This window comes from Lissotriton helveticus, chromosome 5_1 (genome assembly GCF_964261635.1).
Source record: "Lissotriton helveticus chromosome 5_1, aLisHel1.1, whole genome shotgun sequence".
Classification (NCBI taxonomy): Eukaryota; Metazoa; Chordata; class Amphibia; order Caudata; family Salamandridae; genus Lissotriton; species Lissotriton helveticus.
The window spans coordinates 1,518,377,510-1,518,449,598 of NC_136065.1; positions in this window are offsets into that span (position 1 = coordinate 1,518,377,510).

Genomic DNA, 72,089 nt, shown 5'->3' on the forward strand with positions numbered 1-72,089 from the left:
AAGGTGCCTATTATAGTTCGCGATTCTGCCACTCTAGACTCCATAGAAAATTTAATTAACACCTACTCCGCATCGATTCTGGAGAGGCTGATTGAAGTGGAAACAAGGCTAAGCTCACTCGAGCGTGCACTGGGAAACAAGGGCGAATTAATTTCTAAGACATCGAACTTAGTAACGCAAAAAACATCTAGCGCGACCAAGCCCAGCCCGGCTGCGCCGGCTTCATCCGTTAATTCCACTCTGTTGGCGAACTCTTCCACTTTGGCGCCTAAAGGGAAAACTATAACATCTGTCCAACTAATTCCCCCCCCCCAAAAAATTTACAAAATAAATCGGCCTCCAAGCCACCTACTGTTACAGCTAAACCTTCTAATGCCATAGCTAGTAGCTCAAATGAATGCCAATTGACGGAGGTGAGGGGACAAAAGCCAAGTTGGGGAAGGCCCAAACCGGTCCCAAATCCTGAATTACCACCAGAGGCAGTGCCCTTTGTGGTAGTCTTTACAGGGGTTCCGGTGCTACAAACTAGCAAGAGGGAGGGTTTCGCAACATTAAAAAACAAGATTATGCATTGGTTAAGTCTATACAGGCCAATGGCACCGCATTTAAATGGTGAAATTGTCCATGTTCGACGCCTCCAATGGTTGGGAAGCAGACCAAAAAACATTGAGGGTGATGTAGTGGTTGTAAATTTTAGGGATCCAAATGCAGTGCAATTTGTACTAAATTGGCCCTTGGGCACTTCAAGTAACTGCATAATACCCAGACCGTTGACATACTTTTACCCTAGGTCTGTGGTTTTTCCCCTTCAGCAACAACCAGCACCCCATATAACATCTCAAACTACGTTCTGTCCCTATCCACCAGTGATGCAGAGGGCTGGCAATATACATCAGATAATGCAACCACCTTTTAGACCTAATCCCATGGAGCCCTTCTATCCCTTAAACCCAGTACCTGCACCTGATGATTTTGGTTGGAATTGTGTTCCATATAGGCAAAACAAATTTAATAATAGAAGAATGGACCACTTAAAGCCCTTCACCCCCTTAGAAACCACTAACAGATTTGACATTTTCAGCGGTCTAGACGACTGTGACTGATGCCAAATGTCTAAAGGGCTTGATGGAAATGAATTGTTGAATGTCAATTTGTCGGAGGGGTGGGGAGGAGGGAGTGAACCTTGTTTGCAAAGAACTGGTGCTAACATTAATGAAACCAAACTTTTGGAAAATGTAATTGCATTACCTGTGTCGGTATCAAAAACTGGGGATAGCTCAATATTAAGGGAAAGTGTTGTACCCCTAAATGAGTTGATGCTTTTAGAATCTGATGCAACTAGCCAAGAATGCTATATTACAGTGCCTGTGGAGGAGGGTAATATACTGACGCAAAGAATCTTGGAATCACGGCAGCCCATAAAATTGGTTTCCTGGAATATAGCTGGGGTATCAAAAAACCTAAGGGATCCAGAATGGGCAAGTTTTATTGACACTTTTGATTTCTGCATGTTGCAAGAGACTTGGTCAGTGGAAATTATACACAGGCTAGGTTATAAATCATATGGTATCAGTGCGATTCCCTCTAGGAGTGGAAGACCCTCAGGAGGGCTGTTGATCTGGGCAAAAGTTAATCTAAAAGTGAATATAGAAGTGATGGATACTAACTCCCCTGATATACTGATTTTGAAAATTAATGCTTACAAAGGGAAAAAACTCTATCTGGTTAACGTTTATAACAGACCAACAACTACTAAAAGAGAATCATCCTTACTAACCCATCTTGACCTCCTACTGGGTAACTTAGACACAAGAGAGAACTATGTCATCATGGCAGGCGATTTTAATTGCAAATTTGAGCCCATGATAGGGTTTAGCGACATCTTCTTAGAAGAAGATGAGGCAAATGGGATCCCTGTTTTAGATGACATTAAACCAGTTAAATGTTCTCCTTTAGCCTTCCAAATGATGAGACTATGTGCAGAACACTGCACTCGAGCGTGCAATGGACGGCTACCATCTGATACTAAGAAGAAGCCCACCTTTTATAGAGGGAACTATAAAAGTAATATAGATTTTATCATTACCTCAGTGTCATCATGGGAATTTCTCCTTGACATGGAGGTAATAGAAAGATTAGAAAGTGATCACTTTCCTCTAGCCCTTCAAATTAAGGATTCCCTATTTGGAGACGCAGTTTCCCCTCTGGCTGGAGAAGTAACCAATGGTGATCATAATGAGATACATATTAGCAACAACAGACGTTCCCTTAAATGGCCATTAATATTGGGCAATGGTGAAATTATAGCAGAAATTTACAAGCTCTTCGCTAGCATCTGTGGAGCATATTTAAGTGATACCTTAAAGGAGGGAAATGGTAGTCACTTTATGAAAGTACACCAACACTTTTTTGATGCTTTAAAGCCCTTAGTTACTAAGATGCCGAAGAAAGGGCAGCAGAAGACACACAACCTGTCCCATAGCAAACCGTGGTATAACAAGGATTGCAGGGAATCCAAGAGGGCACTTTTAACCGCGATTAAATCGAAGGCACAATCGGACATTATGTCAGCCAGGAACAATTACAAATTGGTCCAAAAGGCATGCAAAATGGCATGGGAGGAAGCAAAATGGGCAGATTTGCTGCACGCGGCAAAAACACGAGACAATATAGCCTTCTGGAGGCTGATAGCGAATGGGAATCATCAAGGCAGAGTGGTAAAGGACGTCTATTTAGACGAACAGACTTGGGTAAATCATTTTTCCAACCTTTACAAGGAATATGAGGAACCCATTTCAGATAGGACCCCAAGTTATGTTATTCCAGGGGATACCTTGGATTTTACTCTAGGTGAGACAGAATTGGCAATAACCCAGATAAAGTCTGGTAAAGCCCCTGGGCTAGACAAGATCCCAGGAGACTTGTATAAACACGAATTAAAAATTTGGGCTCCTTATATTAATCATTTGTGTAACGAGTTATCCAGGAATCTTGACTTCCCAGAGAGTTGGAAGGGGGCTGACATTGTTTTAATTTATAAGAAAGGAGACAGGATGGACCCCTCAAATTATCGTCCAATAAGCCTTATGGATATACTACAAAAAATCTACGCAAGGCATATCCTATTTCGTGTTAATGACTGGTTGGACGAAAAGGCAATTGTCAGGAAGGTCTTTTCAGTTAGACAGGCACACATAGTTTCCCCAATCTGTAAGGCTCCTGGTTTGGCAGAGTGTCCTGGTCCCTTAATTAGTTGGAGCGCTCTGGTGTCTAAATACCGCTGGAGGCTGGTCAGGCATTTCCCAGTGCCACGTTTTGCTCCAGGAGTTAGCGCTCTAGCAGTTCCAGGAAACACGAGCACAGCTGAATATGAAGCGCGAGCGTTCTAATAACGTCGCACTTCAACCGTTTATTCACGAGAGGCGGTAGCTATTTCGCGCTCTCCAGCACTTGTAAGGATTGAAGACTAATACCACGTTTGGTATTTGGTTTTCTCAGCATTTTCGATTCTGAGTTCAAAGTCGGCATTTCTGTGGTGCCGTCAGCTGTTTTCTTCCCGGCTCGGAAATCCTCAGAACAGGCGTTCCTTCGTCGTGTTCAGCTTCTGTTCCCCTGAGTTCCTGAGGCAGTATTCGCTCTTGTTGAGCCACGCAGCAGTGTCAGCCAGCATCGTCTGCTCCATGTTCCTGAGGCAGCACTCGCCTAATATTTGGTGAGACCTTTCCTTGCTAGCTTTTAATATAAATTCAAATTACTTCTGCCTTACCTGCAGTTTAGTCCAGAGACTTTTCATTTCAAGTTCTAAGGTAGAAATTCGTTCTTCAGTTATTATTCTGTGAATGTTACATGGACTTCAGTTGACTATATTTATACGCTCATGAATTAATGAGCAATTGAGTTGTCCTCCGCTTCTATGAACAAGGAGCATTTGCTTATAGGTTGTTTAAACAAAGACTATTGGAATTAGAGCGCCATCTGCTGTCTGATTAAGGCGCCAGCTTTTGGAACAGAACATTTAGACATAGTTTCCTGGAATATTGTGTGGAGTACAGCGTCCTGAGAATTCTACAAGTAAATAATAATATATATATATATTCTTGTGTACCACCTTTATCTTCAGTCTTCCTCTTCCTCCACATATTCCATTGAGACTCAAGAACTTTGCAGAAGCGTATTATTTTAGAGATTTACAAGAGAAGGGCTAACCCCCACACTAAGTCAGGTAATAAAAAAGAGATAAGAATATTTTAGTAGCATAGTCCTTTAGTCATGTGCATGAACTTAGTAATGTTTTGCTAAAATTTTGCAGGAAGAACATTTCCCTCAGCAGAGCAATCGAGGTGAAGAATCTAGTGTGGGCAGTCTCTCTGTTTGTCTCTTCCACTTCCCCTTTCCCCGGCGTCACTGGGGCAAGAGTAATCTGGCACAGTGGTGCGGGGGAGTTGGGAGCACTCATCCCATTCAGCCGGGCATCCCTGCGGACACCAGGAAATTACAGGTACTAATCTGACAGATTGAAGTGCCCGCAGTTGCCTTCCGCCTGGGTGTCATGGCTGAGGGACTTGATTTAAAGGCCCTGGGGTCCATTTTGGAAGGCTTGCAGAAGCAGTTGATTGAGACTAGGGAAGAAGTTAGAAAATCAAATCAAGAGACTAGTTTCCTTCGTCAACGTTTAAATGAACTCACAGTTAGTTCTAGACCAGATTTTGGGGGTCAGAGATCTCAAACCTTTAACCCATCTCCATCTTCCTCTGAGCTTACAACTCAGGTGATTCATGCCATGTCCCCTACTATCCCTCTAGCCCCACCAGAAAGATTTATGGGAGATCCAAATAAGGCACAGGTATTTGTCACCCAGTGTTCGTTGCATTTCTTGTGCAAACCTATCATATTTAAAGAAGATCAATCCAAAGTGGCATTCATGCTGTCGTACCTGAGTGGGGATGCTGCGGCATGGTCTTTGCCACTGGTGTCTACCAATGATCCCAAGTTATACAATTTTGAAGAGTTCAAGACAGAATTTTTACGAATATTTGATCGTAGAGCAATTTCTCAAACTACAGATAATGAGCTTCTAGATTTGAAACAGGGGAATCGCGAGTTAGTGGCATACTTAGCCCAGTTCAATAAACTTATAGTGGAGACTAAGTGGCCATCTGAAAAAAGAGCAGCGATATTCTACAGAGGCCTGAGAGAAGAACTTAAGGACGGCTTAGCTCAGATTCCCAAAAGACCCACAGATGTGTCCGAATTGATTGACTTGGTTCTTCAAATTGACCAGAGACAATCTGAGAGACGTTCTGAGCGGCGTAAAGAAAATAGACCGTTTCCTCCCAGATTTGATCGGATTCGCTCTGAAGGGCCTAAACCTAAGGAAGAAGTTCTCGCAGAAGAACCTATGCAAATAGGAACGGTTCGAGGACCTTTGAGTAAGGAAGAACGTGAAAAGGGAAAAGTTGGAAAATTATGTATGTACTGTGGCGGATCAGGCCATTTTGTCAAGGAGTGTCCCCGAAAACCGAAGGTGTCGACATGGGTAAAAGAGAAGCTCCACCAGTAGACGGAGTTGCTCTGGTGGACGCCGAATCTAAGTCAACTCCCTTTGTGCAGTCCTTGTCTAACACAATGCAATTCTCTGCGCCACATCTCATTCTCTCTTGTCAAATTCATTTTGGTAAAGATCAACGAGCAACAGTAGCAATAATGATTGACTCCGGAGCCACTGGAAATTTTTGCGATATCCTATTTGCAAAAAGTCTAGGAATTAATTTTGTGAGAAAAATCAAACCAGAGCCTGTGCGAGCCGTGGATGGTACTCCACTATCCTCCGGCCCGATAACCTTTGATACCGAAGTAATCTCGGTTTTGGGTCCTGGGAAACATTGCAGTGTCATTTGCTTTAGTTTAATTGACGCTCCGCATTTTCAGTTAATTCTGGGTTTGCCCTGGTTAACCGAACACAATCCGAAGATTGACTGGGCCAAGAGAACTGTAGATTTGAATTCAGAGTATTGCTTGGAGCATTGTTTTCATTCTCCTCCACTGGAGAAGGAAGTAAGTGAATCGTACTGTTTGGCTAACCAACCGCAGATGATTTGTTTGGTGGAACTACCGGAAATTCCTGCTCAATACCAAGATTTGAAATCCGTTTTTGATGAACAAGAAGCGCAAAAACTTCCTCCCCACCGGGAGTATGATTGTACAATTGAATTGGAGCCTGGTGCCTCTCTACCTTGCAGTCGCATTTATGCTCTTTCCGAATCAGAAAATTTGCATTTAAAAGAATACTTGGATAAAAATTTGGCAAACGGATTCATAAGACCCTCTCAGTCTCCAGTTTCCTCCCCTCTTTTTTTTCATTCCCAAGAAGGACAAGAGCTTGAGGACTTGCATCGACTATAGGGCTTTAAACTTGGTGACTAGAAAAAATCGGTACCCGTTGCCACTCATTTCCGAACTTTTGGACCAGGTGAAAGAGGCCCTTGTCTACACCAAATTAGATCTAAGGGGGGCTTATCACCTGGTTCGGATGGCAGAGGGTGATGAGTGGAAGACGGCGTTTCGGACCCGATTCGGGCTTTTTGAGTACCAGGTGATGCCCTTTGGGTTGTGCAATGCTCCTGCGGCATTTCAGCATTTTGTAAATGATATCCTTCGGGAGTTTTTGGATCGATTTGCAGTCGTCTATATAGATGACATTCTTATTTTTTCCAAGAATATGGAGGAGCATGTCTTGCATGTCCGAACAATTTTGGAATGTCTCTTAAAAAATCAACTCTACGTAAAATTGGAAAAATGTGTGTTTCATACCACTAAGGTCGAATTTTTGGGATTCATCCTTTCTCCGGATGGTGTGTCCATGGATGAATCGAAGCTTAAAGCAATTTGTGATTGGCCAGCTCCAAGTACCGTAAAGGAAATCCAAAGTTTTTTGGGGTTCGCCAATTTTTATCGGCGTTTCATCCAGAATTTTTCTGAGAAAGTGAGTCCAATCACCCGTTTGCTTCGAAAAAATGAAAAGTTTGTGTGGGGGTCTGAGGCGGAGGGGGCTTTTCAATTTCTCAAAGAATCCTTCATCACAGCACCAATTCTGCAACACCCTGACCCTTTGGAACCATTTTTTGTGGAAGCAGATGCTTCCAATTTGGCTATTGGAGGGGTTTTGTCTCAACGCAATAAGAAGACTGGGCAGCTTCATCCTGTTGCTTATTATTCCCGAAAATTGTCTTCAGCAGAGCTCAACTATGCCATTGCTGACAAGGAATTGTTGGCAGTCAAAGATGCCTTTCTGGAGTGGCGACATTATTTATTGGGGGCCAGACATGTGGTTACAGTGTTTACCGACCACAGGAATTTGCAATTCCTAAAGTCAGCTCGGACTTTGACACCACGACAACTTCGGTGGTCATTGTTTTTTGCTGATTTTGATTTTGTACTCACTTATAAACCTGGAGTGATGAATGGGAAAGCTGACGCTTTATCTCGTCTGAATGTGGGAGAAAATCAACAAGCCAGACCGGAGGAATACCTCATTCCTAAGGAGAAGATTGTGGCAGTCTCAGTAGTGGATGAATTGGAAGAGAAAATCGTGCTGGAATTTCTGAAAGAAGAATATCAGAATTGGGAATCTGAAGGTCCAAATCGTTCAGTGAAAGATGGGAGACCGTTTTTTCAAGACAAGAGATTCGTTCCTGGAGAAAAGCTTCAAGTAGAAACCATTCAAAGGTTTCATGATCTGCCTTTGGCCGGACACAAGGGAGTGGTAAAGACTTTGGAGTTGGTGAAGCGGAATTTTCTTTGGCCCGGTATGGAAGCTCAGGTTCGACAGTATGTTGCCACTTGTGAACAATGTTTGAAAGGGAAAAGTCTCAGACAATCTCCACAGGGTCTACTAATGCCATTACCAGTTCCTCCCTATCCTTGGCATACTGTGTCGATGGATTTCATAGTTGAGTTACCATCTTGTCAGGGGTATTCGGTCATTTGGGTGGTGGTTGACCAATTTTCCAAGATGAGTCACTTTGTTCCACTAAAAAATCTTCCTAATGCTACAGAATTGGCCACTTTGTTTGTGCAACATGTAGTTAAACTGCATGGAATCCCTAAGGTTGTCATTTCCGATAGAGGCCCTCAATTTGTGTCTCGATTCTGGCGATCCTTCCTTAAGGGTTTGGGGGTTGACTCTCGTTTGTCCACCGGTTATCACCCAGAAACCGACGGACAGACTGAGAGAGTTAATCAGGATCTTGAACAGTACCTTCGGCTATATCTAATGGAACAAGAGGGAGATTGGCCTTCATTGCTTCACCCAGCAGAATTTGCGTACAATAACTCAGTCCATTCTGCTACAGGCTTTTCCCCGTTCTTCTTGAACTCTGGTAGGCATCCCAATATGTTGGTGGGCAGAGAAGATGTAGATGTCCCTGCAGTCGAAGAGGTTCTACAGAAGTTGCAATCGGCTTATCAGGCTGCCTCTTCTAATTTGGTAAAGGCTAAGGCAGCTTTCAAGAGACAGGCAGATAAGGGTCGTAAGGAGAGTCCAGTTTTTGAACCTGGGGATCAAGTTTGGGTTTCCACGCGTCATATGCGTTTGCGCGGAAATCGAAAGTTCCAACCTAGGTTTGTGGGTCCTTTTCCTGTGGTCAGAATGGTAAATCCAGTGAGTGTTAGATTACTTTTGCCTCAAACCTTAAAGATTCACCCAACTTTCCATGTCTCGTTAATCAGGAAGCATCCTCCTAATCTTCGCAAGGTACTCCCACCAGCACCGGTGCTAGTAGATTCAGTCGAGGAATTTGAAGTCAAAAGAATTCTGGATTCCAAAGTTAGGAAGGGTCAAGTTTTCTACTTGGTTGACTGGAAGGGTTATGGTCCTGAAGATCGATCTTGGGAACCTAGTTCTAATATCCATGCTCCAAGATTAGTGAGGGAATTTCACAAGACTTATCCCCAAAAACCTAAGGAGGGGGTTTTGGTGGGGGGTACTGTCAGGAAGGTCTTTTCAGTTAGACAGGCACACATAGTTTCCCCAATCTGTAAGGCTCCTGGTTTGGCAGAGTGTCCTGGTCCCTTAATTAGTTGGAGCGCTCTGGTGTCTAAATACCGCTGGAGGCTGGTCAGGCATTTCCCAGTGCCACGTTTTGCTCCAGGAGTTAGCGCTCTAGCAGTTCCAGGAAACACGAGCACAGCTGAATATGAAGCGCGAGCGTTCTAATAACGTCGCACTTCAACCGTTTATTCACGAGAGGCGGTAGCTATTTCGCGCTCTCCAGCACTTGTAAGGATTGAAGACTAATACCACGTTTGGTATTTGGTTTTCTCAGCATTTTCGATTCTGAGTTCAAAGTCGGCATTTCTGTGGTGCCGTCAGCTGTTTTCTTCCCGGCTCGGAAATCCTCAGAACAGGCGTTCCTTCGTCGTGTTCAGCTTCTGTTCCCCTGAGTTCCTGAGGCAGTATTCGCTCTTGTTGAGCCACGCAGCAGTGTCAGCCAGCATCGTCTGCTCCATGTTCCTGAGGCAGCACTCGCCTAATATTTGGTGAGACCTTTCCTTGCTAGCTTTTAATATAAATTCAAATTACTTCTGCCTTACCTGCAGTTTAGTCCAGAGACTTTTCATTTCAAGTTCTAAGGTAGAAATTCGTTCTTCAGTTATTATTCTGTGAATGTTACATGGACTTCAGTTGACTATATTTATACGCTCATGAATTAATGAGCAATTGAGTTGTCCTCCGCTTCTATGAACAAGGAGCATTTGCTTATAGGTTGTTTAAACAGAGACTATTGGAATTAGAGCGCCATCTGCTGTCTGATTAAGGCGCCAGCTTTTGGAACAGAACATTTAGACATAGTTTCCTGGAATATTGTGTGGAGTACAGCGTCCTGAGAATTCTACAAGTAAATAATAATATATATATATATTCTTGTGTACCACCTTTATCTTCAGTCTTCCTCTTCCTCCACATATTCCATTGAGACTCAAGAACTTTGCAGAAGCGTATTATTTTAGAGATTTACAAGAGAAGGGCTAACCCCCACACTAAGTCAGGTAATAAAAAAGAGATAAGAATATTTTAGTAGCATAGTCCTTTAGTCATGTGCATGAACTTAGTAATGTTTTGCTAAAATTTTGCAGGAAGAACATTTCCCTCAGCAGAGCAATCGAGGTGAAGAATCTAGTGTGGGTAGTCTCTCTGTTTGTCTCTTCCACTTCCCCTTTCCCCGGCGTCACTGGGGCAAGAGTAATCTGGCACAGTGGTGCGGGGGAGTTGGGAGCACTCATCCCATTCAGCCGGGCATCCCTGCGGACACCAGGAAATTACAGGTACTAATCTGACAGCAATCCTGTCTAGATATCAAGCGGGATTTAGATCTAAAGTTAGTATAATTGATCAAATCTTCCGCTTTTGTTGCCTTTATTGGAAATACATCAAGATTAAAAAGGGTCAACTATATGTCGCGTTCGTCGACTTAAGGGCGGCGTTCGATTTAGTACCGCGTAATTTATTGTGGGAAACATTAAGTTTGGTAGGGATGCCACCCACCCTGATAGTGCAAATAAAAGAGCTCCATAGAGGCAATTTTGCCAGAGTACGATGGGGCCCAAAAGGCGAATTAACACCCAAAATTTCGATCGAACGTGGCGTGCGCCAGGGGTGTGTACTGGCCCCCACATTGTTTTCACTATTTGTGAATGACATCCCCTCATATCTGGAGGGATGTAAAAATGATTCTCCTAAGTTGAACGGCGAAAAAGTCACTTCCTTATTATTCGCGGACGACACTATCTTAATTTCCCAGACAAAAAAAGGTCTCCAAGCTCTCCTAAATTCCTTTAATGAATACTGTATCAAGAAAGGACTGGAGATTAATGGGAAAAAGACAAAGTGTATGGTCCTAAACCCAACAAAAACTGATAAGGGCTGTCTAACTCTAAATGGATTAAAATTAGAATCAGTTCCGTATTTCGGATATTTGGGGGTAACATTGGACTCCAATTTTACATGGAAAGCCCAATTGGAAAAATGTAAGATGATGTTTAACCAGAATACGAAACCCATTCTCAGAGAGCAAGGCCAAAGTACAAGCAAGGCCGTGTCTCCTGCAGTTGAACTTTTTAAATTTAAGGTCCAACCTGCAGTGCTATACGGTTCGGAAATTTGGGGCCCAGGGTCCAAAGATACCTTCAGGGTCCTGGATAATAACTTTTTGAGAAGTCTGGTCAGGGTCCCAAGAAGTACTCCTCTGGTCCCACTTCAGCTTGATCTAAATTTTCGTAGAACGGACCATCATATCACTCTACGTCCCTTATTGTTGTGGATCAAGCTGTGGCGTGTACCCGAGCTGCAAGTATACAAGGATGGGCTAATTGAAATCATGGAGCTTGACAGCTTCAAGGTGATACCCTGGTTTAAACATGTTAAATTTTGGCTTGTCCTATTAGGCCTGTCGCATTACTGGGAACATCCTGATTTACTTCCACCACACTCAAAAACTATGGTTAAAAAGCGTTTCTGGTCGTACATTACGGATATGATCAAAAATGCTTCTACTGGTGGGACACTTGTAACAAGGTTTCTTACCTTTAAAGAAGATCCATTCTTCGAGCCCTTTTTGGATGAAATAGAACCACCTTTAGCAAAGACCTTATTTCTAAAATTTAGATATGGAAATCTCCAAATTGGTTCTACATTGGTTCGTTGGCATGGTGGTGTAAACTTGGAGAACCATGTAGAAGATGAATTATGTACCATATGTGGATGTAATCAAAAAGAAAATGAATCACATATCCTCTTTTTCTGCCCAGTATACGAACAGGCAAGGAGAAGATGGATTAAACCAATATGTTCTCAATTAGGTGTAAGATCATGCTCTCAGGCCTTAAGGATTCTTTTGTCTAATACTAGCCAACCCATTGTATTTAGTGTAAGTAGATTCTTACATAGTATATTTTTCCTAAGAAGAAAGTTGGGTTTTAAGCTGTAAACTGTTGATATGTCAAATTTGTTGTCATTTTTAATTGAGGGACATTTAATGTAATTCTACTCCTGTCGCCCACAACTGTTCTCACCGAGATTGAATAGACATTATGAATGTTTTAAACATTTTGACTTTTAAATTTTAGAATCGACATGAAAATTGAATGAATTCATATAGTACGTTGTGCATTTTTAAAGAAATGTTTTATTGTGTTAATGTATGTGTTCTTTTATGGTGTTCATGCCGAAATAAAGATTGAAATGAATGAATGAATGAATCATGCACACTGCCTGGGTAGTTGGCAACGACATTGGTGAAGAGTCCGCCAGTGTTCCACTATTGCCTGCACATTGATGGAATGCGTGTGTTTTCTGTTGCGGTAGTGGTGTGCAGTGTCCACAGGGGGCACAAGTGGGACATGTGTGCAGTCTATTGCCCTCAACACAGCCGAGAATCCGGCTATGGTGTAGAAGCCGTGCTTGGTCTGCTGCTGTTCCTGCGCAGTGTTGGGGAAGTGAAGGTACTGGGGTATGAAGCTGAGGATGGCATCCAGAACAGGTGTGATGACCTTTGATAGGGCTGGCTGTGAGACCACTCCAACTCTAGCAGTTGTTGGTTGGAAGGTACCAGAGGCCAACAGGTGCAACACAGCCAGCAGCTTTGTCTGCAGAGGGATGTTGATTCTCTGCTGTGTTGGGACCGTCAGCCTGTGGGTGATGTGGGTCAGGATGCAGTGAAAGGTTTTCCTTTTGAGTATTCAAAGATGGGAGCACACTCCTAACCTCTCCGCCGGATCGCCCCTTTGCATCCTGGTACATGCAGTTCATATGACTTGAAGAGTTAGGAAAAAGTTCGTAAGTGTTTCACCAAGGTTGGTGCAAGTAAGTACTTGGTATTTCCAGTATCTCTAGACACGGCTCGTGTTTCGGAATAATATCCTTCATCAGTAGAGATCAGTTCTGGGGTGGCTGAGAAGGCTCCCAAACAACAGTCACAGGCTTCGTTGCCTCTCGGGCATGAAGGTGCATCTCCAATAGCTCGTCAGCTATGGGGGCTCACGGGAGCCCTTAAAAGTATTCAAAGATGGGAGCACACTGCTAACCTCTCCGCCGGATCGCCCCTTTGCATCCTGGTACATGCAGTTCATATGAATTGAAGAGTTAGGAAAAAGTTTGTAAGTGTTTCACCAAGGTTGGTGCAAGTAAGTATGTGGTATTTCCAGTATCCTTCTGAGCCTGTAGTGGGTAATAACTTCCTCGGGCGTTAGGTCTGTGAGAGTGGTGCATTTTTGGTAGGTCAGCTGTCTTACTCTGCGCTGCCCCTGTGGTGGTCCGGGGGGCGGGTCCGTGTCCTGGGGGTAGTGACAGTCCTGGGGGTGGTGGTGGTGGGTGTTGTGGCCCTGTTGGTGCTCCGAGCTGCATGATGAGTAGCTCCATGGCATCGTTCATTCTTCGGGTGTGGCTGTGCATGGGTCTCCGTTGCCTACTGCAGGTAGTCGTCCGGCTTTATACCTGCTTGAGGCAGATGTTAAATACCTGCAGCTACTGCGGTTTATCGGATCTGTCAGTTCGTTGAGAAAGTGGTGTTGCTGTTTTTTTGTGTGTTTCTGCACAGGAACAGCTACTTTGCATCTCATTAGCGTTAGTTGGTGGTGTCCACAATGGTGTTAGGTTTGGGGAATGTTATCTCGGGAATTTTGGCGATGTCTGCAGTTTGCACTAGCTTGTGAATGGGGTGTGAATTCTATCACCACGTTTGATGTGGTAATGTGGGGATACTTCAGAGATACATCCTTGTAAATATGCCCCTTAGTATGGTCTGTCCACTTCTCCACTCTGCAGAGTATTCGTTGGCTGACACATAAGACATCTAAGCCTTTGGTGCAGGCAGGGTGCCCAATGTAAGTGCAATATAGGAAATGTACTTTATAGGATTGTCATCTTTCGTTATTCCAAGGCGGGCATTGTATAGGTTCCTAAAATATGGGTATATTGTTTCAGTCAGACAAAGAAGCCTAACCTTAACTGTGTCGATCTACACTACAAATGTATATAATTAATCAAATAACATGGAATGCCTGTGTCAGTCAGTTTCTAATCACTACCAATTAGGATGTAAAGGGAAAATGGGGCACAGAGATAATAAGGGATTTGCTCAGGGTCGCATAATATGGTCACATGGTGCAACCTGGATCAGGTGGTAGCCCTTTGACAAATATTGACTGCTAAAGGATAACAATGTGCCATTGACTGAACATTAATCCCTCCTGCCATCCATCTATAAGAGTTCTTGTGGAAACTATCCACCTAGGCTCAAACAGATTTTCTTACATCTTTCCTTCCCAAGTCTATGCCATACCCTCCTCAACACATACTTGCTTGTCCTTAGCAACCATTTACCCATTGGCCTTGATGCACCAAAATGGTATCGTTCAAACGTTCAGCCTTTGATGACATCACAGGACGTGACATTACATTACTATTTTACACTCATAATAGCATTAAGATAGCAACACCACTAAATTCAAATAAGCATCATTAAAAAAGATTAAACATTAAGTGCAGGATGAATAAAATAATGCAACAGATTTCTGAAGCTGATACAAATCGAATTAATTTTATACCACACACACACCCACACACGCACACATACACAGACACACACACACACATTTATATAACATATATATATTTATATACTAGCTTACCTGTCGCGCGTTTCTGCGATCTCCGAAGAAAGGAAATTCAAGGAAACTCGTTATGATAACATTCAATTTACATTGTGTCATTTTTATTGAAACTTTTTCATTTTAATATGAAAAACATTTCAAAGTGTCGTTTTAATTCTATTTATTTATTTGAGTGCTTGTGGATACACACATTTTTGTTTTTCTGTCTGGTGCATAGATCAGTATTCCAAAGATTATGAGGGCCGTGGGGGGGCCGATATTTAAAAAAATGTTATGCCAGAAACCTTTGCGGGAGTGTACTCAACAACTTCCCAAAGTTTCATGGCGATCGGACAAATGGTGTAGTAATGCTTAAAGGACAAACAGACAGACATACATTCGTTTTTATATATATAGATGACATAAAAGAACAAAGTTTAAGGATGAGTTATAGTTAGGAATTCTTTATTTTCTCATTGTATAGAAACCTAACTTAAATTACGCATACATTAGAAATTCTAAATTTATAGTTATAACTTATGTAAATGTATTGCGATTTATATAGCCCACGTATCACCTGAAGGCATCAAGGCGCTTGCCTTGAGAACCCGTCCTGGCTTTTTCCCTGTGAGATAACCCCTACTGGGTATCCCCAGGGTGAAAGCCAGGCATCCCGCAGCGGGTGGGCCGCCGTAGTAGAGATTAAGCAACTATTGCCCAGAGTTGCAGCGTAGGACCCCATGATTAGAATAGGCACCGAGGCGAGAATTATCGAGTCCGTGGACATTTTTGGGCTCAGGACCCTGCCACGTCGGGAATTGAACCCTGGTCCCGGGCCAGACCTCTGCATCAGGGTCTGCCGCTCTAATCAGTGAGCCACACTCCTCCACACTCCTCCAACTTAAATGTATGATTTACACACCACTTTCAAATTACAATGAGGCAAAGTAATATCTCCAATGGGCAGTCTCCTCCTGAAGTGGTCTAATGGTTGGCAGGTGCAAGGTATTCATGCATGATGGCACTCATGTTTTTGTGCTTCAATTTAGACATCCCTCATGACTACTTGCTATTTAAACTATACCCTGAAACAATGACCGCATTTGCTCTGCAGAGGTGAGATATATTAAGAGACAGAACCACTTTGGACTAGTTTCAGGACTTTGACAATGGAATCAACATTCCTTATCTCCAACATGACTATATATGTAAGATTTCTTACTCACCAAAGAGATGGAACTCCACATGGAACCAGAGGAAGTTCCATGACTGGTGTTGGAGACAGCAAGTATCCTAAAGGTGAAGGGACATCACCTCAAAGTCTGCAAGAAGCTAATGGAGAAATTGTGGGACTGACTTGGTAATGGATCCTTCCTAGCATGCTGACAGACGTGAGCAGAAGATACCGCTTCAGGAGGAGACTGCCAAGAGGAGCACAGCCACTAAGCCCAAGTGGAAGGTACAGCTCAGAATTACAGGCAAGCGTAGGAGCTGCTAAGTGTGCGTAAGTGTGTCCCCATGCCTCACCTATTACTGTTTAAAAAATAAATGGTAAGCAGCACCAGTCAACCAAATAGGAGAGGGCAAGAGAGTTAGGCCATGTCCAATGCATCTAAAGACTGTGGCTTGACAACAGATGTCCTGTGCAGAACCTGCTGATGAGCAAACGATTGTAGAGGACCGAAGAATCTCTGGCACCAGAGGTTTGGCTCTTCACTTGTTTGGGCCGAAGGCTTTTCTGTGGGCCTCTTCCAATCACACCTGCTGACCAGTTGTGATCTTCATCGGGCTTCCAAATTACTCCAGTAGATTGCACAAGCACTCTGGAGTGAGGGTCTCAAACTGAAGACCTCACTGTCTTTGCAGTGAGCTAACTCTTGCATTTTTGAACTTGTGCCTATTAGACTTTGGGACTCTTTAGTCTTTAGGAAAAACTATGGTGGAATGTGTCAGTGACCTTGTCACTGACAAATTCCACCATAGTTGGTGGTACCGGCCACCAACACAGACTTCTGAACCTGTGAGATTATTCTAAGCCTGATATGTTTTTGACTATTATCCCTTTGCTCATGGGCATATGCCTTTGTGTGTCATTTGGTATAACAAAGGTACTTATCTTTTATAAAATATAAGCACTGGATTGCACAATCCTTATTGCATGCTATTTGGTAACTGTTGAGCTCTGAGTCTCTACTCCCCCTCACCAGGGGTGTCTGTACCTCTAAGGCATAAGAGTGTCGTCCCACTGCTCTGTGAGCAGTTGACAAAAGGAAAAATAAAATTATAATAAATCTTATTATCTTTTTATTTTTCGATCTGTGTCTCACCAGGTTAGGGGCGGGCAGGGTTGCACATGACTGGAACATTGGTGGCACTCTCTCAATTGTGCATGAATGTTTGGTCGGCCAGCTTGGGCCAGCCAAACATTCATGTGCTCTTTGCATGTTCTCCACCCAGGCTGCATTACAGCCTGGGTGGAGAACATGCCCAGGCCCCCAGTCCCTCTCTGAGCACCAAACCACGGCGCTCAAACCAAACACAACGCTGCTGTATGGCAGCGTTGTGATTGTCTTGGAGAGACTGGTAGCCTGGGTGCTTCCTGGTTCCTGTTTCCTTCCTGCTCCTGGACCCCACTGAAGAGCTGAAGCGGAGAGAGAGGAAGCGGCCAGCCAGGTAAGTTCATTTTGTTTTTCATTTAAGCCCCCCCCCAGCTTCGGCTAAGTATAGTGCGAGAGGGTGCGTTATTTACTAGGCAGTGTTAAGCCACGTTAAGTGGCCTATCGCTGCCTTGTAATTAGGCGAAGTCTGTATCACCACAGAAACGTCCAAAAAAGTTACGCTCCTGTGCCGATAGGGGCTGAAATATTCATTATCATCTACCCAACAATGTCTTTGACAAAAAACATTATGCTGCAACCCTGAAAATACCACAAAAAAAAACCCACTGGGTCTGGGCTCCCAACGGCACAGCTTAGCCACAAGCTACTAGTAAACAACAAGAGATGTCAGTGCCGCTACTCAATTAGACAAAAGAACCTTTTTCTCCCAAAGCATTGGAATGAAACAGCATGCTTTGTATTTTTATTAACTTTCAATTATTTTATTTTATTCAATGCTTATTTTTGCTCGTATTATTAATTTTGATTTTCAGACTTTGCATTTTTTTAAGACCTTATGTACACAATGAAAACATTATTATTTACAAACACATTTCAAAATATGAAAAGGAATCATTCAAACTATCATTCATGCCTCACTCGTACCATTACAGACACCATAAATTAACTAAATATCAGCTGGAATTACAGTATTCACAGTACAGCCATAAACAATTTATTTTCTCAACAAGGAAGTCTAATTTATTTTGAATTCCTTTAGTTAATTCTGTCCTTTTGGCTTTTTACAGTCTACGCGTTTCGAACTCGCATTTGTTTAGGGAGTTCTCATCAGGACCATAGTCTGCAAAAGAAGGGCGGGAAAAAGACACCTTACTTTAGGACAAATGTCTTTGCTTTCTGCATACTGCCACCTCCATCATTACTAGCCTCCTTATCTTACCTCTTGTGTGTCAGAGCGTAGAGGATGTGGGTTTGTCCCCGACGTGCAATCAATTCTATTGCAAGGAAAATGCAGAGAATCACAACCAACATTCGGCATTAAGCATCCATACCCGGACGAGGTCACATTAAACATCCGGTCGTCCGAAATTCATTTGTGGCCAAGAAACAATCCAGATACATGTAAATCTTTACCTTGAAGGGTCAGGGCACAGAGCATAAAAATGCTTTCTTTCCTCGTTCGTGCTCCGCGTCAAAAGTGAATGGCGTGGGCTTCCGGGTTTGCACGGGATCATGGGGGATGTAGTTCCAAACTAGCTGTGCCCATTAAATGCACCAGCTCGATTCCATTTGTGTTACTACTTTAAATTAAATTGCTATATCTTTTCTTTGGCATTTGACCTAACGTGTGGTCCACTTTGACACTCTGGGATTAGCGATGTAGCTGTTTGTCATAAGTCCGTGTTCCTTGATTTTGAATTTTTTTTTTAAATAATTCTTTTTTAATGCAAATTCTGCAAGTTTTAGAATGAAAGCCGTTGGTATTTGATGTCCATTATCACCATCCAGTGAATGTCTTCATTATATTCAATTGTCATCAATTTATTTATAAAATCTGTAGACATTCACTGGATGGTGACAATGGACATTACGTCCTTATACACACAAATCCCGGAGGAAGAGGGGATCTATGTGTTAGAAGCTTTTCTAGAAGAGAAAGACCCCATCAAATACCAATGGCTTTCATTCTAAAACTTGCATGAGAACTCCCTAAACAAACGCAAGTTCGAAACGCGTAGACTGTAAAAAGCCAAAAGGACAGAATTACCTAAAGGAATTCAAAATAAATTAGACTTCCTTGTTGAGAAAATAAATTGTTTATGGCTGTACTGTGAATATTGTAATTCCAGCTGATATTTAGTTAATTTATGGTGTCTGTAATGGTACGAGTGAGGCATGACTGATAGTTTGAATGATTCCTTTTGATATTTTGAAATGTGTTTGTAAATAATAATGTTTTTGTTGTGTACATAATGTCTTAAAAAAATGCAAAGTCTGAAAATCTAAATTAATAATACGTGCAAAAAAAGCATTGAATAAAATAAAATAATTGAAAGTTAATAAAAATACAAAGCCTGCTGTTTCATTCCAATGCTTTGGGAGAAAAAGGTTCTTTTGTCTAATTGAGTAGCGGCACTGGCATCTCTTGTTGTTTACTAGCAACCCTGAAAGCCTCATTGCCTATGTCAACATTAAGCAAAACTTTAAGATTGCTAAGATGGACCTTCTCTTCACTTCACTATTGTTGGACTTGGCCCTTCTGGCAGGTTCACCCCTAAACTTTTTGCTTTGATATGTGACCTGGTGTTAGTTGTCTTTGGCTTTTGCGCACTTTCACTGTGTCCCAGTGTAAAGTGCGTGCGCTCCCTGAGTGCATGTTGTGAGATTGGCCTGCCCTCCCATAGGAATGTATTGGGAATGTATGTGTCCATGGTAGTTCCTGGTGTGTGGGGAGTGCAGGCTCGAGTTTGGTATGTGCAAACTCGTGAGAGTGAATGCTGCGCGATGATGTGTGCGGCTTTAATGTGTCTAGTGTGGAAGTGCCACTTCTAGAAGTTGGCCTGCCTGTGCAGTAAAGGTGAAATGACTGTCTGGCTTGTGATTGGCTGGAGCTGGCTGGTGTGCCTGGCTCCAGGAGTCAGGATGGGTCTACCCCGGTGGTGAGTGGAGAGATCTGCATATTGATGTGAGGGAGGGGTGCACCTGGGGCCTGAATAGGGCTGGGCTTTCCCTACACCAGGAGACCGGAGAGGCGCTGACGGCCGGGCCTGGGAGCAGAGACGCCGCCGCAGGAGCCCAGGTCAAGGCAGGAGCCGGTAAGTGGCAAACCAGTGCTGGTGTTGTCGTCTTCAGCCCCGTAGCGGGACTCACACACGCAATGGGGCGTTCATTTAGAGCTCCGAGCCCCCACCAACGACAGGGGCAGTTTTGTTGTTTCGAGTCCCCCGAGCAGGACTCCAACGATTCCGGGGGCACTTTAGAGGGTAGAGCGGCCCCGGTTGGAAGTGGGCCGCTCCCCCATTTTGGAGGGCACATTTCTTTCAAGCCGAGAGCGTCCTGGGCGCATTGTACATTCAGAGCCCACGAAGCCACTGGGGCATTTGTTCTAGAGCCCCCAAGGCTCCAACATAGGGCCGCATTTTGGTAATTAGAGCCCTGATGCTCTCGCGTTGTTCTTGGGCACAGTTATTTACTGAGAGCCCCTGAAGAAGAGCCAGGACGCACGCTGGTGCCAGGCTCAGTTCCTACAGCTGCCCAGCACTTAGTGGGCAGCTGCTTCATTTAGGCCCAGCACATTCTTCTTTAGCTGCCTGCGCAGCCAGCCCAGACATTCTGGACATTGGGCCTGTAAGCCCCTGAGAGGCCAGGTTGGCCTGGGGTCAGTTCTGTGAGTTTTTGGTGCAAATGTGATACTTGCCTAATGTGATTTATTCAATGCTTTATGCCTATACCTCTACATGTGTTTTTCCTGCCTAGGAGGTTGTTTTACCTAGTACAGCCATACTAGTGAGTTCATGGTGCCCTGCGTGATATATGCCTATGGTGTTTAGGATTGCGTAGGGTGTACTTACCTTTTACCAGTGGTTACTGGTTGTGTGCTACATTTGCTATTTGGTGCTACAATTATTCTATGTGCTAAGTGTTATTCCTACAAAGTGTTATTTCTACAAAGTGCTAGTTCTACCAAGTGCTTATTCCTGACAGTGTTCCACGTGGCCCTGTCCCATGTACATAATCGACTGTAAATTCCGCCCGTGCCAGTCGCACAGTGTACATTGTGTGTTTATTATCTAATGTGTTTGGTATAATACAAAGGCTATTTTTACATATAACCTTGTGCGGAGTTTTCTTTGTGGTGGGCCTTGGGTGTTGTTTGCTGGGTGCGGGTGCAAACGCTTTACACCTTGCCTCCGGGATAAGCCTGACTGCTCGTGCCAAGCTACCAAGGGGGTGAGCAGGGGTTATCCTTGGAGGGTGACTTCCTTGCCCTGACTAGAGTGGTGGTTTCTGCATGGCTTTGGTGCAAGCCTTAGCCAACCAGAATCCCCATTTCTAACATTGGTGATCAGCGGTGGTAAAAGGACTTGCGTTTGCGCTGTCCCTCAGCAGCAACTGGCTGCACCACAAAACTCTGCATTTTAGATAATCACATTTTGGGGATTATTGTTTTGAGTTTTACTTTATTTTTTCTCCTAAGAGTGTCATTTTCAGATTGTGTACTCTTGCTTCAGCTCAGACAGTTAAGTCCCCTGTGTTGCATGTGTCTGTGAGCATCCCGCCAAGATGGAATTTGCTTTTTATTTATGGGGTCTGTTTATGCATGAGTTAATAGAGTTTTTTGAAGAGAGAGACATCGCAGTGAATGAGTCAGACACCCAGTCCAAACTTAGGGACAACCTAATACAATGGCAGAAGGATGACTGGGAACGTGAGCGCAGTGAGGAGAGGACCCAGGCCTCACACCATGAGGCTGGTGGGTCTGAGGGGAGCCCTGAAGAGTCTGAAGAGGAGGAAGAAAATGACACTGCATGGACGCCAGTAGATAGTGAAGACCCCATAGATAGGGAGTCCCTTGCTGGGTCCAGTGTCAGGAGCAGTACCCCATCCCGTTCCCTGTTCCCAGAGGAGTGGGAAGATAGGAGGGAAGAAAGGGAGTACCAGCTGGCTTTGGAACAGCTCAGGTTAGAGCATGCCAGGGAGATTGTGCAGCTGGGTGTTCAGAAGAAAACGCTAGAGACTGAGAGGGTCTTAGCACTGGAGAGGATAGAGGAGGCTGAGAGGGCCCTCAACCGAGAGAAATTAGCTCTGGAGGGTAGATTATCCCCTGAGCGCAGTTATAATTTTCTGGATTCCCCATGGAGGGTTGAGTCCACTGGTGGCAGCGATATAGACTTCAGTGCAGGAAGTCCCATTCCCAGTTCCCAAAGTATGGTACCTTGTTCCCAAGAGGAGGAGAACAGGTTGAAGTTCAGTAACCATAGGAAACCACCTCACCAGCGTTGAGTGTATTTTGTGGATGACTGTTCGGATGCAGTGGAGGACTGGCGGGTGGCTAACCCGGACGATGAGAGGGATTGGATAGTGAATATGTTTCTCAAAGAGCAGTTGCTCAGTGTTTGTTGTCCAGGGTTGCGCCAGCACCTGTTGAAGTTTAAATACTTTAGTCCGTGGGTGCTTGCAGAGGAAGCAGAGCGCTGGGAAAGTGCTAGAGGTTCTGAAGAGTCATTGGTGAGCGATTCCAAAAGTAGTGGTTCAGGTATCTTCCAGCCCAGCGTGGTGGAAGAGGTTCAGAGTAACCCAGTTAGGTCCCAGGGTAGTGAGGGGGGTGTAGGGGCTTACGACCTGTCTCAGTGGAGTAGGAGCGAGTGTGTGACCGATAGTCCCCAGACGTCCAAAGCCCTGTCTCAGAGCCTGGATGGTTTCTTCAGGGAACACCAGGTTGGGGATCTAGGCTGTACTGTTAGTCCATTTGAGGAGGATCGCCTAGTGTATAGAGGACCTGGAGCGTCTGTAAATAGAGCTCCAGTGGTTCTAGTGTCCGGCAGTGCCACTCCAGTTGGGAGAGCACAGGAGTCCGAAGTGAGGAGTGATTGAGGGATGAGTTCCCCAGTGAAGAACCAGTGGACCAGGGACTAGCCAGTTGGGCTACGTTCCCTTGGGGGGACCCGGGTGACACCACTTCTGTTCTGGGGGTCTTCACGCACTGTCAGATGGACAGGGGATGGGAGATCTGCACCACACAGACAGTCACACAACATATGAGTCATGTGTTAGCCTCAGGGGGATGGTATGTAAGTCCCCAGAAGTCCTGGAGTGCCAGGCAATTATTACACCAAAGGCTTTAGACCAGAGGTTGGGAGGCCAGGTTCAGGATCCGCCTGACCTGAAGGGTAGGACGTCTGTAACCAGCGTCCTGACCGGTTCATCTTCCAGGGGTACCACTCCAGTTGGGAGGGTTCAGAACTCTGGAAGGGGGTGCAGAGGGTGGGAGAGCCCACCTCTGACCCCGGTGCAACCTGAGGGGTTAAACCCTAGGTTGGGAAAGTGGTGTTCTATGGGTACCCCTCGAAGGAGGAGAGGGCGGAACCCTATAAGGAGAGGTAGGGGGAGGAGAGCCTCACCTGTAACTCCTGGTCCCCCTGAGGGTGCAGACCCTAGGCTGGAGAACCAGTGGCAGTCTAGCTCTGTCATGCCAAGAGGAAGAGTGGAGAATGGCTACTATGTGCCAGGGGTTACTACACCCCGCTCTGCAAATGGGCAAAGACCAGTGGCACCTGGGTGGCCCAGGGCCTGGTCCTGGCCGCGGACAGCTTGGGAGTACCAGTGGGGTAGCCCAGTTGTTCCAGACAGTGTTCTCAGAAGGAACCACATGGGCTCACCGTGGCGTAGAACAGGAGTGTGTCCCTGCAGTTGCAGGCCCGCGTCGATGTTCTATCGCCCAAAGCAGGGGAGCTCATCACGGTGGTGATTGGTCTACCCTGCGTTTTGGCTGGAAGGGGGTTGTGTTGGACTTGGCCCTTCTGGCAGGTTCACCCCTAAACTTTTTGCTTCGATATGTGACCTAGTGTTAGTTGTTTTTGGCTTCTGCGCACTTTCACCGTGTCCCAGTGTAAAGTGGGTGCGCTCCCTGAGTGCATGTTGTGAGATTGGCCTACCCTCCAATAGGAATGTATGGGGAATGTATGTGTCCATGGTAGTTCCTGATGTGTGGGGAGCGCAGGTTCGAGTTTGGAGAGTATGAACTCGTGAGAGTGAATGTTGCACAATGATGTGTGCGTCTTTAATGTGTCTAGTGTGGAAGTGCTACCTCTAGAAGTTGGCCTGTCTGTGCAGTAAAGGTGAAATGACTGTCTGGCTTGTGATTGGCTGGAGCTGGCTGATGTGCCTGGCTCCAGGAGTCAGGATGGGACTGCCACGGTGGTGAGTGGAGTGATCTGCATATTGATGTGAGGGAGTGGTGCACCTGGGACCTGAATAGGGCTGGGCTTTCTCTACACAATTCTGGCTCCGCCCCCTGTGGAGCGACTGATGGCCCTAGCCTGACTAGTGAATGGGAAGAGGGGCTGAGCACAACAAAGTGCTCCAAAACCAGCTGCGACTGGTCTTTTCCCACCCTGCACCCTAAGACAAAGAGAATATGTGTATACAAGAGTGGCTGTGACCCCATGAAAATGTTATTTTCCTGGATCCTATCTTGGAGGGGGCCTGCTGCTGCTGGGTGCCAGGAGGACTTGGGACTGCCTCCCTGCCTGGAGGGCCCTGTGAGATGGCCCCTGAGCCCAGCCTTTGCCCCCCACCCCCACCTCATTCCTGTTCAGACCTTGTCCCTGGACTTTTGGGACTGCTGTGGCCCACCAGCGCCTGGGGAGTGCTGGCCTCCCCCTCCAAAAATAGAGTGTTGCGCCCCTGGTGCGGCAATCACGATCTCAAGGGATTCCCCGGCGTGGGGATCCCCCCTTCCTTGATTTCAGAGCAGGTGCCCACCCTGCAGAATTGCCGCTATTTTTATGTCCAGTACTGCGGTTGCCACCATGCGATCTTGCCGAGATTTTGGTGAAACCCTGGAGGGTGCCCACCCTGCCAGGGACTTTATATTTAATTATAACGGGAGCCTACCCCGTGTCTCGCCCAAGGTTCACCGCCGCAGCCCAGCGGAATCAGGAAGTCAGGCAGTCCCCAAGGACTTGGGCGGGGCTGCCAGGAGACCGGAAGCAGAGGGGAGCCGACCTGGAGCTCCTGTGGAGAGAAGCCGGGCTCGGGGGCAGAACTGGAAGCGAAGCGGGGTTCCCATGAAGTGAGGAGAGCCCCACATGCAGCAAGAACCCACCCGAGCACCAGGAGACCGGAGAGGCGCTGACAGCCGGGCCTGGGAGCAGATGCGCCGCCGCAGGAGCCCAGGTCAAGGCGGGAGCCGGTGAGTGGCAAACCAGTGCTGGTGTTGTCGTCTTGAGCCCCGGAGCGGGACTCACACGCGCAACAGGGGCATTTGTTTAGAGCTCCGAGGCCCCACCAACGACAGGGGTCTTTTTGTTGTTTCGAGTCCCCCGAGCGGGACTCCAACGATTCTGGGGGCACTTTAGAGGGTAGAGCTGGCCCGGTTGGCAGAGGGCCGCTCCCCGATTTTGGAGGGCACATTTCTTACAATCCGAGAGGCTCCCGGGTGCATTGTACAATCAGAGCCCACGAGGCCACGGGGGCATTTGTTCTAGAGCCCACGAGGCTCCAACATAGGGCTGCATTGTTGTTCTTGGGCACAGTTATTTACTGAGAGCCCCCGAAGTAGAGCTAGGACGCACCCTGGTGCCAGGCTCAGTTCCTACAGCTGCCCAGCTCTTAGTGGGCAGCTGCTTCGTTTAGGCCCTGTGCATTCTTCTTTGGCTGCCTGCGCAGCCAGCCCAGACATTCTGGACATTGGGCCTGTAAGCCCCTGAGAGGCCAGGTTGGCCTGGGGTCAGTTGTGTGAGTTTGTGGTGCAAATGTGATACTTGCCTAATGTGATTTTTGCAATGCTTTATGCCTATACCTCTACATTTGTTTTTCCTGCCTAGGAGGTTGTTTTACCTAGTATATCTATACTAGTGAGTTCATGATGCACTGTGTGATATATGCCTAAGGTGTTTAAGATTGCGTAGGGTGAACTTATCTTTTACCAGTGGTTACTGGTTGTGTGCTACATTTGCTATTTGGTGCTACAATTATTCTATGTGCTAAGTGTTATTCCTACAAAGTGTTATTTCTACAAAGTGCTAGTTCTACCAAGTGCATATTCCTGACAGTGGTCCACGTGGCCCTTCCCCATGTATATAATCCCCTGTAAATTCCGCCCGTGCCAGTGGCACAGTGTAAATTGTGTGTTTATTATCTAATGTTTTTGGTATAATACAAAGGCTATTTTTACATATAGTAGGGAAATCAAAAAGGGGGAGGAAGAGGTGCTGCTGCGTGGCACCGAGGTGGGCACGTCCTCCTCTTGCAAAAGTAACTGTAATCAAAAAGGTCCACCTCAAGGGTTTTTTTTTATTGTGTATCCTGATGACTCTGGAATACACACATTTGTTTAAAATACCCCTCACACACCAAAAGGGCCCTTGGTGTCATGCTTCATCATCGGGGTCTTCCCGCCCGGCTGCCGGACGGGGCAGTGCTGCGACAAGCGACTCCGCTGGAGCACCTTTTTAATTGTGGGTGCTATGTGAGTGAATAGGAGTGAGTGTCAGTGGGGTCAGGAGTGATGGAGAGGTGATGTTAAAAAATACCTGGCCTAGTGATAAAAAAGACTGTTTAATAAACACTGGCTGGTATTGTTAAAAAGAATTAAAGTCGGAAAGAGTAAGCGGGGTTATGAGCTTACTTTCCTGTGTGGGTCGACATGTTTTTACATATAACCTTGTGTGGAGTTTCCTTTGTGGTGGGCTTGGGTGTTGTTGCTGGGTGCGCGCGCAAATGCTTTACACCTTGCCTCCGGGATAAGCCTGACTGCTTGTGCCAAGCTACCAAGGGGGTGTGCAGGGGTTATCTTTGGCGGGTGACTTCCTTGCCCTGACTAGAGTGGTGGTTTCTGTCTAGCTTTGGCGCAAGCCTTAGCCAACCAGAATCCCCATTTCTAACAACTATGTTACGTTGCATCAAACATACTACACATATCTCACTATGAGAAAGGCTTTGGTCAACCAAAAAGGCCACAGACTTGTGGCTGCTTTTTTTCAGTATGGATTACTAGTAGGGGTAGGTATGTATCTTCCACTAGCAATATAGCCACACATGTAATACATGGTCCAGACAAGGTTCAACCCTTAGTACCTGACTGCTAGCATCAGCAACATCAAGTTGCCGATCGCAAGCATGGAAAATAAACCTCCCGGCGATATTCTCAATGCGGGGAGGTCAGGTTTCTTATTGCGAGTGGTCGCGTATGCTCGCGACCGCTCGCGATGAGAAACTACCAGTCCACGTTGAGAAAGCTACAGCTCAAGTAGAAATCTATTCGAGCGGCAGAAAATGACCGCTTGCACTGTGCAAGATGCGGTTTGCACTGATTGCACTGTCTTGACAAGCATCCAGCCCGGTGCAATCAGTGCAAACAGCTTTTTTAACAGTGCACTATGCAGTTCGCGTAGCTACGTGTAGCTCGCATAGTGCGAAGCGCACTTCGCGTAGCTAGGCATAGCGCTACTATGAAAAACTATGCCCAGGTTTAGTTGCGGAGGAGGTCTTCCCTACATCACCTAGAATGCTGCGAAGGATGTTGATTGACATGGACCCTCCATACAGAACTGCAAGTCTTGCACCCGTTGGTGCAGTTGTTTTATTGTTTATTATTATTGTTATGTTCTCCACACATGCACATGCACAGCGAACCAGCACACTGTCACTCTTTACATTTGGGCTAGGTGGGGGTTCATGGGGTCAGGGTGGGAGGATATGACCAGCGGTGGCATACCCATTGGAAAATGGTATGCATAGATAGCCTCAACGTCAAAGGTCTCAATTCACCATCCAAGAGAATAGCACTCCTACGTCAGCTGAAGGCATCCCAGTGTGACCTGTGCCTGTTACAGAAAACCCATCTCCTGAAAAAAGATTGGCCCAGAATGCGCTCCAGATGGTTTGACCACCAGTTCTGGTTATCCGGTCAAGTGAAAAAGGCGGGAGTGGCAATCCTGGTAGCGACACACTTCCAGGGAAAGTTATCATGGTGCAGTCTGAAATCCTGGGCTGCTTGCTGTCCCTGTGGGTATCCCACGCACATCAGACACTTACATTAGCTTCTATATATGCACCAAACAAACAACAAGAACAATTATACTCCAGGCCCTGGGTAAAGTGTTAGCTTCTCCAGACTCAAATCTCGCAGTTGGGGGCGACTTTAACTTGGTAATGGATGTGGCAATGGATAGATCTCCCCCATGACCAGGGAACACAGAGATGTTTACCCCACAGGGAACACGTTGGCTCGCAGAGGCCGAGCTGACTGATATATGGTGGAAGCTGCACCCAACCACACACTCTTACTCACTTTTTTCTACTGCTCACCAATCCTAAGCCAGGTTGGACTTCCTCCTTACCTCTGCCTCATTGGGCCCTAGAGTAATACAAGCCACCATTGATATGGCATCCCTGGCCGACCACGCTCCCATCTAAATAGAACTGCATCTACCAACTTCCCGCTGGATCGGCGAGACATGGTGCCTCAATCCCAATAGGCTTTCTTCAATGACGCAAATAAGGAAGTGGGGGAAGCTTCTGGGGATTATCTAGACCTAAATGATACACCACACAGACATCAATCACAACACTCTGGGAGGCCCTTAAGGCGGTCAACAGAGGTAAATATATAGCTATCGCAGCCCGTCTAAATAAAGAACACGTACTGAAACACACTCACTTAGAAGTTACTGCCAAGGAACTAGAGGAGGCCCACCGGCACACAAGATCACATAAAGCTAGGCAACAAGTGACTATAGCATGCAAACAGCTCAGGGCCTTAGACATGGATGCTGCAGAGTATGCACTGTTAAGAACGAAACAGAAATTTTATGTGGGGGGAAACAAGGCTGGGAAACGATTGACATACAGACTGCGAACACTGATGAACTCCAGGCACGTGCAAAGCCTTACGGACGGTAAGAACAAACTCATCACACAAGATGAGGACATATCGGCAGAGTTTTTTTTTTATGAGGATCTCTATAGGGCTGAGGGGGGATCTCCAAAAGACTGCACTCCATACATTGTACAGGCCCGATAACCAAGCTGCAGGCCATGAGGGTCAGTATACTGGAGATGGACATAACAGAGAGGTAGGTGCAGGAGGCGATCGGGAGGCTCCAACCCAAAAAAGCGCCAGGACAGGATGGGTTCATCCCAGCCTTCTATAAGCAATTTGCCCCCTTTTTATCCCCAATACTAACTCGGTTGAACAACTTATTCAGTGAGATTGGGGGACTTACCTAATCAATGCTCATGGCATCAATAACTGTGCTACCCAAACCAGGTAAAGAACCCCAATGTTGCACTTCATATCATCCCATTTCGCTTTTGAATGTTGATGCTAAGATTTTTACAGGGATACTGGTGGTCAGATTGGGTAGACACATGCTGGGTCTGATTAAACCTAACCAGTCTGGCTTTACACTGAGTCACATCTGTGGTTACAACACCAAAAGGCTTTTCCATCTACTTGATAAAACACAGCACTCCCAGAAACTGACATTATTTCTTTCAATTGACGCAGAGAAGGCCTATGACCGCGGTCACTAGACATTCCTGCAGTCAGTGCTGGATGCGATGGTCATAGGCCCCAGATTGAAGCGATGGATAGGTTGGCATATGTGGGAAACAAGGAGTCGGTCAAGGTGAACAATACGCAGTCCCCAAACTTTTTTATTTCTAGGGGGACCCGTCAGGACTGTACCCTCCCGCCAATTTTATTCGCGCTCTACATTGAGCTTTGGCAGAACGCATTCATCAACACCCGCAGATAGAAGGAGTTTGGATGTCCCATATACTGATGAAGTGCTGCTGGCCATCACCAACCCACGCCAATCACTGCCATCCCTCATGGAAGAACTTACTGCATACGGGGAGGTCTTGGGCTTCAAGATTAACACTATATAATAATCCCGCATGTAGAGCACCAACAGTTGAAGCCGACTTTCCCTTTCCTTTGGGCTCAACCGGGAATTCAATATTTGGGTATTCAGATACTCCCAACCATAGAGGACACAGTCGTCTGAAAGTACGCAGATCTGTTAATGAATGTGAGATCTCATTTAATCTAGGCATGGAGATCCAATCTCCTGTGTGGGCCATATAGCAGCAGTTAAAATGACACTGCTGCCAAAAATCCTTCACCTTATGCAGGTGTTGCCACTGACGCCACCTGTCCCTGTTTTGAAAAAACTACATATGGCCCTCGAATCCTTCATATGGGCTGGTAAACGGACCCGAATAGCCAGAGAGCTGGCCTATTTGCCAATGGCCAAAGGCGGCTTGGGCATCCCAAACGAAATACTACCAGGCTGCGCAATTGCGCTATATGGTCAAATGGCAACGCCGTATGATTGGTGTTTTCTAGATCAGGCAGTAGTGGGCGTCCACATATGGAAGATCCCTTGGCTTCCACGCAAACACCGTCCACCAGGGGTTTAATTTTCACCGGTAGTTAGAGCCATAATGGGGGTTTGGGACAGGGTGTGCTCCTCCAAGCAGCTTTCCACGCAAATCTCTCCGCTCACACCAATCATAGGGAACACGGACTTCCCGCAAACCACACAAGAGAAAGCATTCATACAGTGGCAAGAAGTAAATTGTAAGCAAATTGGAGACCTATTTGATGTGAAAGGCCTGCTAGACTTTAAAGAGGTACAGCAGGACTTTGCGGTCCCGCAGTCCGAATATTGGCAGTACCTGGCGATTACGCACTGGGTTAAACGACCCTTCATTACACCACACGCCAGCAGATGACTAACGCTCTTCGAACTATGGCTTTTATCTAGAAAAGGTGACTCCCGCATCCTATTTATTCCTTCTTAAACACACAGGCTACCCCTCTGCAAAAGCCTGCGGGGATATGGTGGGAGCTGGAGTGTGGGACACGTTTTACGGATTGAGAATGGTCAGCTATCCTACCTAATCAGCGTACTTCCACTGCTAGTGCTTCCTGGAGACCTTGTTAAAATTAGCACACTATTGGTATTACACCCCAGCGTGTCTGGCTTCTTGGCCATGGGGATGAGGGGACACTTGTTGGAGACATTGTGCCCAGTCAGGCACACTTGCCCATCTGTTATGGCATTGCCCCAAGCGTCATAGGTAATGGGAGGAGGTGCTTTCAGATATTGATCAGATGTTTGACACGGAAATACAGCGCTTCCCCAGTTATGTCCTGTTGGGACTACCCAGCACGTTAACCTACCCACTACACTCTAACAGAGGCAAGGTCATCACCTTAGCGTTATGCGCAGCAAAGCAAGTCCTGTTGTCTAGATGGGGTACGGAGGTTGTCCCAATTCGCACTGAGTGGCTCCATAAATTGTGGGACCTGTTGGTGATGGAAAAATGTACTGCTATTGTCAATCATACCTTACCCAAGTTCGAAAAGCGATGGGGACTAAGCATTAAGCACCTGCCAGGAGTGTACCAAGACCTCATATGCCCCATATACTTGCGATTATTATAGATTACACCAGCCACCACCACTACAGAATCAGGAACAGAGAAAGAGTGATGTGTTCGATAGAATGATATGAGCACGTAATGTTTATCTTATTCTATTGTATTGATTCTTCTCCCCCTTCCTTCTGATCTCAGACACCTCGCCGGCCATTGGATGTAGGAGAAGGATTTTGTGAGAATTTAAAAATCATAAAAACCGTTACAATCCAAAATAAGTAAGAAACAAAACACAATAAAAATCCACACCAAATAGGAAATATTTATATCTTTGAAATAACACCAAAACAACTAAAATCAAATGTGGGGGTCCTGAGATATGAATAACCACTGTCAGGTGAGTAAAAACATATAGCACCAACCTGGGAAATCTGGTTGTGCTTGACTGCGACAAAGTCAAAGTTTGAGGCTGACCACGATGGAGCCCTGGCGGGATACTCTAAGCGGGGGCCTCAGTCAAAATTTTACCTTCACACTTAGAAACTTTTCCGGAGGACTTTCTCTCGACATTGTGCGGTCCCCTCCATCAGGCTGATTTGATTGCATTGTGGTAGGGTTGATTTTCAGAGAGGCCGCATCCAAATCCTGAATGTCAGGAGCTCCGGATCTTTTAGTGTGACAAACCTGAAATCCTGGCCTGGTCGCGGTTAAAAGTAGGTGGCTTGACTCTTGACATCGGTATACAACCTTTACCACGCATTTTTTACCACGCAATACCATTACCACGCATCTATTACAACGCGGGATCCATTACAACGAACTACCTTTACAACGCATGGCATTACATCGCAGATGCTATTACAACGCATGCCATTACAACGTAAGTATAGGTAAGTTTATCTTTTTTAAGACATTTATTTAATTTGGGTTTTGGGGTACAGGGGTATTTTTAGGTTTCAGGGCTAGGTTTGGGTTTTGGGGTACAGGGGTATTTTTAGGTTTCAGGGCTAGGTTTGGGTTTTGGGGTAAAGGGGTATTTTTAGGTTTCAGGGCTAGGTTTGGGTTTTGGGGTACAGGGGTATTTTTAGGTTTCAGGGCTAGGTTTGGGTTTTGGGGTACAGGGGTATTTTTAGGTTTCAGGGCTAGGTTTGGGTTTTGGGGTACAGGGGTATTTTTAGGTTTCAGGGCTAGGTTTGGGTTTTGGGGTACAGGGGTATTTTTAGGTTTCAGGGCTAGGTTTGGGTTTTGGGGTACAAGGGTATTTTAGGGTTCAGGGCTAGGTTTGGGTTTTGGGGTACCGGGGTATTTTTAGGTTTCAGGGCTAGGTTTGGGTTTTGGGGTACAGGGGTATTTTTAGGTTTCAGGGCTAGGTTTGGGTTGTAGGGTACAGGGGTATTTTTAGGTTTCAGGGCTAGGTTTGGGTTTTAGGGTACAGGGGTATTTTTAGGTTTCAGGGCTAGGTTTGCGTTTTGGGGTACAAGGGTATTTTAGGGTTCAGGGCTAGGTTTGGGTTTTGGGGTACAGGGGTATTTTTAGGTTTCAGGGCTAGGTTTGGGTTTGGGGTACAGGGGTATTTTTAGGTTTCAGGGCTAGGTTTGGGTTTTGGGGTAAAGGGGTATTTTTAGGTTTCAGGGCTAGGTTTGGGTTTTGGGGTACAGGGGTATTTTTAGGTTTCAGGGCTAGGTTTGGGTTTTGGGGTACAGGGGTATTTTTAGGTTTCAGGGCTAGGTTTGGGTTTTGGGGTACAGGGGTATTTTTAGGTTTCAGGGCTAGGTTTGGGTTTTGGGGTACAGGGGTATTTTTAGGTTTCAGGGCTAGGTTTGGGTTTTGGGGTACAAGGGTATTTTAGGGTTCAGGGCTAGGTTTGGGTTTTGGGGTACCGGGGTATTTTTAGGTTTCAGGGCTAGGTTTGGGTTTTGGGGTACAGGGGTATTTTTAGGTTTCAGGGCTAGGTTTGGGTTGTAGGGTACAGGGGTATTTTTAGGTTTCAGGGCTAGGTTTGGGTTTTAGGGTACAGGGGTATTTTTAGGTTTCAGGGCTAGGTTTGCGTTTTGGGGTACAAGGGTATTTTAGGGTTCAGGGCTAGGTTTGGGTTTTGGGGTACAGGGGTATTTTTAGGTTTCAGGGCTAGGTTTGGGTTTGGGGTACAGGGGTATTTTTAGGTTTCAGGGCTAGGTTTGGGTTTTGGGGTACAGGGGTATTTTTAGGTTTCAGGGCTAGGTTTGGGTTTTGGGGTACAAGGGTATTATTAGGGTTCAGGGCTAGGTTTGGGTTTTGGGGTACAGGGGTATTTTTAGGTTTCAGGGCTAGGTTTGGGCTTTGGGGTACAGGGGTATTTTTAGGTTTCAGGGCTAGGTTTGGGTTTTGGGGTACAGGGGTATTTTTAGGTTTCAGGGCTAGGTTTGGGTTTTGGGGTACAGGGGTATTTTTAGGTTTCAGGGCTAGGTTTGGGTTTTGGGGTAGAGGGGTAGCTTTAGTGATTAGGGATAGGTTTGGGGTACAGGGGTAAAGGGGTATTTTAAGGGTTCAGTTTTTAAAAAAATTACTTTTAATAAATTAAATTAATTTAATAATTATTATTTACAATTAAAAAAAAAGATATACTTACCTATACTTACGTTGTAATTGCATGCGTTGTAATAGGATCTGCGATGTAAAAACATGCGTTGTAAAGGTAGTTTGTTGTAATGGATCCTGCGTTGTAAAAATTGCGTGGTAAAGGTCGGCGTTGTAAAAGTTCGCGTTGTAACGTCATATATCCCTTGACATCGTTCCGGTCCACTTATGGAGCTTTTTCCAAAAGTTCCTCCAAACTTCTCCAACCTTTTGGAACTTCTTCCAAAAGTTTCTCTTGAAGGTCCAGTGTGTCCAAATAAACAATTAAAGGGTCTAGAAGCTCTGAGATGGTCTTTGGAAGTTTGGACTACAGTTCACACAATGCACCTGGCCAAATACTTAAACATCCACTGGGCGCATTCCAGGCTGGGGACTTCGTGTAGGAGATGGAGCAGGAAAGCTTTTCAACTTGCTGCTTTCAGGGAAGGCCACTCCTTAATCATTTTGGAAGCAAGGCAAAGTCGTTCAGAACTGTAGTATGCAAACAGGAGCAGTCCTTCAGGGAGCAATATTGTGTGGTGGAGACCAGGGTTCCGGTACGGCAAACCCATCTTCTTGGAGTTTCGGGTGGCAAATTGAAATTTAGTTCAATTCAGAAAAACTTTATTTCGGTCAATAAGACCATAAAAGTATATGTACAGTACAATACATTTCATTAGAGAATAAAATGATAAAAAAGGAATCCATCCATCTTTAGAAAAGTGCATGTGTATCACCTTAATTTTCCAGAAAACAATCTACAATGACACATGACTAAATCCAATGGCCTCATTAAAGTGTGTATGCATTATATATGCATTACAAAAGGCAATAACAAGAAGAGGCAAGCACAAAATAGGACCAATCATTGGTGGCTATACAAGTGCAGTTGTTTTTAAACAGCATTAAGGTGCTTTGCAGAGGTCATAAAATGGTGGATTCAGGGAAATCGTATCACAAGCCACCTAAGAGATAAAAACTTATACATACAATGAAAGAGTAAAAACTTAGTTCATCAATAAAGTTAGAATTTGAGACTTTAAAAGGATTACAAATTTAGATTAAACTATTAGCAGATAGGGACAGTGTGTGCTTTTGTGACTGTGATAAAAGATTTTAAAAAAGTCCAGCGCCTGCGCCACATTGAAATTAAGAATCGAGATACAGCAAAAATGAAGGGATTGCCGGTGTCAAACTTCAGGACTCTAAATGCCTCCTCACAGTACACAAACCCTAGATTCCTAAACAGCTGGATAAGCCGGTGCTGCCTTGCTGGTTAGTAGCCAGGGCAAAAAAGGAAAACATGGAGCTCGGACTTCCACGCAGTTGCAGGCAGGGCACCCTCGCAAGGCAGTTTTTGACCATTTACAGGAAAAGATATGGAGCAGCAGGGTACCAAATCTAAACTGGACGTATAATTTCCTTGCCAGGGATGGCTGGATATCATCCAGAAAGGGCTCTATTATATACTCGTCTTTCATTATCATAAATTCGGCTGTCAAGTGTCCTCAGGCCAAACTCCCTTGGATGGCTGCAAGTTTGTTCAGTCAATAGGTGTTTACCAATTCAGAGCATGAGATTGCAAGACACCCTTCCTCTGGATTACTCCAAAGACTTGGTTTTCCTAGCCTACTGCATTCATCCTTTATGTATGGAAACCAAGGGATTTTTTCTACACCCGGGAAACTCAATAACTCTTTTAATTCTGATCGATGGACTGCCAGTTCTGGGGTCACCCACAATCTGCGCCAAAAAGTTAGGGGTCTTAGACCAATCCTATCCCCAATTGGTCTAATTCCTAGATACAGCCGTAGGGGGATTAGGGGGATACTTGAGGAGGGACCCAAAATCTGCCTCGTAAAGCTATTCTCTACTATACTCACATTACAACAGCAACAGTGACCCATAATTCAGCCCCATACATCGTTGCACCCCTGGCTTGCACTTTATAAATCTCTGCTATAGACCCAGCGGGTTTAGAGGAGGAGTTTATAAGTAATTTTGCAATTCCCCCTGTAGTTTGGGCTAATTTAAGCTTAGCTTTGGCTATTTATGGCCCCATTCTATATTTTCTGTCAGGGTCACACCCAATTATTCAAATATTCAAATACCGGCAACCTCTCTAGGATAGTGTCATCTAGACAAGGGTTAGAGCAGGTGTTTTGGCTGGGTTGAAGACCATAAACTTGGTCTTCAGGGTATTACTCTCCAGCCTCCAGTTGTTACAGAAGATAACAAAGCTATCTAAAACTCTCTGGATGCCCATGTACAATTTTGACATTAGAAGGGTGTCATCCGCAAACATCATTGCTGGGAACTTTCGACTTGCTAGCTTAGGGGGTAACTGTCCTTTCCCTCAGTAAGTTGGGCACCCAATACATTAACAAAGACGAAAACAGGGTAGGTGCGAGCACACCTCCTTTCCCTCACCTTACTTCAGCAAAATTACCTTTGTGCAATCTCATGAGCATGCTCAGAAGGAAGCGGGGGATCCACGTGTATCCTAGTACCCCCATAACTCAATTCTGGGCACCAAATCAAAGGCCGTCTTCAGATCCATGAAGATTAAATAGAGGCTGCCACCCTCCATTCTCACTGTTTTCTGAAAAATGAGTTGGAGTCTTGTAACGGGGTCCCCCATGCGCGCCCCGCTGTAGGGCGCGACCTGATCACATGTGACCCCCCCTCTTCTCTCCACAGCCCACGCAGTACTCGGAGTGGACCGGCCAAGACACCTACAGCTGTGACGAGGAAGACGTCTGGCCCTTTAACAAGTCCGGAGGTGAAACAGAGGAGGAGGGGCCCAGCAGTTGGATAAAAGGTCAAGACGCCCAACACCAGGTGTGTCTATACACCGGAGGAGCGGTCAGTGAGGAGAAGAGCGGAGTGGCGGGAAGCAGCGAGGAGGAGCGGAGAGGAGGAGGACGAGAGAGCAGAGAAGAGGAGCGGCGAAGAGGAGGACGAGACGACGGGGAGACTGAGCGGCGCTACTGCAACAGGTGGATCAGTGAAACCAGTCTTGCGGAAGGAGAAGAGAGGCCGACTCGGGATTGGAGCTGGGAGCCGAACGCTGGGAGCAACCCGGACACCTCATTACAGACGGGAGGAACCGCCGAGAGAGCCGAGGACGAACAGGGAATGCCTGGAGGCCAACACCACGATCCGCCCAGCCATACGCCAGGAGGGGTACGGCTCACAGAGGTGCGTAACCGCTTCCTGGGGTGGTTCACGAAAAGAGCTAGACGGCTAACTGAAAGGGGGGGAGAAGCCTGAGGGTCGGGTCCCGGGTTGACTTCACGAGCACGTCCCCTCCTCATTGCTTTAGTTTCACGTACCCGACTGGGTCCACATCACTGAGTGTTTTCCCTCACCGCCCCTTCCCTGAGCTTCCAGCGAAGTACCTGTTCCGCAGTACTGATACCTGCCTCTCTTTTCTTTTCCCCTGTTGGTGTCGGCGAGGGTGGACAGCACGGAGCCTCCAGAGCCCCCTAGAAGGCGGAGCCCAGTCCAGAGAAGAGAGGAGGGAGTACTCCGGAAGACCCGCAGGGAGAGAAGTAGATCACCCCGACGAGCCGCAGTTCGCAGAACATGTACTGATACACTGTATGAACAACTAAAAACCGGTATCACTAAAGCCCGTCTCCTGCCCTTTCCTGGTCCCGCTGTTACAGTGGTGGAGAATGCGGGCAACGTAGCCATCTGTGACCAGAAGATGGAAGGAGTAGTTCAAGCTTTAGTGCAAGGGCAGGAGAGACTGGAGAGGTTGGCGGAGCAGCAACTCCGGGTGGCCGAAGCCGATAGAGAACTGATTAAAACCGCCGTGACAGCCAGAGCGCTGGACCCCCCCCTTTCGTCAGGCCCGGTTACCGTGAGCAACATACCACACACCATAGGAGGGGTCTCCCTACAGAAGTACCAACCCGGAGAAGACCCCGATGCTTTTCTCTTAAACTTTGAGCGAGCAGCCCGAGCCTGTGGCTGGCCCGGGGCCAAATGGCCTTTCTTTTTGGCCCCGTTGTTAGTAGGAGAAGCCCAGGCCGCGTACCAGGTGGCAAACCCAAGAGGAGACACCTCCTATACTGATATCAAAAGGATAATCCTTGATCATCTAGGCTTAGACCGAGAAGCCTATAGGCTCCGATTCCGGAGAGAAAGAGGGGTATCCGGAGAGACGCCGAAAACTCTATTTGTTCGGCTAAAGATGGCCGCCGACAAGTGGCTCAGCCCCAACGATAGCACGAAAGAGGAGATAATGGACCGGATATACCTGGAACAGTTCGTGGAGGCTTTACCCTTCGCCACGCAAAGATGGCTTAAACAGCACCATGATCTAACCACTGCTCAGGCCGTGGAGATGGCCAATACCTACTCCCGTGTGCAACAGAGACCTCTACAGACCACCGAGACAGACAAGCAGAAGGCGCCCTTCAGACTGGAGAAAAAGCCCCTGAGGGTCCCCGAAATTCCGAGACCTCGCCCCTGGAGAAACGAACCCCTCCCTCACACGGGGCCCCAGTGTTTTGAGTGCGGGACCTGGGGCCATATCGCTAGGCTTTGCCCTAGGAGAAAACCGGCAGACGAACCTATGGAAGTGGGATACTTACCCCGCACCGTCCTCTATTCAGCGGAGATGGGACACGCATACCGCGTAAGTATGAGGATTAACGGCAACCCAGTGCAGGCACTCCTAGATTCCGGATGCCGCCAGTCGGTAGTCCAGGCCCACCATGTGCGCCCCCAACAACTCATCCCCCACGAACAGGTGTATATACGGTGCGTCCACGGGGATGTGAAACCCTACCCCGTGGCCGTCATACCACTCGAACCACAGGAAGGACCCCCCTCCCGGGTACGAGTTGGGGTGTTATCTACGCTACCCGAAGACCTGATAATCGGAACCGACAATCCGGCCTTTCTGTCAATGTTCAAACGAAGCATGAGTAAGGCGAAGGGGAAGAGAGAGACGAGGGGACGCTCATCGGCTGTAGCAGCCTTGACGTCCACTGATCCCTGGACCTTGGACCGCAGTTTTCAATTCGCCCAGGCCAACGATGCCACGTTGTTCAATGCCTGGGAAAAGGCTCACCACAACCAGGACACGGAGCCCATTCGGTATCCGCGGTTATTCATCAAAAACGGCCTGTTGTACCGACAAGGAGGAAAAGACGACCCCGAGCAGTTGTTGGTTCCAGTGTCGTTCAGGGAACAAGTACTGTTTTTTTCACATTCCCACCTGGTAGCAGGTCATACGGGGGCAGAAAAAACAACACAGAATCTCCTGAAATGTTTCTATTGGCCCGGGATCTATAAAGACGCAATGACTTATTGTCAGGAATGTAACATATGCCAAACCCGAAACATGACCAGACCCCCAGCGGTGCCCTTGCAACCCCTCCCCATCATAGGGGTTCCTTTCTAAAGGATAGGGATGGACATCATCGGGCCTCTCCCGAAAACAAAGAAAGGATACTCATATGTCCTAGTCATGGTTGACTATGCCACCCGATTCCCGGAGGCTTTCCCCCTTACCTCTACCACCTCCAAAAACGTAGCAGACAAAATGCTGGAACTGTTCGCACGTGTGGGTTTCCCAAAGGAAATATTGACAGACCAGGGGACCCCCTTCGTGTCCCGCCTCATGGGAGAGGTATGTAAGGTGCTGCACATCCACCAGATACGTACCGCAGTGTACCACCCTCAAACGGACGGACTCGTGGAACGGTACAACCGCACTCTGAAAACCACCTTGAGAAAAATGCTGGAGGTCAACAGTAATGAGTGGGATCAGGTACTCCCCCTTGCCTTGTATGTAATCAGAGGACAGACACAAAGCAGTTTAGGAGTCCCAGCCTTTGAAATGCTGTATGGGCGACAGCCAAGATCGCTATTGGATATGACCAAGGAGGCATGGGAGAAAGAAACCCCTGAAGAGACCGCAAACACCCTGGAATATGCCCGTAACCTGCGCTCCAAACTAGGCAAGCTACGGGACCTGGCGTTCGCCAATTTGGAAAAACACCAGAACAAACAAAAAAACGTTTACGACAAAGGAAAAAAATGGAGGACAATGGAAAAAGGGGATTGGGCACTGGTATTGTTGCCCTCATCCACGCAAAAATTCAAAGCCGAGTGGAGCGGGCCGTACCAAGTAGTGGAAAAGATCGGTAACACCAGTTACAGACTTCAGATGAACGCTAGGAAAAGGCAGGTGTATCACATAAATATGTTGAAGAAATGGCTGGGGAAACCCCCTACCGAAATACACCTAGCGGAAGGGGAGAAGACACCATGCCTCACCACAATCCCACAACTAGTCATCAACGAAGATCTGAGACAAGAAGAAAAACAGGAGTTGATGGAAGTCCTTCTGAAACAAGAACGAGTATTTTCAGACCTTCCGGGAAAAACCACTCTGGCAGAACACCGAATAGACACTGTTCCAGGAAAGACCATAACACTCCGCCCATACCGGATCCCAGAGGCCAGGCGACAGGACATACGATGCGAGGACATGTTGAAACTCGGGGTAATACGCCCTTCCCATAGTAACTGGTCAAGTCCGATCGTTCTCATACCCAAACCCGACGGTACAAGAAGATTTTGTATGGACTTCCGCGCCTTGAACGATATTTCTAAATTCGATGCTTATCCCATCCCGCGGATAGACGAACTCATCGAGAAGCTAGGTGATGCTAAGTTCATAAGCACGATAGACCTTACAAAAGGGTACTGGCAGGTTCCTCTACGGGAGGAGGACCGCCACAAAACCGCGTTCTCGACCGCTGAGGGACACTACGAGTTTACGGTGCTACCGTTTGGCCTGCACGGTGCACCCGCCACCTTTCAGAGGCTGATGAACAATGTGCTACGTGGTCTGACAGCCTTTACGTCCGCCTATCTGGACGACATCGTGGTGTTCAGCCCCGACTGGAAGACTCACCTGGAACACTTAGAGCAAGTACTGGAGACCCTCGACCAAGCGGGATTGAAGATTAACGCAAAGAAATCGAGGATAGCGTTTCACAAAGTAAAGTACCTGGGGTACGTGCTGGGTCATGGTCTGATCGAGCCCCAGACCGAGAAAGTAAGGGCCATCTCGGAGGCCCCGTTTCCCACCACAAAAAAAGAACTACGAGCGTTTTTGGGGCTAATAGGATACTACAGACGTTTTATCCCAAGCTTTGCACAGGTAGCAGCCACCCTCACGGATGCCCTACAGACAACCTTCAAACAGGCCGCGTTGTCAAAACCCACTCCAGTCATGTTGGACGCATTTTCCGAGCTGAAGAAAAGGATCACATCCACGCCAATTCTCAACTCGCCGGATTTCACGCGTCCGTTTTCGTTACACACTGATGCGTCCGAATACGTGATCGGCGCTGTGCTCTCGCAGGCAGGCTGTGACGGGATGGATCATCCGATCCTGTTCATCAGCAGGAAATTGTTTCCACGAGAACTCAAATATGCCACTGTGGAAAAGGAGTGCCTGGCTATTCGATGGGCCGTGGAGAAGCTGGCCTATTACCTTGAGGGCCGGTCCTTCTCGCTCTACACGGACCATGCGCCTCTTACGTGGATGGCCTGTAACAAGTCCTCTAACGCCAGGGTCATGCGCTGGTTTTTGGCGTTGCAGCCTTTCTCTTTCAGGGTGTGCCACAAACGGGGGTGGACAACACTGGGGCGGACTTTCTGTCCCGCCCCCCACTTCCCGATCGGAAGTGTCCCGTGGGGGAGGTGTGTAACGGGGTCCCCCATGCGCGCCCCGCTGTAGGGCGCGACCTGATCACATGTGATCCCCCCCTCTTCTCTCCACAGCCCACGCAGTACTCGGAGTGGACCGGCCAAGACACCTACAGCTGTGACGAGGAAGACGTCTGGCCCTTTAACAAGTCCGGAGGTGAAACAGAGGAGGAGGGGCCCAGCAGTTGGATAAAAGGTGAAGACGCCCAACACCAGGTGTGTCTATACACCGGAGGAGCGGTCAGTGAGGAGAAGAGCGGAGTGGCGGGAAGCAGCGAGGAGGAGCGGAGAGGAGGAGGACGAGAGAGCAGAGAAGAGGAGCGGCGAAGAGGAGGACGAGACGACGGGGAGACTGAGCGGCGCTACTGCAACAGGTGGATCAGTGAAACCAGTCTCGCGGAAGGAGAAGAGAGGCCGACTCGGGATTGGAGCTGGGAGCCGAACGCTGGGAGCAACCCGGACACCTCATTACAGACGGGAGGAACCGCCGAGAGAGCCGAGGACGAACAGGGAACGCCTGGAGGCCAACACCACGATCCGCCCAGCCGTACGCCAGGAGGGGTACGGCTCACAGAGGTGCGTAACCGCTTCCTGGGGTGGTTCACGAAAAGAGCTAGACGGCTAACTGAAAGGGGGGGAGAAGCCTGAGGGTCGGGTCCCGGGTTGACTTCACAAGCACGTCCCCTCCTCATTGCTTTAGTTTCACGTACCCGACTGGGTCCACATCACTGAGTGTTTTCCCTCACCGCCCCTTCCCTGAGCTTCCAGCGAAGTACCTGTTCCGCAGTACTGATACCTGCCTCTCTTTTCTTTTCCCCTGTTGGTGTCGGCGAGGGTGGACAGCACAGAGCCTCCAGAGCCCCCTAGAAGGCGGAGCCCAGTCCGGAGAAGAGAGGAGGGAGTACTCCGGAAGACCCGCAGGGAGAGAAGTAGATCACCCCGACGAGCCGCAGTTCGCAGAACATGTACTGATACACTGTATGAACAATTAAAAACCGGTATCACTAAAACCCGTCTCCTGCCCTTTCCTGGTCCCGCTGTTACAAGTCTATATATTTGATCGACGGTGGACGTGTTCCTTCTGAATCCGGCTTGATATGGGATCAATATTTCGTGTTCTTCCATCCACCCCTGGAGACGATCAAGAAGTACCTGTGCAAACAGTTTTTGCGTGACACCGATCAAACTGTTCAGTCTGTAGTTTGCAGGGAGAAGTGGTGAGCCCATTTTAGAAACTGGGACAATATCTGCCCCAGCCCAGGTTTCAGAGATCCGCATACCTTTCGTGATAGCATGAAATAAAACCCGTAGTTGAAGTCCCCATATTTTCTGTTCTTCCCGGAAAAGGTCCCCCAGAAGCTTATCCAATCCCGCTGCTTTGCCAGAGGTAAGCTTATTTATTGCATTTAAAACTTCGTGTAGGGTGATCTTGGTGGCTTCTTCATAAATGGCCCTTGGTGGAATTGTGGGTGTGTCATCATTAAGGCCGGGTGCTTCCTTCATGGTATATAGAAAGAGATAGAAAGAACTCCTGAGGCGGAAAGCCGGGAGCAACGAGTTTTATTTTAAAATTGTATTTCTTTTTGTGATTTTAACTGTTTTCACCTACCCTCGCTAGCACTTCCCCTGCACAGCCGATCTAAACGCTGTCGCGGGCCGCCATTCCTGGTGACATCATCACTGTGGGGAAGCCTGGTCAGACCACGCCCCCTCGACAATTAGGCCACGCCCCCTCCGCCTATTTAGCGCGCCAAAACCCGAGCGCTTACAGATAGAAAGAACTCCTGAGGCGGAAAGCCGGGAGCAATGAGTTTTATTTTAAAATTGTATTTCTTTTTGTGATTTTAACTGTTTTCACCTACCCTCGCTAGCACTTCCCCTGCACAGCCGATCTAAACGCTGTCGCGGGCCGCCATTCCTGGTGACATCATCACTGTGGGGAAGCCTGGTCAGGCCACGCCCCCTCGACAATTAGGCCACGCCCCCTCCGCCTATTTAGCGCGCCAAAACCCGAGCGCTTACAGATAGAAAGAACTCCTGAGGCGGAAAGCCGGGAGCAACGAGTTTTATTTTAAAATTGTATTTCTTTTTGTGATTTTAACTGTTTTCACCTACCCTCGCTAGCACTTCCCCTGCACAGCCGTTCTAAACGCTGTCGCGGGCCGCCATTCCTGGTGACATCATCACTGTGGGGAAGCCTGGTCAGGCCACGCCCCCTCGACAATTAGGCCACGCCCCCTCCACCTATTTAGCGCGCCAAAACCCGAGCGCTTACAGATAGAAAGAACTCCTGAGGCGGAAAGCCGGGAGCAACGAGTTTTATTTTAAAATTGTATTTCTTTTTGTGATTTTAACTGTTTTCACCTACCCTCTCTAGTACTTCCCCTGCACAGCCGATCTAAACGCTGTCGCGGGCCGCCATTCCTGGTGACATCATCACTGTGGGGAAGCCAGGTCAGGCCACGCCCCCTCGACAATTAGGCCACGCCCCCTCCGCCTATTTAGCGCGCCAAAACCCGAGCGCTTACAGATAGAAAGAACTCCTGAGGCGGAAAGCCGGGAGCAACGAGTTTTATTTTAAAATTGTATTTCTTTTTGTGATTTTAACTGTTTTCACCTACCCTCGCTAGCACTTCCCCTGCACAGCCGATCTAAACGCTGTCGCGGGCCGCCATTCCTGGTGACATCATCACTGTGGGGAAGCCTGGTCAGGCCACGCCCCCTCGACAATTAGGCCACACCCCCTTCTGCTTCTTCCTACTTATATCATGTGCCTTCCACGTCCGCGCAGCGGACGGGCGCAGCGGGCGCGCCGGCGGCGCGCCGAAGGCGCGCCAAAGGCAAGCCCGTCTGCGCCCGTCCGCGCCAGGACGGGCCATAGGGCACGCCATGCTGACCATTTCATCAGATACTCCCCCCAAGCACTTAGAGATTTACAGAGTTCTGCCACACTACCATCTTCTATGGTCTTGCAGCACATCTCTGCTGCTGGTATCTCGCGTCTTGACCAATCCCTTGTCGGCGGATGCCCATCTTTAACCACGTCGACTAGGAACTCCACATCCATTAGGGTATCATACCTGAATACTCGCTCGCTAATAAAACATTCTGAGGACATTTTCATTCTGCTCTCCAGCTCCAATCCCGATATCCTCCTACTGACGGAGACGTGGCTTACTCCAGAATCTTTACCAGATATTTTGGCGGCTCTCCCCCCTGACTACTACATTCTCCACGCCGACCGACCTGGCGACCGGCCCGGTGGTGGGGTAGCGGCCATCATATCCAAACGCCTTAATTCCATTTCCTCCTATTCTCTCCCCCTCCCTGAGGTGGAGAATCTCCTCATTAGTGTGCAAACGAATACTGACCCTCTTACCTTCCTCCTACTATATCGGCCCCCACACCCTATGCCATCCTTTTCCTCCACTATGAATGATCAATTGTCTTCTCTCCTCACATTGCACTCCCGCTTAGCTATCTTTGGGGACCTAAACTACTGGTTTGGCGACACCAATGCTGGCCCTCATGCCACCGAGCTGTTTGAGATTCTGAGAGATTTGAACCTCGTCCAACAGGTCTCTCAACCCACCCATATCAAGGGACACATTTTGGACCAGATTTGGACCTGCAATCTGGCACTGTCCCCACCAGACATATCTCCATGTGCCTGGTCTGATCACTACTTAGTGGATACCATCATCACAATTGACGGTCAGACTCCTGTCCCTCTGATGGCTGGTGGCTTTTCCCGTAAATGGAGCTCATACGACTCCCAGGGCTTCCTCATCGTCCTGGCTGACTCATGCCCAGTCATCCACGATCTTAACGACATCGACGGACTAGAACGAGATACTGCCTCCTGGCTAGAGTCGGCTAGCGACCGATTTGCCCCCCTAGTCAAATTCCCCTGTACTAGACATCGGAATTCTCACAGGTGGTTCTCCGACGATCTTAAAGCCCGGAAATTAAAAACACGCCATTTAGAACGCACCTGGAGACATGACTATTCGGACTCAGCCAAACAATCCTATCTGGCCGCACGTAAAGATTTCAAAACAGCTATCCGTTCTGCCAAAATGGAACACTTCGCCAACAGGATCTCCCAGGCAACTGATAAATCTAAGGAGGTATTCAGAGTTCTGAATGAGCTAACCACAGATGACAGAACCCTTCCTGCCCAGACCCCCACTCAGGAGGCCTGTGATACTCTGAACTCCTTTTTCGTAGAAAAAATCTCAAAAATCAAAAAATCTATCCCTCCACTTCCCCAACCGCCACTACCGGATAATTCCTCTCACAACCCTTTGACCCTCACTTCCTTCCCTGCTCTAGATTCCACCTCCTTGTCAGAATTAGCCATTCGTGTGAAATCTGGTTCTCCGAATGATTGCTGCCCACCTTCTGTCCTGCGGAGTATCTGTCTCAACCTACCAGATAGTGTTTTACATCTAATGAACAGATCTCTCTGCAGTGGCATCTGTCCTACTGCCTTTAAGGATGCCATTCTGGTACCTCTCCTAAAAAAACCAGGGGCGGACATGTCGGAGCCGTCAAATTATCGCCCCATTTCACTCCTTCCTTATTTTTCCAAACTCATGGAAGCCCATGTTACCCGCTGCCTGTCCAGCTTCATAGAAACCTCCTGCTATCTCGAGCCGAATCAGGCCGGCTTCAGACCTGCTCATTCCACTGAAGCCGTTATTCTGGCAGTCCTTGACACACTCAGGAGCGGCGCGGACACGGGAATCCCCCAGGCCCTCGTCCTACTGGATTTGTCGGCCGCGTTCGACACGGTGGATCATAACATCCTTCTCCACCGTGTCGAGCAGGCAGGCATCCGGGGCGTTGCTCTTGAATGGATCAAATCCTTCCTTACGGGAAGAACACAGGCGGTCCGTCTGGGCCCCTACACCGCTAAACAAACCCCCACGTCCTGTGGTGTCCCCCAGGGATCTTCCCTTTCCCCACTCCTCTTCAATATTTATCTCCGGCCACTCATTCAGTCACTCTCGAAATGGGACATCGTCACCTATAATTATGCTGACGATCTGCAAATTATTTTCTCCCTCAACTCACCACACGCTGTTAAAACATTTCACGGAGCCATGATTCACATCCAACTCTGGATGAACCAGAACCAACTGAAGTTGAACCCCGGTAAAACTGAGCTCCTCCTTCCTGGGCTCAGTCAAGCTTACTGGGGTCCACAGTTCTGGCCGTCAGAGTTTGGACCCCCCCCCACCCCTGTAAAAACAGTAAAGAGTTTGGGTGTCATCATTGACACCGAACTCTCCCTCAGAGCTCAAGTTGGAGCGGTGGTTTCCTCCTGTATGTACCAACTCCGGAGGATCCGCAAAGTCCGTTACCTTCTTCCCCCGGCGGCACTCACCCAAACTGTCATCTCATTGGTACTCTCCCGCTTGGATTTTTCTAATGCCATCTACCACGGCCTACCGCAGTATCTTATACAACGCCTCCAAGTTGTCCAGAACCAGGCGGCCCGCCTGATTCATGGCACTCCCAGATGGCAATCAGCTAAGCCTCTGCTTACGTGCCTTCATTGGCTCCCAGTCGATCGTAGGGTTGCCTTCAAGGTGGCATGCCTCACCTTTAAAGCACTTCACTGCCCTGGTCCCGCTTTCTTAAAATCCCTCATTCGCCCTCACTGTCCCACACGCAATCTTCGATCAGCTCACCGAGATCTGCTGATCACCCCCAAGAGCAAAACCAAGAGATTCGGCGGTCGCCGCTTCTCTCACCTGGCTCCCGCACTCTGGAACCTTCTCCCTCTCCCCATTAAATCCTCCCTTTCCCTCCTGACCTTTAGGAAAATGTTGAAAACCCACCTCTTCCCCACCTCTGGTTAGATCTCGCCAACTCTGCTCCCCCCTCATCTATTCTGTCTATCAGCGCCAGGAAGCTTCGGTGTCAGCGCGCTTTACAAAACGCACTTAACATAACATAACATAGAGTCTGGAAGAGTACTTCCCATGCTTCTGCTGCAATGTTTGGTTCTATTGCTGGCTTGCCTTCACTACTGCCCGTGCTAACTATGGACCAGAATTCCTTCATATCTTTGTTAGGGCGGTTTTTAAGGCGTACCATCTATTCAATTCCCAGGTCTGGTTTGCTAGTCGGGTGGTCTCTTTAAACAACACAGCATATGTTTGGTTAGTGACTTATCTTTAGCTTTAATGGCCTCTAACAAAGCCTGTTTCATCTTTCGGTAATTATCGTTAAACCAAGATTGAGGGACCCGTTTTTTCACCTTGGAGTGTATCTTTGGGTAAATTATATCAGCCAGTTTAGATACCAGACCTGCATGCAAGTCTGCAACTTTGTTAATAGATACTGAATTACGCACCACTGCGGCAGCTTCTACCAATTCTGATACTACTGGAACAATTGCTGTATATAGTGCGGTCAGCTTTTCAGGTGACTGCTGAATTACCCCCCATTTTATTCTTCTCCTGTTGTTGGAGTGTATTAGTCTATTCTCTGGGGGGTACTGCTGACCAAGGCAATTCCAAGATCCGGCATGTTCAATTCCATGATCAAAGCATTGTGATCGCTATCATGTCGTGGACGGACAGCGAAGTCAAGAACCCTGTGCCACAATCTAGTCTCCACTAGGATGTAATCCAGGAGACAGGCTTGGCCTGTTCTATTAAGTGTTAGATTCCCCGGTGTGTCCGATACTGTATGACGATTGCACGCTATCAGGGAATGGGTCAATGTGATCGCGTTGATCTGAAGTGCCAGCGGGGACTAGGCCGTAATTGGTGGAATTTGTGGATCGGGGATTAACCATTGCAAATCCTCCTCACTAGGGATTGTGTCAGTAATATCGGCAAGAGGCTCGAATTGACAATTAAAATCTGTTCCAACAATCAACCAGATACTTGGGGGGTGTTAGATTTGGGGGTCTTTAGTTAGCACAGGTAGGTACTTGTGACAAATAGGGACCCTTGCCTCTAGTAAGGGTAAAGGAGTACACTCCTAAAATAACCCCTGCTCACCCCCTTGGTAGCTTGGCACGAGCAGACAGGCTTATCTCAGAGGCAGTGTGTAAAGCATTTGTGAACACATACAGTAATCCTGTGACAACACTACAGATGAACACCACACTGTTGTAGATTACAAATAAGTATTCTTTGTATAGAGTTAACACAAGACCACAAATGACAAAAATCCACAATACTGTACTTAAAATGGTAGAATTAGCTTAGTTCTCTTTAGATCTTAAAATGCGACACTTTGAGTCAATGTACCTTAAAATGCGACACGCAGGGCAACGAAAAGTGTTCCAAAGATGGTGATGCGTTGAAATTTTGGTGCAAAGAAATAAAGACGTTGTTTTCTTGTTGTTGCGGCACGCTTCTCCGATGATGCGAGAAGTCTCGACTCCATGCATCAGCTGCAGCGGCGACATCCTTCTTCCGTGATGCGACGACTTCAGCTTTGGCGGCAACACTCTTCTCTCTCCGATGAGGCGAGATGCTGCCATTCAATGCAACAGCTGCAGCAGTGACACCATTGTTCCGTGATGCGACAACAGCGGCTCCGACTGCGGCATCCGTGGAGGCGAGACACTTCTCTTGATGCGGTGCAATGCGACCGCTACAGTGGCGACATCCACGATGCGACGGCAGCAGCTGCGACATGCTTCTTTTTTGTTGCGAGACGCTTCTCTTGATGCGGTGCAATGCGACAGCTACAGCGGACACATCCAGGATGCGATGGCAGCCGCTGCTACGGTGACATGCTTCTTCTTCGTTGCAAGACGCTTCCAGCTCCTTGCGACACTCAGTTCCTCAGAAGGCCCAAAATAGCAGCAGGCACTTCCAAAGAACTCTTGGGGAGCTGGTGGTTGACGTCTGTTGTCCCTGAGACTTCAGCAGGAGGCAAGCTCTTCACTCAAGCCCTTGGAGATCCTTTACAAGTTGAATAAAGTACACAAAGTTCCTTTCTCCTTTCTTTGACAGTCAGGCAACCACTGCAGGCCAATCCCCCAAGCAGCACTTCAGTTTAGGGATAGTCTCTCCTCAGTTTCTTCTGGTTCCACTCCTCAGCAAAGGTTTCTTCTTGTTGTCCAAAAGTGATCTAAATTCTTGGGGCCTTTGCCTAATTCAAACCAGTTCTGGTCAGTCCTGGAGAACTCTGTTTACATGACTCCTTCCTTCCTTTCACAGTGCAGGGCATAAACATCAGACGCCCCACAGGAGGTGGTGCCAGCATTTTGGAGGGAAGGCACAGTCCTGGAGTAGTCTGTTGACATGACTCATTCTTTCCTTTTGCAGGGCAGAGACATCAGACACACCACACACAGGTGGTGGAGCCAGCATTGTGGAGGGAAGGCACAGCCCTTCTCAGGTCCCAGGTGCAGCTCTTCCCTCCCATCTAGATGCAGATCTCTCTATTCACCACTGGGCTGACTCACCCTGTCTTCTGGAATCCCCCAACCCCAGTCACTCAAACCCCAGACAAAGAATATACAACCTAGCAGAGGCAGGCTTCGATAGTTAGACAAGAAAATACCTACTTTCTAAAAGTGGCATTTTCAAACACAGAATGTTAAAATCAACTTCACTAAAAGATGTATTTTATCATTCTGAGTTCAGGCATACTAAACTCGAATTTCTACCATGTTCCCTGAGTCAGTTAGGATTATAAGATTTAATAATCTAACTGCCCATTCTGGCCTATGGGGAATAGGTAGCCTTGCAATAGTGAAAAATGAAAATGGCTGTAATTCACTATTTGGACATGCCACACACACCAGAGCGTGTCCTACCTTTTACTTACAATGCGCCCTGCCCTTGGGCCTACCATAGGGGTGTCTGATATGAAGAAAAGGGAAGGTTTAGGAACTGGCAAGTGGGTGCACTTTCCCATTCAGCATGACAGTACCAGACTGCACACAGGCTCTGCAATGGCGGACCTGAGACATACTTTTAGAGGCAGCCTCTGTGGGTGGCACAACCAGTGCTGCAAGCCCACCAGCAGCATTTGGATTACCAGCCCTGGGCACTCCTGGTACACTGTACTAGGGTCTGACAGGTAAACCAAACCAGCCAATCATGGAATCACTAATCCATACATCAATTTACAGTAGGGACAGCAAATGCACTTTAGCACTGATCAGCAGTGGTAAAGTGCCCAGAGTCATAAAACCAACAGAAACAGGTCAGACAAAATGCAGGAGGAAGGGAAAAAATTCAGGGATGACACTGCAAAAAGGGCCATGTCCAACAGGGTGACAGTAGGAATAAAAATATTCAATTGGTCAAAAGTTGGGGATTCCTTGCTCAGACTTGAGGGTCAGGCATGGATGTTAATGAAAGCCAGTTTCAGCTTGGTGGGAAAACTAAGTGCTACACATTGGAAGTCATTAGACATGGGGTTCAGCTGATTAGCTGTACAGCCCAGGTGTGAGCCAACCCAGACACATAGACCCCAGGACGGTCTACCCCTACCCCTTGAGGTGGCTAGAATTGTAAATGACGTAAATCCACCCTTACAGAGTGTTCCTGTGACCATGTTTCCTGGAACATGCAGATATCATATTGGTCCAGAAAAAGCCCCTAATCAAAGCAAGACAAATTGCTTTTAAGACCACCAGCGTTCCTAGACAGGACCCTCAGCTTACTCCCTGTGTTATGCTTGTCAGTAGAAACATCCAAAACGTGGATGTCCTGGGTTTGAGTACCCTCTATTAGGCTGAGGGGGGTTACCAAATGTTCTGATGGGTTGTTCTGCTCTCGTGATGCTGATGTTTAGGGGATCAGGGATTATGGAGTCTAGTGGTCCAGGGAGCTCTTCCTCCTGTGACCCTACTACACCACCGGTCACCTGTTGTGTTAATATATCCAGGTCCATTGGATCTGTCCTTACTCCGGGGTTGGTGGACTGGCTTGGTTGACCGCAACTGAGCTCCTCTAGTTCTCCAAGAGACCTCAGGGTTCTTGTTCCCTGACCTGTTCCCATTGTCACTACTTGTCAATCCACTTCTTCCAGAACTCCAAATCTGTTTATTATGGGTATGTTGTAGAGCAAGGGTCTAAAAGAGGGATACCTATGGCCAGTATTCTGATGTTCCAGTGGCCCCATATCAGGATTTAAGATGGTATTGACCCTATCTGGTATATAGCAGTGGGAGTAAAAATAATCCGGTGGGAGGACCCGAACCTCGGTTTGGGGCACTGGGTGACTGCATTTCTATCTTCATAGCCTGCATACAGTCTGCAGATTTTTAAAATGAATGACCACACAGTCCCCTTGTTTTGTTTTTTGGCTGTTTCCCACCCAACCAACTTTGCGGACCATTAAAATTTACCCTGCCCTGTCATAGGGGACTTGTATGTGCCTTGCCAACCAAAACAAGATTTTGTTCCAGAGGTCCAGCTGTGACTCCCTCTGGCCGTTTTGAAGTTCTGGTACCCCTGTCAAAATGATCACGTAGGGGGATGAGGCTGGGGGTAGATATATATTAGGCTAGAATGTTACTTCTGTTCTTCCCACTGGACCCTCTTCCCCCCAAGCTCTTCTCTACTCGCACTAGGCCCTGTTAGAGTAATGTTGCTTTTGTTTATGCCCCGCATGGTGAGTGTTGTCGTTTCCAACCTCGCAATTAACATTCCTTGGTGCTGTGTGGGTAGTGTGATCTTGTGCCTGCTGTGCACCTAGACAGTGCAGGAGTCGAAGTGTTTTTTATCTCTCGAATTAATGTGGTCGTTGGGCTGTCTGGGGCCCCATTGACTGGTGAACTCTTGGTTCCTTGGCATCCCTGGCTTGTCTGGGGGTGTCAAGCTTGGGCTGTCTACCAGGCAGCTAAAATCAATCCCCCTCAGTAAAGTTTGTGTGGTATTAGTATATATGTGTGCTTGCCTAGTGTCCCCCAATGTTGTCAAATTGTGTCTACGATCAGCTAGGGGGCAACTTCTTCCTTCACAATAGCTCTAAGTTGGGTCAATAGATCTGTTAACAGGTTCTGCACCCAAGATGGATAAACTAGATATGTTTGGGTGTTGACAATACATTCTATGGTTGCATCGGGGATATCCAAAGGCTTCACACTAGTTGTAGGCCCCCCTTTGTCTTTCTTACTTTTGGGTGTCCCTCCACTTACTTGCTTGCACTTACCATTCTTGCATGTACTAGGAGCAGACCCCCCTTCCGGGTTACAATTTTTGGTGCAGGTTCTTGTCGTGGGGATGGCGAGGGCACGTGTGACCTAGGTGTAGGAGCTGGGGTAGGGGTTTGGGAAGTAGATAGATCTAACAGCGGGAGACAAAGATCTGAGGTTAATGACAGACACCTTTTCGTGAGTTCTATTTCTCTTGTTACCACACCTATAGCCCTCTGTAGCATCCTATCAATTGAGGTTGGGGGCAGTGGGGAGGTGGGGTTGCTAGGGGGTGAAGCTGTTTAACAGTGCAGGTGTGTTTCCCATTGTTGAACCTTAGCGGTCCCACAGTGTAAGCACCCAACTAAAAACCACAGAACAAGCACCTGGGATTGATGTAATCAACAAGCCAGAGAGTATACTGAGAGTATGATTAATGGATAAAGTGGGAATAAGATTTCAACCTGTGTACATGCAAGTCAAACTAACCGTTATTCCCGCCCCTTAAAATCCGTACTCAAAAGAGTTAACTAAATGCAAGCTAGTCATTCAGCAGTCAAGATAAAATTGTCAGAATGGTCGCAGGAGTAGCCCAGTCCACTGCTGTGGGGGAGTGGTGAACAAAACTCTTCCCTTGAGGTGATTAGGAGGTACGCTCTTGATCCCCACTGGAAATACTCTTCCACGTAATCCGCCTTGGGCTCCGCAGTGATAGGACCAGGTAGTAGAGAGTGACTGCACAAAGTTCAACACAGAACGGGCAGTATAACAAAAGAATGAACCATCCAAGTCTTACCCACAGTTTTCAGCAGAAGATAAAAGTCAAGAGGGTAGCCCTGCCCTGACTCTTCCTGGCAATGACGGGCCAGCCATTGGCTCGAGCTTGGCACAGGCGCATCACGCATTGCGTGGTTCTCAGCGCTTTTTGTAGCACTGGATGACTCCTCCTCCTCCCTACTGGGAGGGAATGCAGCAATGGGTTATGGGGGTTGCTGTTCCCCAGCAGCGGCAGCAACCAAGAGCGTCCCACACCGCGGTGGTTCTCTGCACTTTTTGTAGCGCTGGATGACTCCTCCCCCTCCGTCCTGGGAGGGAATGCAGCAATGGGTTTTGGGGGTTGCAGTCCCCCAGCAGAAGCAGCAACCAAGCGCGTCCTGCACCACGGTGGTTCTCTGCGCTTTTTGTAGCGCTGTATGACTCCGCCTCCCTCCTGGGAGGGAATTCAACAATGGAATATGGGGGTTGCAGTCTCCCAGCAGTGGCAGCAACCAAGCGCGTTACGTCCTGCAGCTTTCACCTACTCATTCAATAATCTGTGGTGACAAGTAGGGGGGAATCCCTGTTCAATGGGGCACAGGATGCCACCCAAAAGCATGACAGCTTCCACCAAAGTGTGGCATCTTCTTGTCCCACAAAGCACTGCACTTTAAAATTCAAGATGGACGAATCTGTTCCAAGAGTGTAAAATCCTACTCAACCAACCCACTGGTGTGGCTCATTTCCATTAGCACTCCCTTGCCCTTCTGTAAGTTCCTTTCCTGGCCCTGCCATCAGGCCGGGCGGGGGTACAGGATGTGGGGAATGGTAGGCTTGGCATTCTTTTATTGTCCTCCACTCTTTGAAGCCTAGTCTGATTTAACCTGCCCCCAACCTGACCCGTTTTTCTTCAGCCTCAGAAACTCTCTCCATCAGGTAACCTGTGCTCCCTGCTGGCCACTTATCACCTCTTCAAAGTAGTCTGGCTAACCCTGTTAAGGCTGACCAATCAGCAGAGACTGATAGAAGGCTGGATTTTGGCTTACAGAAGAGAAAGTTTTATGCCTTTTTTTCTGAACTAGTTATGATAAATTAAACAGTGGCAAGTTGTTGGATTTGCGCGTATCAAGAGAGAGAGAGAGGACTAGAAAGCTAGTCCGAGTCCCCGTAGTTTATATGTGTTATCAAAAGAGACTAGCTTAAATATGACCAATATTGTTAGGACTCTGATTAGATTTGTCATGGGCACCTCGTTGGTGAGTTCATGAAGCCCTCACCCACCAACCTGGTTGGTGGCATGATTCATCATCGGGCCCACCCGGTGACAGGTAATGTGTCCTGGGTGTGCTGCGAAGCCTGATTACAGCGGAGCTGGTATTTTACTGAGAGTGCAGTGTGAGGTGTAAAATGAAGTGTGAGTTAAAACGGCTTGGCGAGGGTCCCAGTACCCAAGGGTAAATTAAATTTTAATAACTGGGGCCCGGTCAGCGGTTAAAATAAGGCTTGGGGATGTTTAAGGGAGGCGAGTTACTACCTCCTACATCCATCAGTTGGTCGACATGTTTCAGCCAGTGCCTTAAACTAAATCTGGCTTTCCTCAGGACCTTTTTAAAATAGAGTGTAGTGCAGGTTAAAAAGGAGTGTAATCCAGGCTATGTGTTACACTCAATAAGGTGTTTCTCTAAGTGTGAGTGGGGGGATTCCCTTCTCATATATGCGCTTAGATTTTGTAGCCAATGCTTCCAGGAGTGAGTCCTGTAGGACAGTGCAACAGGTACAAGGCAGGCTCTGACCAGAAAAGCTGGTCAACCCCTTACCCCTTCACTCCTGGAATCCCCCCTCTCACACTTAGAGAAACACCTCAGTGAGTGTAACACATAGCCTGGATTACACTCCTTTTTAACCTGCACTACACTCTATTTTAAAAAGGTCCTGAGGAAAGCCAGATTTAGTTTAAGGCACTGGCTGAAACATGTCGATCAACTGATGGATGTAGGAGGTAGTAACTCGCCTCCCTTAAACATCCCCAAGCCTTATTTTAACCGCTGACGGGGGCCCAGTTATTAAAATTTAATTTACCCTCGAGTACTGGGACCCTCGCCAAGCCATTTTAACTCACACTTCATTTTACACCTCACACTGTACTCTCAGTAAAATACCAGCTCCGCTGTATTCAGGCGTCGCAGCACACCTGGGACACATTAGGTGTCACTGGGTGGGCCCGATGATGAAGCATGCCACCAACCAGGTTGGTGGGTGAGGGCTTCATGAACTCACCAACGAGGTGCCCATGACAAATCTAATCAGAGTCCTAACAATATTGGTCATATTTAAGCTAGTCTCTTTTGATAACACAAGTTGTTGGATTTATCATTGCCCATCATTTTAGTCTTTAAAATACAATTTTAGCTCCTTCTTAGCAATATTTGAAACTAAATAAAATATTCAAGTGTTAGCCTATGGAGCTAATAATCTACAATGGGGAAAATGAAATAGGCAATTTTCCCTCACCAGGGCATATAAAACACCTTTTATAATGTACTTGATTATAGTTACATGACATCCACCCCTGGGGCACCTAGTGGATACCTTGGGGTGACATATCTGTAAACATAAGGTAGTTTAACACTTTGGAAGTACCTGTACCACCAAAGACGTCTTTGCATGTAATTTGCTTTTAAAGACAGTCTGCCTTTAAAAAGGACAGTAGGCACACAGCAGTGAACACTCCAGTGCAGGAAATCTACCGGGACCCTAAACTCCCTTGCCCTATTATATACTAGGGACTTATAGGTAGTTTGCATCCCTCTTGCCCTATTATATATTAGGGACTTACAGGGTCTGTCACTGACAATTGTAATTATTCCTAATTACCATATACCATTTTCACGGGAGCACTGGCCCTGGGCCTGTTTAGCAGAGCCCGGGGCAAAGTCAGAGTCAGTTACCACCAGTATCAGTAAAAACATGAGGGATGACTTTCTCATACTGCTACTTCCTAAGATTCCTTTGAAAAGTTCATCATTCCGTTTGGAACCATTACATTTCAGGACAATCTTCAGAAACTCCAGTCATTCAAGGAGATCTTGGAGTACTTCAAATGAACCTTAACCACAACCTTCTCTACCCCAAATCATGGCCTCTCCTGGCAAAAGATTGACTATCAATAAATACTTACTAACCACTGCCACTTTACATGACTCTATTAACCCAGGAGACCTTCACTCTCAGAAAGTCTTAGCATCCATGGAAACTACTGATGACTCTGGCAAAATTGATGCTCCTCACCCACTTGTAAATAGCAGCCTCATCAACACTTTACAGTCCTCTTAAAAACATAGAGATGGAAAAGAAGGGAACACCTGGCCTCAACTAATGCCAATCACCTGACCTGCAGTGCCATTCCTCTTATAGTGTATTCCATGTTTTTATATACAGCTGCCTGCCTATCCACCAATCTCAATTGCTCACTTATTGTAGCAGTATTCTACTGCCTCCAGCTAACAATCCCAATGTTAATGATGAACCCCTTGAACTGACACTCCAACTTCTGACCAAGTCAACCAAACTGTAATCATGCACACAAATGACAAATTATCAATAAGGGGAACAGAGATATGAATTTTTAAAACTGTTATAAGCCGTGAAGCACTACGTGCCAATGATACTCAATGGTCACAGTAGTACTGCCATGGAGCGAAGGTCAGATACACTAACCTGATTTGATCTGGTCAAAGATTTTATCTTCTGACTTTATTCCTTTAATTCTCAATCGACCACAGGGGTATACTTAGTACACGTCTACAACCCCCAGGGTCTCAGGAGAGGCGCTTAGAGACTCATAGGTTTGCAAGCAGAGTAAAACAAGAGAGTCCAGTCCTGGTACAGCTAAAATTGGTCAGGTGGGCATTTACAGTAAAAGGCCACTTGTAGCTTGTTGTGTCCCTGTAGCTTTAACAGGAGGTCAGCATATGACCCTTGGCGTTCACTTCTTTGTCCTGGGTACAAGAGAGAGAGCCAGTCCAGTCCTCCAGGGCTCTTCTCAGATAGCAGACAGCATGTTCAGTCCTTTTCTGATCTACCCTAGTTTCAGGAGTCTTCTGACGTGGGTGTCAGGAGGTGTCACATGTATGCATGGCATGAGATAGTGGGTTGAAATGACCCCTGGGGACATCCTAACCAAAGGGGTAAAGGTTTCTGGGGCTACCTCTAGCCACTTTGGATGTTTTCAAGAGTCAGAAGTCTTTGGCCACAATGAAATTGACTCTGAGGGCTGGAGGTGTGTGAGTGGTGTGTATTATGGTAATCCCGGTATCCTCACACATCTAACACCATAATCCAGTTTAGGCCTTGTATCCCCAACAAACTCAGAGACAGCGATGTGTAGTGAAATCAAAGCCGAGCTTTCAGCAACATGAGAGTTGATACACACAAAGTCTTTTGGGATTCTGTTTCCCTCCTTCGAAGTGCACCCCAAATATTGTATGTAACAGGTTGTCAAACAGGCAATGACACCATAATGTTAAAGAGAATCCCACTGTGATTAGGACCCTATGAAAAACCTTCGCAGACCTGTCAAGCAGGATGTGACACTCAAGCATGACTTGACACTTTAATGTCAAAGAGGATTCTATCAGCCTCTCCTACATATTTTATCAAGGTTCTATAGGGCCATTTCTGCCCATTCAGGTTTGCACCTAGTGGCAATTCACCTCTCACCTTAGGAGAGCCATCAGCTGCCAGGTGACAGCTGAAAGGGCTTAGAAGCTTTAGGTAGGTGAAAGGTAACATTTCTGAGGTACTTTTTCTGTAATAGCCTAAAAAATCAACTTTACTATTACAAGGGATATTGTTTAGCTATTAAAAAGAGACCTTGAAATATTTCTCTAGCTGATTCGTAGGTGGAGATAACCTGTATTAAACTTAATATTATATCCCCAGTGCTTATCCATGGATTAGCCAAACCCACTACAGTGAAAATTGCTTTGAGGAGCTAGTCACTGTAAGGACATGTTTAACAATAACCTTTATATGTCCTACTTTTAAATGTTGTGCACGGTGCCTTAATGGGCAGTAAGGTTTACTTAGGGGTTACTTATAAATATTTAAAAGGAAGGTTTAGGCCTGTTAAAAATGGTTACCATGAAAGGTCAAGTTTACCGTTGTAAACCTCCACAGCCAGGCTAGTGGTGGCAAGACTGCAGTCATATCTGCATTGTCAATGCAGTAGTTGGCACAATGAGTGCTGTAGTCCATGTGTAACCACCTTCACAACGGAGAGCAACAGGATAAAGAAAATCATTAACAAACATTGGCCGTTAATTCCCTACTCCACCCCTACATGCCTTCAAGAGGGGCAAGAATGTCAGAGACTACGTTGTCCACTCTTTTCTCCCCCCAGTAGAACCAACTACTGTACTGTCACTCTGGAATCTCCCACCTGTCACTGGCCACCACAGATGCACCAAGTGCAAAGCATGTGACAGTACAATCCAAACGAAGGTCTTTGAGTATAAGGATCACAAAATTCCACTGAAATCACTAACGAATGGTAATACGCAGAACGTGATCTATGCTATTATATGTGATTGCGATCTAATTTACATAGGACAAAGTGAGCAGAAGGCCAAAGTTAGGATTTTGCAACATATGAGTAGAGTAAGATGTGAGTTAGTGGGAGCCCCACTAGTTGAACATTTTAAAGCTATGCTACACTCGCCTGAGAGTCTTAAATGGGTGATTCTGGAAAAAGTCACATTGGGGGCCAGAGGTGGAAGTGTATCTAATATTCTGAATGTCCGTGAAGCAAGATGGATGTTCCTCTTTGATTCTGTATGAACAGGGCTAAATGAAACTGACAGCACCTTTGCCCAGATGGCTAATTTGTAAATGGAACTTGCCTGTTTAGCGATATGCTTTAACTTTCATGAAATTGATTATGAGCAATGACAACTTGCCTGTTTAGCAATGTGCTTTAACTTTCATGAAATTGATTATGAGTAATGATTCTTAAACGGCCTTTACCATCATGCCTGATAGGTACGCCAAGAATCTTCTGTTCCAAAATTTTTCTTTATATATTGGTCTATGAGGTTTGTTTACACGGCCTTTACCATCGTGTCCGATAGGTACGCCGTAAAATACTCTTCTCTACCCCGTAATACTTTGTAAAATATCCGTGTTGTACCCTCCAATATGCAAGCTTGTATGACCCACTACTACTGAGTAGACAACATAATGGTGGGCTTCTGTACACCGGCGCACCTCCCTTTATATGACACCACACACGTTGTGTTTTAAAATCCGAGTACATGGGCACAACAGATCATATAATTTGTTATATGTTACATCTGACTACGGTTCAAAAACGTTTAGCAATTATTTTATAAACGACCGTAGACTCTGTCATGCTAGTCTGTTTTTCACAATAGTACACTTTTCCCAGTGTGTCTTCCATTACGATGATCACATGATCGGAACCCAACCAGGAAGTTAATATAGGACTTGACGCAGACGGCGATATGTGCTGATTACTGCCTTTTGAATCCCACGATACGTCCTCGTCCTTACACTGTCACAGGTATATTGGACCCTTTTCCGGCAACCCTCCTTGATTAGTCCTCGTTTGACAAGCCAAAACGGTCGCATTTATTTTCTGTTCTGTTATTCGACAGACTTCCTTTTTTGCCGTAAGGCTGAAATTTGAACACGATTTCTGAGCGCCCCTTTCGCCCCGGCCAAGACGGTGTGCCGTTTTCAAAGTGACTCCCACTTCTGGCGGTGTTCTTCACCATTACAGGTATGCGACAGAGTATATATTTTTGATAAATTTTATTGCCAGGAATACCGCACGCATTCTAAACAGAGGCTCCCCCTGTTTTCTGTCTCAATAGATTGCGACAAAACGACATCATAGTACAACACTACTTGTGTATCAGGTATGCGTTTCACCAAATTGCCACAGTATTGTGTACATATTTTTAATTTTTATTAAGTACCTAATGATCCGTTCATTATGTTTGTTTTAGTAATTCAGACACAATACCACCAGTCACAACCTGTCATTCTATGAGGTCTTAGATAAACGGACCGGCACAAGTTTATCAGGTATGCATGGCCTCTCTAACCCACGGTTTATCAATCAATCATGTAACATAACCGACACACAGTCGTCTTTTGGTTTTTCAGACGCTGCATCTATAGTGCATTCCTGAGAAGTCTTCGTTACTGAACACCACTTCCATTGTTATATTTGTACCTATCTAAGGTAAATTGTCCCTCGCCTAAAAGACTGCCTAATACTAGCTCAGTTGCTGGATAAGGTCCCAGGGTGCGCCTATGTGGGCTACAACTTGATAACATTTCTTGAATAACATCGCAGACCTTGCAACCATTGGGTGACTGTCTCTGTTTAGAGATTACGCAGCCTTACTTTGGACATTATCCACTCTAGGTCCTATGTTTGGTATATGCTGTCACCATAATTAAATCGCATCTCTCTGGCCGTTGCCATTATGTTGACACCCTGTCTCCAATAAGATGTTTTTTCGTCAAAATTATCTCTAATTTGTGTTTCGCAATGTATTCCTCACGTAACATCAATGTGTCCCCCTCTCTTCCTGGAATGATTTTAGAAATTCTTGGGATCTTTTGTGACCCATAATAATATTTATTAATTTTTCATACAGATCGATTGCCCCACTCTTCACACACCCCCAGTCCTGATGAAGACCCTCTAGCAAGGTCTAAAGCACGCCTGCACTTACCTGGGTCGAAACGTCGACATCCTTCTCTGTGTTCAGTCTCTTGTTTTGAATTATCATTTGTGATTTTCTGTTGAGGCATGATTACCTAATCCAGTATTGATTTGTTTTCCATTGTGTTAACTCTTCAGTATCTCTGTTGCATTTGGGTATTAATGACCAATTTTTGTTATTCCCATATCTTCATTATCGCATCACTACCCTCCCTTGATCCTACCCTCCAGGGGCATTATATGTGTTTGACTGTGTATTGATTTTTATAAAAGATTTTGTATGCTACACGTTGTGATTAAAAACAATGCTGTTATAAATGCCTTTTGTATGTATTTCTAATTTTGAATCAATGTGTTGTTTATCTGGAACCACTTTGTTTGTACCACAGTAGTCCATGGTTGACATTTAGCTTACAGATCCCATAGGTACACTGTGGGTACCATATACTAGGGACTTATAAGTAAGTTAAATATTCCAATGAGGAGTTTAACAATTTGACCATGTTACAAAGAGGAGCACCAACACTTTTTCATTGGATAGCAGTGGTAAAATACACAGTGGTCTATTACCAGCAAAGATAATAGTGTTCAGCAGACGTGAGAACACATTTGGAGTGATCCTATATGAAGGGCAAAATTTCAACACACAGCGAAACCCATTGCAGTCTCAATGCAGTTAATTGAGTTAAATTGGGCAGATCCTAAACAATATCAAAGTATGTGTATGTGCATTTTTAAATGGACCCAGCAGGAGCAATTGAATAATATTGTGCATAGCCAGTGCAACAGGTTTCAACTTATTAAAACAATACATAGTAAAATATAGCATGGAGATCTAAACCATCTTCTCGACCACCACCAGTATGGGTGTAGATCTGAGAGGGTCACTGAAACAGCCATAGACAACATAAGGGATGAGCTCCTCCTTTTAATGGATGAAGATAAGAAGACATCCCTCACTTTCATTAACTTGTCTGTGATGTATTACACTGCTGGAAAATTGGGCACTAAGATTTGGCTCTACCTTATAGGGGTCCCATCATTTCAATCTAACTGCAGTTAAAAAAAGGTTGATCAGGGCCGCTGGATAATCCTCACATCTGTAACCTTGTGGAGTCCTCCAAGGCCTGCCTCTTTGCTGCCTCTTATTTATCATCTATGTATGTTCCTACACACACCTTTGCAAACAATATTAAGTAAACTTACAGATATATGTAGATGAACCTGAAACCTATTTCCAGTTAGACAGCAGCCAGAATAGCACTACAAACATAGCCTCATGTTTGCGCCGCATTCTTCACTGGTTGAGGCGAGATGCTGGTCCATGAACATCATACTGAGAAAAACTGAGCCCATTTCACTACTCTTTGACTAGTGCCTTGGTTTTGAAGTTTTTTTAACTACCCCTGAAGCTGGGAACATAGGTATACTTGTTGACTCAGAGTTGCTCATCCTTAATTTCAGTGCCTTGGTGAAATGGTTCAAACTCCATCTCTACTCCCTCTATAAGTACTTCTGATTGCCCAACATTATCATCAGGTGTAACTCACCAGATCCCTAATCACGTCTGACCTGGACTATTATAACATCATTAATAATGGCCTTCCTAAAATCCCCATGGTCAAGCTACAAAAATTACAAAATGTGCCTGCCAGAATATACCTTAGCTGAAGAAAGTAGAACCAAATTAAGCCTGCTATGAAAAAGCTCAACTGGCAAGAAGTCAAGGCCAGGATCAAATTCAAGGTTCCCTACACCATCCACAAAGCTATACTTCAACTAGAAACATCTTTGGCTGCTAACTTGATCCAGCGACTCTAATTCAATTGAGCAAAACATAGACAAGATCCCTGGGAGTGCAGGGCCCAAACCTGTGGGATGCTCTCGGCTCTTCTATGAGATCTGATCCCAGACAACTGCTCTTTAGGACACTCCTGATCACAGAAGTATTCAGACTCTAATTTGTGTAATACATGGACTTGTTTGGCCATTCTCCATACCTCTCTGGTGATTACCAAAAAGCCAAAGAAATAATAATGAATACATATTTTTCTGTACCTGTCCCTGCAATGCAATCAATTTGACCGATAGTGCTCCTACCTTTGCTGGCTTCTTTTCTTCTAGCTAACCCACTTTTATTCTCTTAAGACCTGTGGGACATATGAATTCATTTGGTTCCATTTTATAGCTGTTTTGCAAATCAAAACTGTACAAAAAAATGAGAGACACCAGACCGCTGTATTGAGTCTTATCTAAGATATGGAAAAATTGATCACCTGAATATCCTTCTTGTCTCTCGACTACCCCTGGGCGTAGTTCGCGTAGTATTGCAATGTGTAGCTACGTGAAGTGCACTTTGCACTACGTGAGCTATGCGTAGCTACGTGAACTGCGTAGTGCACTGTGAAAATTCTGTTCGCTTTGATTGCACAGTGCCGGATGTTTGCCCGCACTGTGCAATCAGTGCAAACCGCATCTTGCACATTGCAAGCGGTCGTTTTCTGCCGCTCGAGTAGATTTTTACTTGAGCGGCAGCTTTCTCAATGCGGACTGTTAGTTTCTCATTGCGAGCGGTCGTGAGCATACGCAACCACTTTCAATGAGAAACCTGACCTCCCCGTGTTGAGAATCTTGCCAGGAGGTTTATTTTCCACGCTCGCGATCGGCAACTTGATGTTGCTGATCGCGAACGAGGAAAAAGTCTCGCCGGGATGTGATTTTGCTCGCTCCCGGTCGCCAACTTGACGTTGAGGACTGCGAGCAAGCATAACCGCTACGCTATGCTTGTTTGCACTGTGCTACATGCAATTTGCGTAGTGCGAAGTAGCGCAAACTTCGCAAACTACGCAAGCGTAGCATAGTACTTCGCCCAGGGCTACTCTCGACACTGTTTCCAACTTCAATGTAGAATTACATTTCAAGCCTCACACTGAGAATCTTACCCTTTATTCTGTTGCATGGAGAAGGACTGGAAGGTTAGCATGCCCATGGTCCCTAAAATCCGGGCTCAGTGTTACTTGCATACACCATGGCGGTGAACAACATGATGTATATTGATGTGCCATGCCTCTCTACATCCCAAAGGGGGCAGCTGTGCTCAATCTTCCACACACTGGTGCAGAGAATGGCTTTTCCCTAACTTATTAAAAAAATGCTTGTAGAAAAATCAATAACTACTCAAAAGTAATGTAACAAAACTGAAACCTGTGCATAGTCTTTACTATTTTGAAGCTATATGCTCTAATTTTATTTTACCTAAATGCAGCACCCATGGATGGAAATGAATGACCCTCTACATTCCAATGTGCTTTGATTTTCTTAATTTCAAGTAAGAAGACAAACATTGACAACACTTTACAAAGTCTTCATCTCTTCTAATTTACCATTGTTCTCTCTCTCTCTCTCTCTCTCTCTCTCTCTCACTCTCACTCTAGTGTACCTTTCTTCTCTTGGAATTTGAGTGTTAGGCTGTTATTCCAATCAACGTTCATTTTCTAAAGTTTGAATCATTTTAATTAGGTTCTCGGTAAATTCATGAGAAATATTAAGGCTCTTGTGTCAGTCATTTTTTGTTTTGCTTTAGACAGCGTTTGAGAACTGTCCATTTTAAGTGTTTTGGTTCCCTCATTTTATCCTCTCATTGTGAAAAATATTATTTTAGCATGGGGATTTTTTCCTTATTCAAAAGTATTTAGAGGCTGCATAAAGCTTTTCTGGGGCTGTTTCAGTCAGACATGTGTGCTATTGGAGAAACACATTTTACTGTTTTCCGGTGTGCTGAACTAACAAGTCTAACTATTATTAACTGACCAGGACGCCTAAAGGTAGACATCTGTTTATTCAAAAAGACCCAAAACTGAAACTCCTAATGGAATAAATGCTGACTCAGTATACTCATAAAACTGAATACAATGGACATCTAGAGAACGGAGCTTTTGCTTAACATTTTATTTTGAGGTATAGGAAAATTTGGCAAGCAAATGTCTAAATGTTTCCGACATGGACCCACCCCTATCACAGACACTTTCTTGTGGCAATCCATGTATTGACTCAGGACTAAATATTTAAGCTTTACAAATTTAGACATAATCCAATGAACTCCTCTTTAACTACTGGTTTTCTCAGAATTCTGTAATAGTTATCAAAATGGCACGTTTTGAAAATTAAACGTCTCTGGTGAAATTCCAATAATTTAAATGTGTGTACATTAGGAGCACAGAGGGGCAGGGTTAGTGAAATTCTTACAGAAAGCAAGCACAAGATAAGAGGATAATTCGTTCAGAAGAAGTGTACTAAAGATGTGGAGCTAATGATATATGGCTCAAGAGGAACATTAGTAAATATTTTGCACAGGAAGGGTGAATGTATGAAACTGTCACCTGGTAGGTGTGGTTGAAACAAAAACGGCAAATGAATGGAGTTGCGGTATCATTAGGTCTTTGCAAGCAAGGGTTAAGATGCTGAGCCTATAGGTAGGTGTGCACAGAGCAAATAGTCAAAAAAATGGTAATATAATTGTCTGTTTTTTGCTAAGTGCAGGTTCGTGATGGATATTGGGTCGAATGTTGATGATCTGACCAATAATGAAGACATCCACTGATTAATATGTCCCTTACATTTGCATTTAAATTAAATTCCCAAAACAGCTAGATCTCTACAGCAGAATGTGTCCATCTAAACAATTGCTCTTGTGCTTCCATGCAATTTTCCATTTTCGAAAATGAACTTCCTTGGGCCCGCAGGCTCTTAGATGAGGAACGCACACATGATATCTTCATGCTGGTTACAAATTAACCCTGCCTGCTGGACAGAGTGAACCTGTTTCCTGTAGACTACGGTGAAAATGGCAGAGCGTGATGTGATTAGCTGTGCACCGCGATAAGAAATTCTCTTGTGCAAACAGTGATGCAATCAGTTGGTGATGTCTCTGCTTGTACTGGAACCCGTCCATTGCTTTTTATGGAGGGAATGACATATCTTCTGTTCTTTTCTTTATGACTTAGCGAAAAAGGGACAACTTACATACAGGCTTCAGTACCTTATGCCGCCCACTTAAGTTTCATTTTGACCTTAGAAAGTAAATAGAGTAAACGTGGTAGGATTGGCAGGTGACTCCTTGCCACTGTGAACACCGTGTTCCCAGTGGAATTTTATTTACATATAAATTGTTATGCCTCTTTACTTCTGTTGGTTCTGCTGAAGGGAAGTATGACTACAATTCCTATATTGCACTGTGTAATTGAACGACCTCTATCACAGATTTAAATGGAATTCATTTAGGAAGGTTTTGTTTTGGTCAGTGCAATGTTATTTTTTCTTCTACTTTCCTTTTAAAACCTATTAGGACAATTTTTCATTTTGAGGACATGCATTCGCCTATGTAGCATACTTACTTATAGGGGCTTTCAGGCTCCCTAAACATCCATTGGCTGTGTCGTTCACATTTTCCTTCCACCCACTACAGCATACAGAATAAGGCAATGTGTCATCCCACCTCAGTCATTGGCTAACTATTTCGCAAAGAGCACATCAACACTCAAAGTAGTACTGTTCAGTGCCAGGGACTACTTGGCAATGTGTGCCTTTGAGACCAAAATATAGTTTTTTTTCCCCCAGTTTACTGAGGGGCTGACAGCGCCCAAAATGTTAGTTTATAGCAAACAATAGCACAACAAAACAAAACTAGCATTGACAAAGCCAAATGGATGGCAGCCAATGCCTACTGATTGGCTTTGCCAATGCGTAGTTATTAGATGATAAGAAAAGATGAGATGATTCAGCAATTATAGGCTCAAGGCTTGATTATGCAAACCCACTTTATCAGGTCCTTCCGGCATATCTTTTACCGCGATTCCAAGTTATACAGAACCAATAAGTGCGTCTTGTGAGCAGACCTTGTGATTTGGTCGAACCTGCCCTCTCTCTTCATTGGTTCCCATCCAATTTAACCCCTTCGACGCTCATGACGAGCTGAGCTCGTCATGAGTTACGCCTCTCGTACGCTCATGACGAGCTCAGCTCGTCATGTAACGCGGGTTTTTAGAAACCGCCGCGCACAGCGGGAAAACCGCTAGCGCGCATGTGGTTAAGGAACTGTGTACAGTCCAGAGACCATTGTTTGGAAACTAGTCTAGTTTTATTAGGCTTAGATATGAAAGTGTTCCCCTGAAATACACTTTTGCTCTTCTTACTTTAACCAAATTATTATCCCACAGTTTCTATGAAGCAGATTGTGGAGGGTGCAGAAGTATAACTGTCTGTGAAGCCAGACTTTGGAGAATTTAATAAGCTGAACTGAAGGACTCTGAAATTATAATGATCTTCTCCATTAGATAATCTGACCACTGGATGATGTCTTCAGTGATGTCATCTGTGATATCATTTGAGATGTCATCAGTGATGTCATCAGTGATGTCACTGACCATGTCATGAATGATGTAATATGTGACATCATCACCAGTGGATTGCGGGAGCGAGATTTACAGTTAGTATAACTAACTATATCAGAGGAACTTCAATGGTTTTATATGAGTGAAATGTCCAGCTAACTATAACACCCCTGAAACCTATGTTTTTTTCAGTGAATTTCTAAGGTGTTTTAAATGATAATTCCTAACTATAACCTGCCTGAAACCTATGTTTTTTTCAGTAAATTTCAAAAGTTTTTTAAATGATAATTCCTAACTATAACAGGCCTGAAACCTATGGTTTTTTTTCAGTGAATTTCAAAGCTTTTTAAATTCTAATTCCTAATTATAATGTTCATTAAGCCTATCTGTTTTTTTCTATCTTTTTTAATTATCATCCCGTTCTCAACGTAGTAAAAACTAGGGGTGGGCAGACATCTCCGTTCCGCCCACGGAATGTGCAGAGATTTGCCCCTTCCACCTTTCACAATGAAGGCGGAGAAACAAGGCAAATCTCCCCACACTCGGGGGCGTAACAGAAGTTGGCCGCCAGCCTCCCGCCCACCTCCTGCCCGCCTCCCACCCGCAGTATTAAATTACATTCAAAAGCCTAAAATAAGATTTACTTATTTTAACTTAACTTACCTTATCGCGGGCGCATCCTTGCCCATTTCGCCTTCTTCTTGGAACTGTTCATGCGTGGGAGCCTGTTAAAGGATGTGACAAAAAGCATTCCTCGATGTTTGTGTTGACTACTGCCTTCGATCTACACTGCAGACAGCAGGGTTCACAACTTGAATTCAGCTTTGGATCTACACTCCTGACAGCATTGAAGTTAGCCTTGATTTATGTACGGCAGAGATAATTTTGTTAAAAGACGCAACAAAAAACATTCCTCAATGTCTGTACTGACTACTGCCTTCGATCTACACTGCGATCAACAGAGCTTACCACTTGATACCAGTTTTGCATCAGCACTACAGACAACATTTAATTCAGTCTTGATTTCTTTAAGGCAGAGACAATTGTACTGTGTCCTCAGATTTTGTTAAAGTATGTGACAAAAAGCATTCCTCGATGTTTGTGTCGACTACTTCCTTCGATCTACACTGCGGACAGCAGGGCTCACAATTCAGATGGGGTGGCGATTGCAGATGACGCAGTCCAGTAGGCAAGAGACATTGCTCCAAGTGCGGCCGGCACACAAAACGCATCATCGCTGGCTGCGTACATGCTGAGAGCCACACCTACCACTAACTCTATACAGCTCAAGTCAATGCCACATGGCTGTGGGCCCTTCCTGACCACTGCCTATACTGTGGACAGCAGGGCTCACCTTTCAAGATTAGTACTGATGCATATTGTGTAAGAGACTATAATTGGTTAAGAAAACCAAATGCTCCCAATCTGCAACAACGCCACCAGACATACGTCCCCATTTGGAGAAAGGTAGAATGCACTGTGTGAAGTGCAATCATTGAATTTGTTATGGGGAGCAATCAGTAGACCTAGTTTGCAGAAGAATTGATAACCATTGATGGTAGTTTTTTTTTTATCCCCTCAAAGTACATGCAATCCAGTATGCAACAGTCAATGCTTTGAGTGCAGCCCGTTCAGACCACGCATCATCGAAGGGTGAGCACACGCAAAACACCAGACGTACCACTAACTCAGTACACCATACTGCCCGGACCACGCATCATCTCAGGTTACATACACGCTCAGTTCCAAAGGTACTACTAACTCAGTGCACCATAATTCATAGCCACATGGCCGTATTCAGGCAGAATTCAACTGACTCTTCATTCAATATTTGCAGAGTGCAGTACCTAACAAAGTATAACGTCCCTCAAACCTACACAATATCCCTTTAGTAGCCTTCCTTCAAAAACTTCTTTTATATCGGTTCTAGGTTTAGTCGAATAACAAAATTCACGCTGCAAGTGCAAAGGCACACTCAATGGCAGTCCACACTGCGGACAACACAGGTCACAACTTGAACTATAATGCCCCTGAAAAATACATATTTCGACAATGTATTCCATACATGTTTCATCTTTTATTTCAATCGTGATTACAGATTATGCAGTCCGGTAGGCAACACACTGAGCATCATACGTACCACTAACTCAGTGCACCATAAATAATCGCCACATGGCTTTATTTAGGGAAAATTCAGTAGCCAAAAGACTTTCTTACAAGTGCGCTGTGCCTGAACCATGCATCATCGCAGGCTCCACACAAACCCACCCTACCTTAGTGCACCACAACTCATGAACCCTTTACGATATAATCTTCTGTGTATTATTTCAACAAGTGCTCCTACCTTTGTACAGCAGGTCATAAACCGTTTACGATTGAATATCTGTGTATATCATGATTACTCTTCTACTTGTTACCAACAGCAACGTAATAAAATGGAGTCAAGCACATGTGCCGTACCCACTTCAACTATCTATCTGTGTATGTGTACTTATTATGTTTGTAAAATGCTGCTCCTGCGCCCTACCACATTATATTGTACTGTAAACAGTGTATGCAACCATCTTACCTCTGCAAGTAACAAAAACTTCGATTATATAACTTTCTCTCGCTCAATCTACAAATACAAACATACAAACTGGATCATTACAATACTGCAAAGAAAGTGTATAGTAAATTTATAAGTGTATGCCATTGCTCATTTTTTTTTTTTGCATATTTATATAGCGCGAAGTCGACCCAAAACTATATCAGCAATTTACATGAGCACCGTATTTACAGTACATTTTCAGGCACGCGTAGGTTACGTCTCTACAATAACAGGATGTGGACGCGCCTCAAACACTGCTTTCCAGCACCAAGTTCGACAGTATACCCGAATGACCACATACATATATATATTAGCTGCCATTCATGTGCCAAAAATTGCAACCTAAAGCTTTCACAGCCCTGTATTACTACAGCTACAACACTCCACTAAATGTACAACAAACATTCACATTCGCAGAAATGGTCATGTCCACCATCTTTTATGTGTACAACTATGGATGAATATAGGGTCAGAGATACCCCGTACCTTCCATGTTGGCCATGTTATGGGACTTTACAGAGATAATGACACGTTTGCGTTTAAGACACGGGTGACGGCAGCACTACAACATGGACACCCGAATCAGTTGATTTCTCATATAGCTCATAACGATAACAGAACCACGCCCAGAGCTCCGGAGTCATCGTTCACAGACTCGCGCAGCACTGGCATACGTCAGTCCAGCTTACGCTACCAGGAAAACACAACAACACTACATGGCCCAGATTTCCATTGTAGTGATTTCTTATTTCCAGGTCTAATTGTCAGAACGGCACACACACACTCCCTCATGGCTGGTATACACCCACACCACACCCATCCAGCAAATGCGTCACTACACACGTGACCCTACCAATAAAAAAGAGGGGGCGCACGTGCTCTATGTCATTTTAGAGTTGCTCCCATCGCAAGCGCTGTGATGGCCCGTCCAAGTGGTTCGGACGCTGCATGTAGGCCTGAACTACCAAACAGGGGTTCCACCACCACGTGCTTGGCCTCTTTGGTCACTGAGTTAGTGGTACCACAAGGACTGAGCGGGTGAAGAACCTGCGATGATGATGGGTGCACGAGTATGTTCTTCGCCATAGCAATATCAAGACTCAGCACCAAATATGAGACTTCTTGGTGACAGAGCAGGGCTGCATGATGTAGAACGTACCCTGTCCGCGAAAAGGTGAGCAGTGAGGCCTGAGTGTGCACCGGAGGGAGTAGATGGGGTGCAGCAGACTGGATACAAAAGGCAACACAGTGATTTAGGTGTACGCAGTCCTTTATACCGTATCTTATTGCATTTGTATTTTTTTCCTATAGCAGGAAAGTTTTTATAGTCGGTCAAAAGTCGCTTGTGATGATTGCAACCATGTGTATCACTGCACACCACTTGTTTTCACAACCGGATGGAAAACATTACTACTCCACTAATTCTTCCTAAATCGAAGCCCAATAAACAAGTTTGAACTGTACAAATAGTTGTATTTTTAATGCGGAAGGGAAGGTGTGTGAAAGGACGCTATTATTCTACTCCACATTAAGATAGTGACAATTACCAATCATAGTATCTTTCTTTTACTATATTTTTGATGTAGAGCTTCAGGGTGCACTATGTCTTGGCACGTGGTGGAAGAAACACCGGTGACAGAAAGGTGAGCTACGAATATTCTTTTTAGTCACTCTCTCACTTCCTCTCTCCTTTAAAATAAAATGGTGCACAATGGTTGTTTTTCACAAATTGGCGTTCCCCCCAACACCTCCAAAG